Source organism: Pleurodeles waltl, chromosome 10, assembly GCF_031143425.1.
Source record: "Pleurodeles waltl isolate 20211129_DDA chromosome 10, aPleWal1.hap1.20221129, whole genome shotgun sequence".
Taxonomy (NCBI): Eukaryota; Metazoa; Chordata; class Amphibia; order Caudata; family Salamandridae; genus Pleurodeles; species Pleurodeles waltl.
This window is the reverse complement of record NC_090449.1, coordinates 461,281,395-461,353,483: the sequence shown is the minus strand read 5'-3', so window position 1 is coordinate 461,353,483 and position 72,089 is coordinate 461,281,395.

The window sequence follows — 72,089 nt, the reverse complement described above, 5'->3', positions numbered from 1 at the left end:
ACTTGGGGTGAATAATTTTTTGAAAAATTCTCGCTATTTATATTTAAATGACAGCATTTACTATGATGCCTTGGGGCTATTTTCCGCATGAATGCAAGGCAGTGTGCTCCCTTTTTCTTTTTGGATGTCTAAATGACGGCTCCTGTGAGCCTCTTGCTGACGAACACTGGCGATGCACCTGTGCGCCTACTGAGTGGTACAAAAACCTGTGAAGACATTTGGCGGCATTTCAAGCGACCCCTTCAGTTACATACGCTCTCTGCTGATGACGTCCGAAAGCCAGAAACACGTGTCCAAAGATACGGCACTCGCTGCACCTACCTTAGGTGAAAGACTTTCTACAACGATATGGCACTTGCTGCACTTACTTAGGGTGAATAATTTTTTGAAAAATTTGCGCTATTTATATTTAAATGACTGCATTTACCATGATGCCAAGGGGCTATTTTCCGCTTGAATGCAAGGCAGTGTGCTCCCTTTTTCTTTTTGGATGTCTAAATGACGGCTGCCGTGAGCCTCTTGCTGACGAGCACTGGCGATGCACCTGTGCACCTACTGAGTGGTACAAAAACCTGTGAAGACGTTTGGCGGCATTTCAAGCGACCCCTTCAGTTACATACGCTCTCTGCTGATGACGGCCGAAAGCCAGAAACACGTGTCCAGAGATACGGCACTCGCTGCACCTACCTTAGGTGAAAGACTTTCTACAGCGATACGGCACTTGCTGCACTTACTTAGGGTGAATAATTTTTTGAAAAATTTGCGCTATTTATATTTAAATGACTGCATTTACCATGATGCCTTGGGGCTATTTTCCGCTTGAATGCAAGGCAGTGTGCTCCCTTTTTCTTTTTGGATGTCTAAATGACGGCTCCCGTGAGCCTCTTGCTGACGAGCACTGGCGATGCACCTGTGCACCTACTGAGTGGTCGAAAAACCTGTGAAGACGTTTGGCGGCATTTCAAGCGACCCCTTCAGTTACATACGCTCTCTGCTGATGACAGCCGAAAGCCAGAAACACGTGTCCAGAGATATGGCACTCGCTGCACCTACCTTAGGTGAACGACCTTCTACAGCGATACGGCACTTGCTGCACCTACTTAGGGTGAAAAATTTTTTGAAAAATTCTCGCTATTTATATTTAAATGACTGCATTTACCATGATGCCTTGGGGCTATTTTCCGCTTGAATGCAAGGCAGTGGGCTCCCTTTTTCTTTTTGGATGTCTAAATGATGGCTCCCGTGAGCCTCTTGCTGACGAGCACTGGCGATGCACCTGTGCGCCTACTGAGTGGTACAAAAACCTGTGAAGACGTTTGGCGGCATTTCAAGCGACCCCTTCAGTTACATGCGCTCTCTACTGATGACGGCCGAAAGCCAGAAACAAGTGTCCAGAGATACGGCACTCGCTGCACCTACCTTAGGTGAAAGACTTTCTACAGCGATATGGCACTTGCTGCACCTACTTAGGGTGAATAATTTTTTGAAAAATTCTCGCTATTTATATTTAAATGACTGCATTTACCATGATGCCTTGGGGCTTTTTTCCGCTTGAATGGAAGGCAGTGTGCTCCCTTTTTCTTTTTGGATGTCTAAATGACGGCTCCCATTAGCCTCTTGCTGACGAGCACTGGCGATGCACCTGTGCGCCTACTGAGTGGTACAGAAACCTGTGAAGACGTTTGGCGGCATTTCAAGCGACTCCTTCAGTTACATACGCTCTCTGCTGATGACGCCGAAAGCCAGAAACACGTGTCCAGAGATACGGCACTCGCTGCACCTACCTTAGGTGAAAGACTTTATACAGCGATACGGCACTTGCTGCACCTACTTAGGGTAAATATTTTTTTTTTAAATTCTCGCTATTTATTTTTAAATGACTGCATTTACCATGATGCCAAGGGGCTATTTTCCGCTTGAATGCAAGGCAGTGTGCTCCCTTTTTCTTTTTGGATGTCTAAATTACGTCTCCCGTGAGCCTCTTGCTGACGAGCACTGGCGATGCACCTGTGCGCCTACTGAGTGGTACAAAAACCTGTGAAGATGTTTGGCGGCATTCAAGCGACCCCTTCAGTTACATACGCTCACTGCTGATGACGGCCGAAAGGCAGAAACACGTGTCCAGAGATACGGCACTCGCTGCACCTACCTTAGGTGAAAGTCTTTCTACAGCGATACGGCACTTGCTGCTCCTACTTGGGGTGAATAATTTTTTGAAAAATTCTCGCTATTTATATTTAAATGACTGCATTTACCATGATGCCTTGGGGCTATTTTCCGCTTGAATGCAAGGCAGTGTGCTCCCTTTTTCTTTTTGGATGTGTAAATGACGGCTCCCGTGAGCCTCTTGCTGACGAGCACTGGCGATGCACCTGTGCGCCTACTGAGTGGTACAAAAACCTGTGAAGACGTTTGGCGGCATTTCAAGCGACCCCTTCAGTTACATACGCTCTCTGCTGATGACGGGCGAAAGCCAGAAACACGTGTCCAGAGATACGGCACTCGCTGCACCTACCTTAGGTGAAAGACTTTCTACAGCGATACGGCACTTGCTGCACATACTTAGGGTGAAAGATTTTTGAAAAATTCTCGCTATTTATATTTAAATGACTGCATTTACCATGATGCCTTGGGGCTATTTTCCCCTTGAATGCAAGGCAGTGTGCTCGCTTTTTCTTTTTGGATGTCTAAATTACGGCTCCCGTGATCCTCTTGCTGACGAGCACTGGTGATGCACCTGTGCGCCTACTGAGTGGTACAACAACCTCTGAAGACGTTTGGCGGCATTTCAAGCGACCCCTTCAGTTACATACGCTCTCTGCTGATGACGGCCGAAAGCCAGAAACACGTGTCCAGAGATGCGGCACTCGCTGCACCTACCTTAGGTGAAAGACTTTCTACAGCGATACAGCACTTGCTGCACCTACTTAGGGTGAATAATTTTTGGAAAAATTCTCGCTATTTATATTTAAATGACTGCATTTAACATGATGCCTTGGGGCTATTTTCCGCATGAATGCAAGGCAGTGTGCTCCCTTTTTCTTTTGGATGTCTAAATGACGGCTCCTGTGAGCCTCTTGCTGACGAACACTGGCGATGCACCTGTGCGCCTGCTGAGTTGTACAAAAACCTGTGAAGACGTTTGGCGGCATTTCAAGCGACCCCTTCAGTTACATACGCTCTCTGCTGATGACGGCCGAAAGCCAGAAACACGTGTCCAGAGATTCGGCACTCGCTGCACCTACCTTAGGTGAAAGTCTTTCTACAACGATACAGCACTTGCTGCACTTACTTAGGGTGAATAATTTTTTGAAAAATTTGCGCTATTTATATTTAAATGACTGCATTTACCATGATGCCAAGGGGCTATTTTCCGCATGAATGCAAGGCAGTGTGCTCCCTTTTTCTTTTTGGATGTCTAAATGACGGCTCCCGTGAGCCTCTTGCTGACGAGCACTGGCGATGCACCTGTGCGCCTACTGAGTGGTACAAAAACCTGGGAAGACGTTTGGCGGCATTTCAAGCGACCCCTTCAGTTACATACTCTCTCTGCTGATGACGGCCGAAAGCCAGAAACACGTGTCCAGAGATACGGCACTCGCTGCACCTACCTTAAGTGAAAGACTTTCTACAGCGATACGGCACTTGCTGCACATACTTGGGGTGAATAATTTTTTGAAAAATTCTCGCTATTTATATTTAAATGACAGCATTTACTATGATGCCTTGGGGCTATTTTCCGCATGAATGCAAGGCAGTGTGCTCCCTTTTTCTTTTTGGATGTCTAAATGACGGCTCCTGTGAGCCTCTTGCTGACGAACACTGGCGATGCACCTGTGCGCCTACTGAGTGGTACAAAAACCTGTGAAGACATTTGGCGGCATTTCAAGCGACCCCTTCAGTTACATACGCTCTCTGCTGATGACGTCCGAAAGCCAGAAACACGTGTCCAAAGATACGGCACTCGCTGCACCTACCTTAGGTGAAAGACTTTCTACAACGATATGGCACTTGCTGCACTTACTTAGGGTGAATAATTTTTTGAAAAATTTGCGCTATTTATATTTAAATGACTGCATTTACCATGATGCCAAGGGGCTATTTTCCGCTTGAATGCAAGGCAGTGTGCTCCCTTTTTCTTTTTGGATGTCTAAATGACGGCTGCCGTGAGCCTCTTGCTGACGAGCACTGGCGATGCACCTGTGCACCTACTGAGTGGTACAAAAACCTGTGAAGACGTTTGGCGGCATTTCAAGCGACCCCTTCAGTTACATACGCTCTCTGCTGATGACGGCCGAAAGCCAGAAACACGTGTCCAGAGATACGGCACTCGCTGCACCTACCTTAGGTGAAAGACTTTCTACAGCGATACGGCACTTGCTGCACTTACTTAGGGTGAATAATTTTTTGAAAAATTTGCGCTATTTATATTTAAATGACTGCATTTACCATGATGCCTTGGGGCTATTTTCCGCTTGAATGCAAGGCAGTGTGCTCCCTTTTTCTTTTTGGATGTCTAAATGACGGCTCCCGTGAGCCTCTTGCTGACGAGCACTGGCGATGCACCTGTGCACCTACTGAGTGGTCGAAAAACCTGTGAAGACGTTTGGCGGCATTTCAAGCGACCCCTTCAGTTACATACGCTCTCTGCTGATGACAGCCGAAAGCCAGAAACACGTGTCCAGAGATATGGCACTCGCTGCACCTACCTTAGGTGAACGACCTTCTACAGCGATACGGCACTTGCTGCACCTACTTAGGGTGAAAAATTTTTTGAAAAATTCTCGCTATTTATATTTAAATGACTGCATTTACCATGATGCCTTGGGGCTATTTTCCGCTTGAATGCAAGGCAGTGGGCTCCCTTTTTCTTTTTGGATGTCTAAATGATGGCTCCCGTGAGCCTCTTGCTGACGAGCACTGGCGATGCACCTGTGCGCCTACTGAGTGGTACAAAAACCTGTGAAGACGTTTGGCGGCATTTCAAGCGACCCCTTCAGTTACATGCGCTCTCTACTGATGACGGCCGAAAGCCAGAAACAAGTGTCCAGAGATACGGCACTCGCTGCACCTACCTTAGGTGAAAGACTTTCTACAGCGATATGGCACTTGCTGCACCTACTTAGGGTGAATAATTTTTTGAAAAATTCTCGCTATTTATATTTAAATGACTGCATTTACCATGATGCCTTGGGGCTTTTTTCCGCTTGAATGGAAGGCAGTGTGCTCCCTTTTTCTTTTTGGATGTCTAAATGACGGCTCCCATTAGCCTCTTGCTGACGAGCACTGGCGATGCACCTGTGCGCCTACTGAGTGGTACAGAAACCTGTGAAGACGTTTGGCGGCATTTCAAGCGACTCCTTCAGTTACATACGCTCTCTGCTGATGACGCCGAAAGCCAGAAACACGTGTCCAGAGATACGGCACTCGCTGCACCTACCTTAGGTGAAAGACTTTATACAGCGATACGGCACTTGCTGCACCTACTTAGGGTAAATATTTTTTTTTTAAATTCTCGCTATTTATTTTTAAATGACTGCATTTACCATGATGCCAAGGGGCTATTTTCCGCTTGAATGCAAGGCAGTGTGCTCCCTTTTTCTTTTTGGATGTCTAAATTACGTCTCCCGTGAGCCTCTTGCTGACGAGCACTGGCGATGCACCTGTGCGCCTACTGAGTGGTACAAAAACCTGTGAAGATGTTTGGCGGCATTCAAGCGACCCCTTCAGTTACATACGCTCACTGCTGATGACGGCCGAAAGGCAGAAACACGTGTCCAGAGATACGGCACTCGCTGCACCTACCTTAGGTGAAAGTCTTTCTACAGCGATACGGCACTTGCTGCTCCTACTTGGGGTGAATAATTTTTTGAAAAATTCTCGCTATTTATATTTAAATGACTGCATTTACCATGATGCCTTGGGGCTATTTTCCGCTTGAATGCAAGGCAGTGTGCTCCCTTTTTCTTTTTGGATGTGTAAATGACGGCTCCCGTGAGCCTCTTGCTGACGAGCACTGGCGATGCACCTGTGCGCCTACTGAGTGGTACAAAAACCTGTGAAGACGTTTGGCGGCATTTCAAGCGACCCCTTCAGTTACATACGCTCTCTGCTGATGACGGGCGAAAGCCAGAAACACGTGTCCAGAGATACGGCACTCGCTGCACCTACCTTAGGTGAAAGACTTTCTACAGCGATACAGCACTTGCTGCACCTACTTAGGGTGAATAATTTTTTGAAAAATTCTCGCTATTTATATTTAAATGACTGCATTTACCATGATGCCTTGGAGCTATTTTCCGCTTGAATGCAAGGCAGTGTGCTCCCTTTTTCTTTTTGGATGTCTAAATGACGGCTCCCGTGAGCCTCTTGCTGACGAGCACTGGCGATGCACCTGTGCGCCTACTGAGTGGTACAAAAACCTGTGAAGACATTTGGCGGCATTTAAGCTACCCCTTCAGTTACATACGCTCTCTGCTGATAACCGCCGAAAGCCAGAAACACGTGTCCAGAGATATGGCACTCGCTGCACCTACCTTAGGTGAAAGACTTTCTACAGCGATACAGCACTTGCTGCACCTACTTAGGGTGAATAATTTTTTGAAAAATTCCCGCTATTTATATTTAAATGACTGCATTTACCATGATGACTTGGGGCTATTTTCCTGTTGAATGCAAGGCAGTGTGCTCCCTTTTTCTTTTTGGATGTCTAAATGACGGCTCCCGTGAGCCTCTTGCTGACGAGCACTGGCGATGCACCTGTGCGCCTACTGAGTGTTACAAAAACCTGTGAAGACGTTTGGCGGCATTTCAAGCGACCCCTTCAGTTACATACGCTCTCTGCTGATGACGGCCGAAAGCCAGAAACACGTGTCCAGAGATACGGCACTCGCTGCACCTACCTTAGGCAAAAGACTTTCTACAGCGATACAGCACTTGCTGCACCTACTTAGGGTGAATAATTTTTTGAAAAATGTGCTCTATTTACATTTAAATGACTGCATTTACCATGATGCCTTCGGGCTATTTTCCGCTTGAATGCAAGGCAGTGTGCTCCCTTTTTCTTTTAGATGTCTAAATTACGGCTCCCGTGAGCCTCTTGCTGACGAGCACTGGCGATGCACCTGTGCGCCTACTGAGTGGTACAAAAACCTGTGAAGACGTTTGGCGGCATTTCAAGCGACCCCTTCAGTTACATACGCTCTCTGCTGATGACGGCCGAAAGCCAGAAACACGTGTCCAGAGATACGTCACTCGCTGCACCTACCTTAGGTGAAAGACTTTCTACCGCGATACGGCACTTGCTGCACATACTTAGGGTGAATAATTTTTTGAAAAATTCTCGCTATTTATATTTAAATGACTGCATTTACCATGATGCCTTGGGGCTATTTTCCGCATGAATGCAAGGCAGTGTGCTCACTTTTTCTTTTTGGATGTCTAAATGACGGCTCCCGTGAGCCTCTTGCTGACGAGCACTGGCGATGCACCTGTGCGCCTACTGAGTGGTACTAAAACCTGTGAAGACGTTTGGTGGCATTTCAAGCGACCCCTTCAGTTACATACACTCTCTGCTGATGACGGCTGAAAGCCAGAAACACGTGTCCAGAGATACGGCACTCGCTGCACCTACCTTAGGTGAAAGACTTTCTACAGCGATACGGCACTTGCTGCACATACTTAGGGTGAAAGATTTTTGAAAAATTCTCGCTATTTATATTTAAATGACTGCATTTACCATGATGCCTTGGGGCTATTTTCCCCTTGAATGCAAGGCAGTGTGCTCGCTTTTTCTTTTTGGATGTCTAAATTACGGCTCCCGTGATCCTCTTGCTGACGAGCACTGGTGATGCACCTGTGCGCCTACTGAGTGGTACAACAACCTCTGAAGACGTTTGGCGGCATTTCAAGCGACCCCTTCAGTTACATACGCTCTCTGCTGATGACGGCCGAAAGCCAGAAACACGTGTCCAGAGATGCGGCACTCGCTGCACCTACCTTAGGTGAAAGACTTTCTACAGCGATACAGCACTTGCTGCACCTACTTAGGGTGAATAATTTTTTGAAAAATTCTCGCTATTTATATTTAAATGACTGCATTTAACATGATGCCTTGGGGCTATTTTCCGCATGAATGCAAAGCAGTGTGCTCCCTTTTTCTTTTGGATGTCTAAATGACGGCTCCTGTGAGCCTCTTGCTGACGAACACTGGCGATGCACCTGTGCGCCTGCTGAGTTGTACAAAAACCTGTGAAGACGTTTGGCGGCATTTCAAGCGACCCCTTCAGTTACATACGCTCTCTGCTGATGACGGCCGAAAGCCAGAAACACGTGTCCAGAGATTCGGCACTCGCTGCACCTACCTTAGGTGAAAGTCTTTCTACAACGATACAGCACTTGCTGCACTTACTTAGGGTGAATAATTTTTTGAAAAATTTGCGCTATTTATATTTAAATGACTGCATTTACCATGATGCCAAGGGGCTATTTTCCGCATGAATGCAAGGCAGTGTGCTCCCTTTTTCTTTTTGGATGTCTAAATGACGGCTCCCGTGAGCCTCTTGCTGACGAGCACTGGCGATGCACCTGTGCGCCTACTGAGTGGTACAAAAACCTGGGAAGACGTTTGGCGGCATTTCAAGCGACCCCTTCAGTTACATACTCTCTCTGCTGATGACGGCCGAAAGCCAGAAACACGTGTCCAGAGATACGGCACTCGCTGCACCTACCTTAAGTGAAAGACTTTCTACAGCGATACGGCACTTGCTGCACATACTTGGGGTGAATAATTTTTTGAAAAATTCTCGCTATTTATATTTAAATGACTGCATTTACCATGATGCCTTGGGGCTATTTTCCGCATGAATGCAAGGCAGTGTGCTCCCTTTTTCTATTTGGATGTCTAAATGACGGCTCCCGTGAGCCTCTTGCTGACGAGCACTGGCGATGCACCTGTGCGCCTACTGAGTGGTACAAAAACCTGTGAAGACGTTTGGCGGCATTTCTAGCGACCCCTTCAGTTACATACACTCTCTGCTGATGACGGCTGAAAGCCAGAAACACGTGTCCAGAGATACGGCACTCGCTGCACCTACATTAGGTCAAAGACTTTCTACAGCGATACGGCACTTGCTGCACCTATTTAGGGTGAAAGATTTTTGAAAAATTCTCGCTATTTATATTTAAATGACAGCATTTACTATGATGCCTTGGGGCTATTTTCCGCATGAATGCAAGGCAGTGTGCTCCCTTTTTCTTTTTGGATGTCTAAATGACGGCTCCTGTGAGCCTCTTGCTGACGAACACTGGCGATGCACCTGTGCGCCTACTGAGTGGTACAAAAACCTGTGAAGACATTTGGCGGCATTTCAAGCGACCCCTTCAGTTACATACGCTCTCTGCTGATGACGTCCGAAAGCCAGAAACACGTGTCCAAAGATACGGCACTCGCTGCACCTACCTTAGGTGAAAGACTTTCTACAACGATATGGCACTTGCTGCACTTACTTAGGGTGAATAATTTTTTGAAAAATTTGCGCTATTTATATTTAAATGACTGCATTTACCATGATGCCAAGGGGCTATTTTCCGCTTGAATGCAAGGCAGTGTGCTCCCTTTTTCTTTTTGGATGTCTAAATGACGGCTCCCGTGAGCCTCTTGCTGACGAGCACTGGCGATGCACCTGTGCGCCTACTGAGTGGTACAAAAACGTGGGAAGACGTTTGGTGGCATTTCAAGCGACCCCTTCAGTTACATACTCTCTCTGCTGATGACGGCCGAAAGCCAGAAACACGTGTCCAGAGATACGGCACTCGCTGCACTTACATTAGGTGAAAGACTTTCTACAGCGATACAGCACTTGCTGCACCCACTTAGGGTGAATAATTTTTTTTAAAAATTGCGCTATTTATATTTAAATGACTGCATTTACCATGATGCTTTAGGGCTATTTTCCACTTCAATGCAAGGCAGTGTGCTCCCTTTTTCTTTTTTAATGTCTCAATGACCGCGTCCGTGAGCCTCTTGCTGACGAGCACTGGCGATGCACCTGTGCGCCTACTGTGTGGTACAAAAAACTGTGAAGACGTTTGGTGGCATTTCAACCGACCCCTTCAGTTACATACGCTCTCTGCTGATGACGGCCGAAAGCCAGAAACACGTGTCCAGAGATACGGCACTCGCTGCACCTACCTTAGGTGAAAGACTTTCTACAGCGATACGGCACTTGCTGCACCTACCTAGGGTGAATAATTTTTTGAAAAATTCTCGCTATTTATATTTAAATGACTACATTTACCATGATGCCTTGGGGCTATTTTCCGCTTGAATGCAAGGAAGTGTGCTCCCTTTTTCTTTTTGGATGTCTAAATGACGGCTCCCGTGAGCCTCTTGCTGATGAGCACTGGCGATGCACCTGTGCGCCTACTGAGTGGTACAAAAACCTGTGAAGACGTTTGGCGGCATTTCAAGCGACCCCTTCAGTTACATACGCTCTCTGCTGATGATGGCAGAAAGCCAGAAACACGTGTCCAGAGATTTGGCACTAGCTGCACCTACCTTAGGTGAAAGACTTTCTACAACGATACGGCACTTGCTGCACTTACTTAGGGTGAATAATTTTTTGAAAAATGTGCGCTATTTATATTTAAATGACTGCATTTACCATGATGCCAAGGGGTTATTTTCCACATGAATGCAAGGCAGTGTGCTCCCTTTTTCTTTTTGGATGTCTAAATGACGGCTCCCGTGAGCCTCTTGCTGACGAGCACTGGCGGTGCACCTGTGCGCCTACTGAGTGGTACAAAAACCTGGGAAGACGTTTGGCGGCATTTCAAGCGACCCCTTAAGTTACATACTCTCTCTGCTGATGACGGCCGAAAGCCAGAAACACGTGTCCAGAGATACGGCACTCGCTGCACCTACGTTTATTGAAAGACTTTCTACAGCAATACGGCACTTGCTGCACATACTTAGGGTGAATATTTTTTTTTTTAATTCTCGCTATTTATATTTAAATGACTGCATTTACCATGATGCCAAGGGGCTATTTTCCGGATGAATGCAAGGCAGCGTGCTCCCTTTTTGGATGTCTAAATTACGGCTCCCGTGATCCTCTTGCTGACGAGCACTGGCGATGCACCTGTGCGCCTACTGAGTGGTACAAAAACCTGTGAAGACGTTTGGCGGCATTTCAAGCGACCCCTTCAGTTACATACGCTCACTGCTGATGACGGCTGAAAGCCAGAAACACGTGTCCAGAGATACGGCACTCGCTACACCTACCTTAGGTGAAAGACTTTCTACAGCGATACGGCACTTGCTGCATCTACTTAGGGTGAATACTTTTTTGAAAAATTCTCGCTATTTATATTTAAATGACTGCAATTACCATGATGCCTTGGGGATATTTTCCGCTTCAATGCAAGGCAGTGTGCTCCCTTTTTCTTTTTGGATGTCTAAATGACGGTACCCGTGAGCCTCTTGCTGACGAGCACTGGCGATGCACATGTGCACCTACTGAGTGGTACAAAAACCTGTGAAGACGTTTGGCGGCATTTCAAGCGACCCCTTCAGTTACATACGCTCTCTGCTGATGACGGCCGAAAGCCAGAAACAAGTGTCCAGAGATACGGCACTCGTTGCACCTACCTTAGGTGAAAGACTTTCTACAGCGATACGGCACTTGCTGCACCTACTTAGGGTGAATAATTTTTTAAAAAATTTGCGCTATTTATATTTAAATGACTGCATTTACCATGATGCCTTGGGGCTATTTTCTGCTTGAATGCAAGGCAGTGTGCTCCCTTTTTCTTTTTGGATGTCTAAATGACGGCTCCCGTGAGCCTCTTGCTGACGAGCACTGGCGATGCACCTGTGCGCCTACTGGGTGGTACAAAAACCTGTGAAGACGTTTGGTGGCATTTCAAGCGACCCCTTCAGTTACATACGCTCTCTGCTGATGACGGGCGAAAGCCAGAAACACGTGTCCAGAGATACGGCACTCGCTGCACCGACCATAGGTGAAAGACTTTCTACAGCGATACGGCACTTGCTGCACCTACTTAGGGTGAATAATTTTTTGAAATATTTGCGCTATTTATATTTAAATGACTGCATTTACCATGATGCCTTGGGGCTATTTTCCGCTTGAATGCAAGGCAGTGTGCTCCCTTTTTTCTTTTTGGATGTCTAAATGACGGCTCCCGTGAGCCTCTTGCTGACGAGCACTGGCGATGCACCTGTGCGCCTACTGAGTGGTACAAAAACCTGTGAAGACGTTTGGCGGCATTTCAAGCGACCCCTTCAGTTACATACGCTCTCTGCAGATGGCGGCCGAAAGCCAGAAACATGTGTCCAGGGATACGGCACTCGCTGCACCTACCTTAGGTGAAAGACTTTCTACAGCGATACGGCACTTGCTGCACCTACTTAGGGTGAATAATTTTTTGAAAAATTCTCGCTGTTTATATTTAAATGACTGCATTTACCATGATGCCTTGGGGCTATTTTCCTCTTGAATGCAAGGCAGTGTGCTCCCTTTTTCTTTTTGGATGTCTAAATAATGGCTCCCGTGAGCCTCTTGCTGACGAGCACTGGCGATGCACCTGTGCGGATACTGAGTGGTACAAAAACCTGTGAAGGCGTTTGGCGGCATTTCAAGCGACCCCTTCAGTTACATACGCTCACTGCTGATGACGGCCGAAAGCCAGAAACACGTGTCCAGAGATACGGTACTCGCTGCACCTACCTTAGGTGAAAGACTTTCTACAGCGATACGGTACTTACTGCACCTACTTAGGGTGAATAATTTTTTGAAAAATTCTCGCTATTTATATTTAAATGACTGCATTTACCATGATGCCTTGGGGCTATTTTCCCCTTGAATGCAAGGCAGTGTGCTCCCTTTTTCTTTTTGGATGTCTAAATGACGGCTCAAAGTGAACCTCTTGCTGACGAGCACTGGCGATGCACCTGTGCGCCTACTGAGTGGTACAAAAACCTGTGAAGACATTTGGTGGCATTTCAAGTGACCCCTTCAGTTACATACGCTCTCTGCTGATGACGTCCGAAAGCCAGAAACACGTGTCCAGAGATACGGCAGTCGCTGCACCTACCTTAGGTGAAAGACTTTCTACAGCGATACGGCACTTGCTGCACCTACTTAGGGTGAATAATTTTTTGAAAAATTCTCGCTATTTATATTTAAATGACTGCATTTACCATGATGCCTTGGGGCTATTTTCCGCATGAATGCAAGGCAGTGTGCTCACTTTTTCTTTTTGGATGTCTAAATGACGGCTCCCGTGAGCCTCTTGCTGACGAGCACTGGCGATGCACCTGTGCGCCTACTGAGTGGTACTAAAACCTGTGAAGACGTTTGGTGGCATTTCAAGCGACCCCTTCAGTTACATACACTCTCTGCTGATGACGGCTGAAAGCCAGAAACACGTGTCCAGAGATACGGCACTCGCTGCACCTACCTTAGGTGAAAGACTTTCTACAGCGATACGGCACTTGCTGCACATACTTAGGGTGAAAGATTTTTGAAAAATTCTCGCTATTTATATTTAAATGACTGCATTTACCATGATGCCTTGGGGCTATTTTCCCCTTGAATGCAAGGCAGTGTGCTCGCTTTTTCTTTTTGGATGTCTAAATTACGGCTCCCGTGATCCTCTTGCTGACGAGCACTGGTGATGCACCTGTGCGCCTACTGAGTGGTACAACAACCTCTGAAGACGTTTGGCGGCATTTCAAGCGACCCCTTCAGTTACATACGCTCTCTGCTGATGACGGCCGAAAGCCAGAAACACGTGTCCAGAGATGCGGCACTCGCTGCACCTACCTTAGGTGAAAGACTTTCTACAGCGATACAGCACTTGCTGCACCTACTTAGGGTGAATAATTTTTTGAAAAATTCTCGCTATTTATATTTAAATGACTGCATTTAACATGATGCCTTGGGGCTATTTTCCGCATGAATGCAAAGCAGTGTGCTCCCTTTTTCTTTTGGATGTCTAAATGACGGCTCCTGTGAGCCTCTTGCTGACGAACACTGGCGATGCACCTGTGCGCCTGCTGAGTTGTACAAAAACCTGTGAAGACGTTTGGCGGCATTTCAAGCGACCCCTTCAGTTACATACGCTCTCTGCTGATGACGGCCGAAAGCCAGAAACACGTGTCCAGAGATTCGGCACTCGCTGCACCTACCTTAGGTGAAAGTCTTTCTACAACGATACAGCACTTGCTGCACTTACTTAGGGTGAATAATTTTTTGAAAAATTTGCGCTATTTATATTTAAATGACTGCATTTACCATGATGCCAAGGGGCTATTTTCCGCATGAATGCAAGGCAGTGTGCTCCCTTTTTCTTTTTGGATGTCTAAATGACGGCTCCCGTGAGCCTCTTGCTGACGAGCACTGGCGATGCACCTGTGCGCCTACTGAGTGGTACAAAAACCTGGGAAGACGTTTGGCGGCATTTCAAGCGACCCCTTCAGTTACATACTCTCTCTGCTGATGACGGCCGAAAGCCAGAAACACGTGTCCAGAGATACGGCACTCGCTGCACCTACCTTAAGTGAAAGACTTTCTACAGCGATACGGCACTTGCTGCACATACTTGGGGTGAATAATTTTTTGAAAAATTCTCGCTATTTATATTTAAATGACTGCATTTACCATGATGCCTTGGGGCTATTTTCCGCATGAATGCAAGGCAGTGTGCTCCCTTTTTCTATTTGGATGTCTAAATGACGGCTCCCGTGAGCCTCTTGCTGACGAGCACTGGCGATGCACCTGTGCGCCTACTGAGTGGTACAAAAACCTGTGAAGACGTTTGGCGGCATTTCTAGCGACCCCTTCAGTTACATACACTCTCTGCTGATGACGGCTGAAAGCCAGAAACACGTGTCCAGAGATACGGCACTCGCTGCACCTACATTAGGTCAAAGACTTTCTACAGCGATACGGCACTTGCTGCACCTATTTAGGGTGAAAGATTTTTGAAAAATTCTCGCTATTTATATTTAAATGACAGCATTTACTATGATGCCTTGGGGCTATTTTCCGCATGAATGCAAGGCAGTGTGCTCCCTTTTTCTTTTTGGATGTCTAAATGACGGCTCCTGTGAGCCTCTTGCTGACGAACACTGGCGATGCACCTGTGCGCCTACTGAGTGGTACAAAAACCTGTGAAGACATTTGGCGGCATTTCAAGCGACCCCTTCAGTTACATACGCTCTCTGCTGATGACGTCCGAAAGCCAGAAACACGTGTCCAAAGATACGGCACTCGCTGCACCTACCTTAGGTGAAAGACTTTCTACAACGATATGGCACTTGCTGCACTTACTTAGGGTGAATAATTTTTTGAAAAATTTGCGCTATTTATATTTAAATGACTGCATTTACCATGATGCCAAGGGGCTATTTTCCGCTTGAATGCAAGGCAGTGTGCTCCCTTTTTCTTTTTGGATGTCTAAATGACGGCTCCCGTGAGCCTCTTGCTGACGAGCACTGGCGATGCACCTGTGCGCCTACTGAGTGGTACAAAAACGTGGGAAGACGTTTGGCGGCATTTCAAGCGACCCCTTCAGTTACATACTCTCTCTGCTGATGACGGCCGAAAGCCAGAAACACGTGTCCAGAGATACGGCACTCGCTGCACTTACATTAGGTGAAAGACTTTCTACAGCGATACAGCACTTGCTGCACCCACTTAGGGTGAATAATTTTTTTTAAAAATTGCGCTATTTATATTTAAATGACTGCATTTACCATGATGCTTTAGGGCTATTTTCCACTTCAATGCAAGGCAGTGTGCTCCCTTTTTCTTTTTGAATGTCTCAATGACCGCGTCCGTGAGCCTCTTGCTGACGAGCACTGGCGATGCACCTGTGCGCCTACTGTGTGGTACAAAAAACTGTGAAGACGTTTGGTGGCATTTCAACCGACCCCTTCAGTTACATACGCTCTCTGCTGATGACGGCCGAAAGCCAGAAACACGTGTCCAGAGATACGGCACTCGCTGCACCTACCTTAGGTGAAAGACTTTCTACAGCGATACGGCACTTGCTGCACCTACCTAGGGTGAATAATTTTTTGAAAAATTCTCGCTATTTATATTTAAATGACTACATTTACCATGATGCCTTGGGGCTATTTTCCGCTTGAATGCAAGGAAGTGTGCTCCCTTTTTCTTTTTGGATGTCTAAATGACGGCTCCCGTGAGCCTCTTGCTGATGAGCACTGGCGATGCACCTGTGCGCCTACTGAGTGGTACAAAAACCTGTGAAGACGTTTGGCGGCATTTCAAGCGACCCCTTCAGTTACATACGCTCTCTGCTGATGATGGCAGAAAGCCAGAAACACGTGTCCAGAGATTTGGCACTAGCTGCACCTACCTTAGGTGAAAGACTTTCTACAACGATACGGCACTTGCTGCACTTACTTAGGGTGAATAATTTTTTGAAAAATGTGCGCTATTTATATTTAAATGACTGCATTTACCATGATGCCAAGGGGTTATTTTCCACATGAATGCAAGGCAGTGTGCTCCCTTTTTCTTTTTGGATGTCTAAATGACGGCTCCCGTGAGCCTCTTGCTGACGAGCACTGGCGGTGCACCTGTGCGCCTACTGAGTGGTACAAAAACCTGGGAAGACGTTTGGCGGCATTTCAAGCGACCCCTTAAGTTACATACTCTCTCTGCTGATGACGGCCGAAAGCCAGAAACACGTGTCCAGAGATACGGCACTCGCTGCACCTACGTTTATTGAAAGACTTTCTACAGCAATACGGCACTTGCTGCACATACTTAGGGTGAATAATTTTTTTTTTAATTCTCGCTATTTATATTTAAATGACTGCATTTACCATGATGCCAAGGGGCTATTTTCCGGATGAATGCAAGGCAGCGTGCTCCCTTTTTGGATGTCTAAATTACGGCTCCCGTGATCCTCTTGCTGACGAGCACTGGCGATGCACCTGTGCGCCTACTGAGTGGTACAAAAACCTGTGAAGACGTTTGGCGGCATTTCAAGCGACCCCTTCAGTTACATACGCTCACTGCTGATGACGGCTGAAAGCCAGAAACACGTGTCCAGAGATACGGCACTCGCTACACCTACCTTAGGTGAAAGACTTTCTACAGCGATACGGCACTTGCTGCATCTACTTAGGGTGAATACTTTTTTGAAAAATTCTCGCTATTTATATTTAAATGACTGCAATTACCATGATGCCTTGGGGATATTTTCCGCTTCAATGCAAGGCAGTGTGCTCCCTTTTTCTTTTTGGATGTCTAAATGACGGTACCCGTGAGCCTCTTGCTGACGAGCACTGGCGATGCACATGTGCACCTACTGAGTGGTACAAAAACCTGTGAAGACGTTTGGCGGCATTTCAAGCGACCCCTTCAGTTACATACGCTCTCTGCTGATGACGGCCGAAAGCCAGAAACAAGTGTCCAGAGATACGGCACTCGTTGCACCTACCTTAGGTGAAAGACTTTCTACAGCGATACGGCACTTGCTGCACCTACTTAGGGTGAATAATTTTTTAAAAAATTTGCGCTATTTATATTTAAATGACTGCATTTACCATGATGCCTTGGGGCTATTTTCTGCTTGAATGCAAGGCAGTGTGCTCCCTTTTTCTTTTTGGATGTCTAAATGACGGCTCCCGTGAGCCTCTTGCTGACGAGCACTGGCGATGCACCTGTGCGCCTACTGGGTGGTACAAAAACCTGTGAAGACGTTTGGTGGCATTTCAAGCGACCCCTTCAGTTACATACGCTCTCTGCTGATGACGGGCGAAAGCCAGAAACACGTGTCCAGAGATACGGCACTCGCTGCACCGACCATAGGTGAAAGACTTTCTACAGCGATACGGCACTTGCTGCACCTACTTAGGGTGAATAATTTTTTGAAATATTTGCGCTATTTATATTTAAATGACTGCATTTACCATGATGCCTTGGGGCTATTTTCCGCTTGAATGCAAGGCAGTGTGCTCCCTTTTTTCTTTTTGGATGTCTAAATGACGGCTCCCGTGAGCCTCTTGCTGACGAGCACTGGCGATGCACCTGTGCGCCTACTGAGTGGTACAAAAACCTGTGAAGACGTTTGGCGGCATTTCAAGCGACCCCTTCAGTTACATACGCTCTCTGCAGATGGCGGCCGAAAGCCAGAAACATGTGTCCAGGGATACGGCACTCGCTGCACCTACCTTAGGTGAAAGACTTTCTACAGCGATACGGCACTTGCTGCACCTACTTAGGGTGAATAATTTTTTGAAAAATTCTCGCTGTTTATATTTAAATGACTGCATTTACCATGATGCCTTGGGGCTATTTTCCTCTTGAATGCAAGGCAGTGTGCTCCCTTTTTCTTTTTGGATGTCTAAATAATGGCTCCCGTGAGCCTCTTGCTGACGAGCACTGGCGATGCACCTGTGCGGATACTGAGTGGTACAAAAACCTGTGAAGGCGTTTGGCGGCATTTCAAGCGACCCCTTCAGTTACATACGCTCACTGCTGATGACGGCCGAAAGCCAGAAACACGTGTCCAGAGATACGGTACTCGCTGCACCTACCTTAGGTGAAAGACTTTCTACAGCGATACGGTACTTACTGCACCTACTTAGGGTGAATAATTTTTTGAAAAATTCTCGCTATTTATATTTAAATGACTGCATTTACCATGATGCCTTGGGGCTATTTTCCCCTTGAATGCAAGGCAGTGTGCTCCCTTTTTCTTTTTGGATGTCTAAATGACGGCTCAAAGTGAACCTCTTGCTGACGAGCACTGGCGATGCACCTGTGCGCCTACTGAGTGGTACAAAAACCTGTGAAGACATTTGGTGGCATTTCAAGTGACCCCTTCAGTTACATACGCTCTCTGCTGATGACGTCCGAAAGCCAGAAACACGTGTCCAGAGATACGGCAGTCGCTGCACCTACCTTAGGTGAAAGACTTTCTACAGCGATACGGCACTTGCTGCACCTACTTAGGGTGAATAATTTTTTGAAAAATTCTCGCTATTTATATTTAAATGACTGCATTTACCATGATGCCTTGGGGCTATTTTCCGCTTGAATGCAAGGCAGTGTGCTCCCTTTTTCTTTTTTGATGTCTAAATGACGGCTCCCGTGAGCCTCTTGCTGATGAGCACTGGCGATGCACCTGTGCGCCTACTGAGTGGTACAAAAATCTGTGAACGTTTGGCGGCATTTCAAGCGACCCCTTCAGTTACATACGCTCTCTGCTGATGACGGCCGAGAGCCAGAAACACGTGTCCAGAGATACGGCACTCGCTGCACCTACCTTAGGTGAAAGACTTTCTACACCGATACGGCACTTGCTGCACCTACTTAGGGTGAATAGTTTTTTGAAAAATCCTCGCTATTTATATTTAAATGACTGCATTTACTATGATGCCTTGGGTCTATTTTCCGCTTGAATGCAAGGCAGTGTGCTACTTTTTTTCTTTTTGGATGTCTAAATGACGGCTCCCGTGAGCCTCTTGCTGACGAGCACTGGCGATGCACCTGTCCCCCTACTGAGTGGTACAAAAACCTGTGAAGACGTTTGACGGCATTTCAAGCGACCCCTTCAGTTACATACGCTCTCTGCTGATGACGGCTGAAAGCCAGAAACACGTGTCCAGAGATACGGCACTCGCTGCACCTACCTTAGGTGAAAGACTTTCTACAGCGATACAGCACTTGCTGCACCTACTTAGGGAGAATAATTTTTTTAAAAAATTGCGCTATTTATATTTAAATGACTGCATTTACCATGATGCCTTGGGGCTATTTTCCGCTTGAATGCAAGGCAGTGTGCTCCCTTTTTCTTTTTGGATGTCTAAATGACGGCTCCCGTGAGCCTCTTGCTGATGAGCACTCGCGATGCACCTGTGCGCCTACTGAGTGGTACAAAAACCTGTGAAGACGTTTGGCGGCATTTCAAGCGACCCCTTCAGTTACATTCCTCTCTGCTGATGATGGCCGAGAGCCAGAAACACGTGTCCAGAGATACGGCACTCGCTGCACCTACCTTAGGTGAAAGACTTTCTACAGCGATACGGCACTTGCTGCACCTACTTAGGGTGAATAATTTTTTGAAAAATTCTCGCTATTTATATTTAAATGACAGCATTTACCATGATGCCTTGGGGCTATTTTCCTCTTGAATGCAAGGCAGTGTGCTCCCTTTTTCTTTTTGGATGTCTAAATGATGGCTTCCGTGAGCCTCTTGCTGACGAGCACTGGCGATGCACCTGTGCGCCTACTGAGTGGTACAAAAACCTGTGAAGACGTTTGGCGGCATTTCAAGCGACCCCTTCAGTTACACACGCTCTCTGCTGATGACGGCCGAAAGCCAGAAACACGTGTCCAGAGATACGGCACTCGCTGCACCTACCTTAAGTGAAAGACTTTCTACAGCGATACGGCACTTGCTGCACCTACTTAGGGTGAATAATTTTTTGAAATTTTTTCGCTATTTATATTTAAATGACTGCATTTAACATGATGCCTTGGGGCTATTTTCCGCTTGAATGCAAGGCAGTGTGCTCCCTTTTTCTTTTTGGATGTCTAAATTACGGCTCCCGTGAGCCTCTTGCTGACGAGCACTGGCGATGCACCTGTGCGCCTACTGAGTGGAACAAAAATCTGTGAAGACGTTTGGCGGCATTTCAAGCGACCCCTTCAGTTACATACGCTCTCTGCTGATGACGGCTGAAAGCCAGAAACACGTTTCCAGAGATATGGCACTCGCTGCACCTACCTTAGGTGAAAGACTTTCTACAGCGATACAGCACTTGCTGCACCTACTTAGGGAGAATAATTTTTTTAAAAAATTGCGCTATTTATATTTAAATGACTGCATTTACCATGATGCCTTGGGGATATTTTCCGCTTCAATGCAAGGCAGTGTGCTCCCTTTTTCTTTTTGGATGTCTAAATGACGGTACCCGTGAGCCTCTTGCTGACGAGCACTGGCGATGCACATGTGCACCTACTGAGTGGTACAAAAACCTGTGAAGACGTTTGGCGGCATTTCAAGCGACCCCTTCAGTTACATACGCTCTCTGCTGATGACGGCCGAAAGCCAGAAACAAGTGTCCAGAGATACGGCACTCGTTGCACCTACCTTAGGTGAAAGACTTTCTACAGCGATACGGCACTTGCTGCACCTACTTAGGGTGAATAATTTTTTAAAAAATTTGCGCTATTTATATTTAAATGACTGCATTTACCATGATGCCTTGGGGCTATTTTCTGCTTGAATGCAAGGCAGTGTGCTCCCTTTTTCTTTTTGGATGTCTAAATGACGGCTCCCGTGAGCCTCTTGCTGACGAGCACTGGCGATGCACCTGTGCGCCTACTGGGTGGTACAAAAACCTGTGAAGACGTTTGGTGGCATTTCAAGCGACCCCTTCAGTTACATACGCTCTCTGCTGATGACGGGCGAAAGCCAGAAACACGTGTCCAGAGATACGGCACTCGCTGCACCGACCATAGGTGAAAGACTTTCTACAGCGATACGGCACTTGCTGCACCTACTTAGGGTGAATAATTTTTTGAAATATTTGCGCTATTTATATTTAAATGACTGCATTTACCATGATGCCTTGGGGCTATTTTCCGCTTGAATGCAAGGCAGTGTGCTCCCTTTTTTCTTTTTGGATGTCTAAATGACGGCTCCCGTGAGCCTCTTGCTGACGAGCACTGGCGATGCACCTGTGCGCCTACTGAGTGGTACAAAAACCTGTGAAGACGTTTGGCGGCATTTCAAGCGACCCCTTCAGTTACATACGCTCTCTGCAGATGGCGGCCGAAAGCCAGAAACATGTGTCCAGGGATACGGCACTCGCTGCACCTACCTTAGGTGAAAGACTTTCTACAGCGATACGGCACTTGCTGCACCTACTTAGGGTGAATAATTTTTTGAAAAATTCTCGCTGTTTATATTTAAATGACTGCATTTACCATGATGCCTTGGGGCTATTTTCCTCTTGAATGCAAGGCAGTGTGCTCCCTTTTTCTTTTTGGATGTCTAAATAATGGCTCCCGTGAGCCTCTTGCTGACGAGCACTGGCGATGCACCTGTGCGGATACTGAGTGGTACAAAAACCTGTGAAGGCGTTTGGCGGCATTTCAAGCGACCCCTTCAGTTACATACGCTCACTGCTGATGACGGCCGAAAGCCAGAAACACGTGTCCAGAGATACGGTACTCGCTGCACCTACCTTAGGTGAAAGACTTTCTACAGCGATACGGTACTTACTGCACCTACTTAGGGTGAATAATTTTTTGAAAAATTCTCGCTATTTATATTTAAATGACTGCATTTACCATGATGCCTTGGGGCTATTTTCCCCTTGAATGCAAGGCAGTGTGCTCCCTTTTTCTTTTTGGATGTCTAAATGACGGCTCAAAGTGAACCTCTTGCTGACGAGCACTGGCGATGCACCTGTGCGCCTACTGAGTGGTACAAAAACCTGTGAAGACATTTGGTGGCATTTCAAGTGACCCCTTCAGTTACATACGCTCTCTGCTGATGACGTCCGAAAGCCAGAAACACGTGTCCAGAGATACGGCAGTCGCTGCACCTACCTTAGGTGAAAGACTTTCTACAGCGATACGGCACTTGCTGCACCTACTTAGGGTGAATAATTTTTTGAAAAATTCTCGCTATTTATATTTAAATGACTGCATTTACCATGATGCCTTGGGGCTATTTTCCGCTTGAATGCAAGGCAGTGTGCTCCCTTTTTCTTTTTTGATGTCTAAATGACGGCTCCCGTGAGCCTCTTGCTGATGAGCACTGGCGATGCACCTGTGCGCCTACTGAGTGGTACAAAAATCTGTGAACGTTTGGCGGCATTTCAAGCGACCCCTTCAGTTACATACGCTCTCTGCTGATGACGGCCGAGAGCCAGAAACACGTGTCCAGAGATACGGCACTCGCTGCACCTACCTTAGGTGAAAGACTTTCTACACCGATACGGCACTTGCTGCACCTACTTAGGGTGAATAGTTTTTTGAAAAATCCTCGCTATTTATATTTAAATGACTGCATTTACTATGATGCCTTGGGTCTATTTTCCGCTTGAATGCAAGGCAGTGTGCTACTTTTTTTCTTTTTGGATGTCTAAATGACGGCTCCCGTGAGCCTCTTGCTGACGAGCACTGGCGATGCACCTGTCCCCCTACTGAGTGGTACAAAAACCTGTGAAGACGTTTGACGGCATTTCAAGCGACCCCTTCAGTTACATACGCTCTCTGCTGATGACGGCTGAAAGCCAGAAACACGTGTCCAGAGATACGGCACTCGCTGCACCTACCTTAGGTGAAAGACTTTCTACAGCGATACAGCACTTGCTGCACCTACTTAGGGAGAATAATTTTTTTAAAAAATTGCGCTATTTATATTTAAATGACTGCATTTACCATGATGCCTTGGGGCTATTTTCCGCTTGAATGCAAGGCAGTGTGCTCCCTTTTTCTTTTTGGATGTCTAAATGACGGCTCCCGTGAGCCTCTTGCTGATGAGCACTCGCGATGCACCTGTGCGCCTACTGAGTGGTACAAAAACCTGTGAAGACGTTTGGCGGCATTTCAAGCGACCCCTTCAGTTACATTCCTCTCTGCTGATGATGGCCGAGAGCCAGAAACACGTGTCCAGAGATACGGCACTCGCTGCACCTACCTTAGGTGAAAGACTTTCTACAGCGATACGGCACTTGCTGCACCTACTTAGGGTGAATAATTTTTTGAAAAATTCTCGCTATTTATATTTAAATGACAGCATTTACCATGATGCCTTGGGGCTATTTTCCTCTTGAATGCAAGGCAGTGTGCTCCCTTTTTCTTTTTGGATGTCTAAATGATGGCTTCCGTGAGCCTCTTGCTGACGAGCACTGGCGATGCACCTGTGCGCCTACTGAGTGGTACAAAAACCTGTGAAGACGTTTGGCGGCATTTCAAGCGACCCCTTCAGTTACACACGCTCTCTGCTGATGACGGCCGAAAGCCAGAAACACGTGTCCAGAGATACGGCACTCGCTGCACCTACCTTAAGTGAAAGACTTTCTACAGCGATACGGCACTTGCTGCACCTACTTAGGGTGAATAATTTTTTGAAATTTTTTCGCTATTTATATTTAAATGACTGCATTTAACATGATGCCTTGGGGCTATTTTCCGCTTGAATGCAAGGCAGTGTGCTCCCTTTTTCTTTTTGGATGTCTAAATTACGGCTCCCGTGAGCCTCTTGCTGACGAGCACTGGCGATGCACCTGTGCGCCTACTGAGTGGAACAAAAATCTGTGAAGACGTTTGGCGGCATTTCAAGCGACCCCTTCAGTTACATACGCTCTCTGCTGATGACGGCTGAAAGCCAGAAACACGTTTCCAGAGATACGGCACTCGCTGCACCTACCTTAGGTGAAAGACTTTCTACAGCGATACGGCACTTGCTGCACTTACTTAGGGTGAATAATTTTTTGAAAAATTTGCGCTATTTATATTTAAATGACTGCATTTACCATGATGCCTTGGGGCTATTTTCCGCTTGAATGCAAGGCAGTTTGCTCCCTTTTTCTTTTTGGATGTCTAAATGACGGCTCCCGTGAGCCTCTTGCTGACGAGCACTGGCGATGCACCTGTGCGCCTACTGAGTGGTACAAAAACCTGTGAAGACGTTTGGCGGCATTTCAAGCGACCCCTTCAGTTACATACTCTCACTGCTGATGACGGCCGAAAGCCAGAAACACGTGTCCAGAGATATGGCACTCGCTGCACCTACCTTAGGTGAAAGACTTTCTACAGCGATACGGCACTTGCTGCACCTACTTAGGGTGAATAATTTTTTGAAAAATTCTCGCTATTTATATTTAAATGACTGCATTGACCATGATGCCTTGGGGCTATTTTCCGCTTGAATGCAAAGCAGTGTGCTCCCTTTTTCTTTTTGGATGTCTAAATGACGGCTCCCATGAGCCTCTTGCTGACGAGCACTGGCGATGCACCTGTGCGCCTACTGAGTGGTCCAAAATCTGTGAAGACGTTTGGCGGCATTTCAAGCGACCCCTTCAGTTACATACGCTCACTGCTGATGACGGCCGAAAGCCAGAAACACGTGTCCAGAGATACGGCACTCGCCGCACCTACCTTAGGTGAAAGACTTTCTACAGCGATACGGCACTTGCTGCACATACTTAGGGTGAATAATTTTTTGAAAAATTCTCGCTATTTATATTTAAATGACTGCATTTACCATGATGCTTTGGGGCTATTTTCCCCTTGAATGCAAGGCAGTGTGCTCCCTTTTTCTTTTTGGATGTCTAAATGACGGCTCCCGTGAGCCTCTTGCTCATGAGCACTGGCGATGCACCTGTGCGCCTACTGAGTGGTACAAAAACCTGTGAAGACGTTTGGCGGCATTTCAAGCGACCTCTTCAGTTACATACGCTCTCTGCTGATGACGGCCGAAAGCCAGAAACACGTGTCCAGAGATACGGCACTCGCTGCACCTACCTTAGGTGAAAGACTTTCTACAGCGATACGGCACTTGCTGCACCTACTTAGGGTGAATAATTTTTTGAATAATTCTCGCTATTCATATTTAAATGACTGCATTTAACATGATGCCTTGGGGCTATTTTCCGCATGAATGCAAGGCAGTGTGCTCCCTTTTTCTTTTTGGATGTCTAAATGACGGCTCCTGTGAGCCTCTTGCTGACGAACACTGGCGATGCACCTGTGCGCCTACTGAGTGGTACAAAAACCTGTGAAGACGTTTGGCGGCATTTCAAGTGACCCCTTCAGTTACATACGCTCTCTGCTGATGACGGCCGAAAGCCAGAAACACGTGCCCAGAGATACGGCACTCGCTGCACCTATCTTAGGTGAAAGACTTTCTACAACGATACGGCACTTGCTGCACTTACTTAGGGTGAATAATTTTTTGAAAAATTTGCGCTATTTTTATTTAAATGACTGTATTTACCATGATGCCAAGGGGCTATTTTCCGCTTGAATACAAGGCAGTGTGCTACCTTTTTCTTTTTGGATGCCTAAATGACGGCTCCTGTGAGCCTCTTGCTGACGAACACTGGCGATGCACCTGTGCGCCTACTGAGTGGTACAAAAACCTGTGAAGACGTTTGGCGGCATTTCAAGTGACCCCTTCAGTTACATACGCTCTCTGCTGATGACGGCCGAAAGCCAGAAACACGTGTCCAGAGATACGGCACTCGCTGCACCTATCTTAGGTGAAAGACTTTCTACAACGATACGGCACTTGCTGCACTTACTTAGGGTGAATAATTTTTTGAAAAATTTGCGCTATTTTTATTTAAATGACTGTATTTACCATGATGCCAAGGGGCTATTTTCCGCTTGAATACAAGGCAGTGTGCTACCTTTTTCTTTTTGGATGCCTAAATGACGGCTCCCGTGAGCCTCTTGCTGACGAGCACTGGCGATGCACCTGTGCGCCTACCGAGTGGTACAAAAACCTGGGAAGACGTTTGGCGGCATTTCAAGCGACCCCTTCAGTTACATACTCTCTCTGCTGATGACGGGCGAAAGCCAGAAACATGTGTCCAGAGATACGGCACTCGCTGCACCTATCTTAGGTGAAAGACTTTCTACAGCGATACGGCACTTGCTGCACATACATAGGGTGAATAATTTTTTGAAAAATTCTCGCTATTTATATTTAAATGACTGCATTTACCATGATGCCTTGGGGCTATTTTCCGCATGAATGCAAGGCAGTGTGCTCCCTTTTTCTTTTTGGATGTCTAAATGACGGCTCCCGTGAGCCTCTTGCTGACGAGCACTGGCGATGCACCTGTGCGCCTACTGAGTGGTACAAAAACCTGTGAAGACGTTTGGCGGCATTTCAAGAGACCCCTTCAGTTACATACACTCTCTGCTGATGACGGCTGAAAGCCAGAAACACTTGTCCAGAGATACGGCACTCGCTGCACCTACCTTAGGTGAAAGTCTTTCTACAGCGATACGGCACTTGCTGCACCTACTTAGGGTGAAAGATTTTTGAAAAATTGTCGCTATTTATATATAAATGACTGCATTTACCATGATGCCTTGGGGCTATTTTCCCCTTGAATGCAAGGCAGTGTGCTCCCTTTTTCTTTTTGGATGTCTAAATGACGGCTCCCGTGAGCCTCTTGCTGACCAGCACTGGCGATGCACCTGTGCGTCTACTGAGTGGTACAAAAACCTGTGAAGACGTTTGGCGGCATTTCAAGCGACCCCTTCAGTTACATACGCTCTCTGCTGATGACGGCCGAAAGCCAGAAACACGTGTCCAGAGATACGGCACTCGCTGCACCTACCTTAGGTGAAAGACTTTCTACAGCGATACGGCACTTGCTGCACTTACTTAGGGTGAATAATTTTTTGAAAAATTTGCGCTATTTATATTTAAATGACTGCATTTACCATGATGCCTTGGGGATATTTTCCGCTTGAATGCAAGGCAGTGTGCTCCCTTTTTCTTTTTGGATGTCTAAATGACGGCTCCCGTGAGCCTCTTGCTGAAGTGCACTGGCGATGCACCTGTGCGCCTACTGAGTGGTACAAAAACCTGTGAAGACGTTTGGCGGCATTTCAAGCGACCCCTTCAGTTACATACGCTCTCTGCTGATGACGGGCGAAAGCCAGAAACACGTGTCCAGAGATATGGCACTCGCTGCACCTACCTTAGGTGAAAGACTTTCTACAGCGATACAGCACTTGCTGCACCTACTTAGGGTGAATAATTTTTTAAAAAATTCACGCTATTTATATTTAAATGACTGCATTTACCATGATGCCTTGGGGCTATTTTCCGCTTGAATGCAAGGCAGTGTGCTCCCTTTTTCTTTTTGGATATCTAAATGACGGCTCCCGTGAGCCTCTTGCTGACGAGCACTGTCGATGCACCTGTGCGCCTACTGAGTGGTACAAAAACCTGTGAAGACGTTTGGCGGCATTTCAAGCGACCCCTTCAGTTACATACGCTCTCTGCTGATGACGGCCGAAAGCCAGAAACATGTGTCCAGAGATACGGCACTCGCTGCACCTACCATAGGTGAAAGACTTTCTACAGCGATACGGCACTTGCTGCACCTACTTAGGGTGAATAATTTTTTGAAAAATTCTCACTATTTATATTTAAATGACTGCATTTACCATGATGCCTTGGGGCTATTTTCCGCTTGAATGCAAGGCAGTGTGCTCCCTTTTTCTTTTTGGATGTCTAAATGACGGCTCCCGTTAGCCTCTTGCTGACGAGCACTGGCGATGCACCTGTGCGCCTACTGAGTGGTAGAAAAACCTGTGAAGACGTTTGGCGGCATTTCAAGCGACCCCTTCAGTTACATACGCTCTCTGCTGATGATGGCCGAAAGCCAGAAACACGTGTCCAGAGATACGGCACTCGCTGCACCTACCTTAGGTGAAAGACTTTATACAGCGATACGGCACTTTCTGCACCTACTTAGGGTGAATAATTTTTGGAAAAATTCTCGCTATTTATATTTAAATGACTGCATTGACCATGATGCCTTGGGGCTATTTTCCGCTTGAATGCAAGGCAGTGTGCTCCCTTTTTCTTTTTGGATGTCTAAATTACGGCTCCCGTGAGCCTCTTGCTGACGAGCACTGGCGATGCACCTCTGCGCCTACTGAGTGGTACAAAAACCTGTGAAGACGTTTGGCGGCATTTCAAGCGACCCCTTCAGTTACATACGCTCACTGCTGATGACGGCTGAAAGCCAGAGACACGTGTCCAGAGATACGGCACTCGCTGCACCTACCTTAGGTGAAAGACTTTCCACAGCGATACGGCACTTGCTGCACCTACTTAGGGTGAATAATTTTTTGAAACATTCTCGCTATTTATATTTAAATGACTGCATTTACCATGATGCCTTGGGGATATTTTCCGCTTGAATGCAAGGCAGTGTGCTCCCTTTTTCTTTTTGGATGTCTAAATGACGGCTCCCGTGAGCCTCTTGCTGACGAGCACTGGCGATGCACCTGTGCGCCTACTGAGTGGTACAAAAACCTGTGAAGACGTTTGGCGGCATTTCAAACACCCCCTTCAGTTACATACGCTCTCTGCTGATGACGGCCGAAAGCCAGAAACATGTGTCCAGAGATACGGCACTCGCTGCACCTACCTTAGGTGAAAGACTTTCTACAGCGATACAGCACTTGCTGCACCTACTTAGGGTGAATCATTTTTTGAAAAATTCTCGCTATTTATAATTAAATGACTGCATTTACCATGATGCCTTGGGGCTATTTTCCTCTTGAATGCAAGGCAGTGTGCTCCCTTTTTCTTTTTGGATGTCTAAATTACGGCTCCCGTGAGCCTCTTGCTGACGAGCACTGGCGATGCACCTGTGTGCCTACTGAGTAGTAAAAAAACCTGTGAAGACGTTTGGCGGCATTTCAAGCGACCCCTTCAGTTACATACTCTCTCTGCTGATGACGTCCGAAAGCCAGAAACACGTGTCCAGAGATACGGCACTCGCTGCACCTACCTTAGGTGATAGACTTTCTACAGCGATACGGCACTTGCTGCACCTACTAAGGGTGAATAATTTTGTGAAAAATTCTCGCTATTTATATTTAAAGGACTGCATTTACCGTGATGCCTTGGGCTATTTTCCGCTTGAATGCAAGGCAGTGTGCTCTCTTTTTGTTTTTGGATGTCTAAATAACGGTTCCCGTGAGCCTCTTGCAGACGAGCACTGACGATGCACCTGTGCGCCTACTGAGTGGTACAAAAACCTGTGAAGACGTTTGGTGGCCTTTCAAGCGACCCCTTCAGTTACATACGCTCTCTGCTGATGACGGCCGAAAGCCAGAAACACGTGTCTAGAGATTGGGCACTCGCTGCACCTACCTTAGGTGAAAGACTTTCTACAGCGATACGGCACTTGCTGCACCTACTTAGGGTGAATAATTTTTTGAAAAATTCTCGCTATTTATATTTAAATTACTGCATTTACCATGATGCCTTGGGGCTATTTTCCCCTTGAATGCAAGGCAGTGTGCTCCCTTTTTCTTTTTGGATGTCTAAATGACGGCTCCCGTTAGCCTCTTGCTGACGAGCACTGGCGATGCACCTGTGCGCCTACTGAGTGGTACAAAAACCTGTGAAGACGTTTGGCGGCATTTCAAGCAACCCCTTCAGTTACATACTCTCTCTGCTGATGACGGCCGAAAGCCAGAAACAGGTGTCCAGAGATATGGCACTCGCTGCACCTACCTTAGGTGAAAGACTTTCTACAGCGATACGGCACTTGCTGCACCTACTAAGGGTGAATAATTTTTTGAAAAATTCTCGCTATTTATATTTAAAGGACTGCATTTACCGTGATGCCTTGGGGCTATTTTCCGCTTGAATGCAAGGCAGTGTACTCCCTTTTTCTTTTTGGATGTCTAAATGACGGCTCCCGTGAGCCTCTTGCTGACGAGCACTGGCGATGCACCTGTGCGCCTACTGAGTGGTACAAAAACCTGTGAAGACGTTTGGCGGCATTTCAAACACCCCCTTCAGTTACATACGCTCTCTGCTGATGACGGCCGAAAGCCAGAAACATGTGTCCAGAGATACGTCACTCGCTGCACCTACCTTAGGTGAAAGACTTTCTACAGCGATACAGCACTTGCTGCACCTACTTAGGGTGAATAATTTTTTGAAAAATTCTCGCTATTTATAATTAAATGACTGCATTTACCATGATGCCTTGGGGCTATTTTCCTCTTGAATGCAAGGCAGTGTGCTCCCTTTTTCTTTTTGGATGTCTAAATTACGGCTCCCGTGAGCCTCTTGCTGACGAGCACTGGCGATGCACCTGTGTGCCTACTGAGTAGTAAAAAAACCTGTGAAGACGTTTGGCGGCATTTCAAGCGACCCCTTCAGTTACATACTCTCTCTGCTGATGACGTCCGAAAGCCAGAAACACGTGTCCAGAGATACGGCACTCGCTGCACCTACCTTAGGTGATAGACTTTCTACAGCGATACGGCACTTGCTGCACCTACTAAGGGTGAATAATTTTGTGAAAAATTCTCGCTATTTATATTTAAAGGACTGCATTTACCGTGATGCCTTGGGCTATTTTCCGCTTGAATGCAAGGCAGTGTGCTCTCTTTTTGTTTTTGGATGTCTAAATAACGGTTCCCGTGAGCCTCTTGCAGACGAGCACTGACGATGCACCTGTGCGCCTACTGAGTGGTACAAAAACCTGTGAAGACGTTTGGTGGCATTTCAAGCGACCCCTTCAGTTACATACGCTCTCTGCTGATGACGGCCGAAAGCCAGAAACACGTGTCTAGAGATTGGGCACTCGCTGCACCTACCTTAGGTGAAAGACTTTCTACAGCGATACGGCACTTGCTGCACCTACTTAGGGTGAATAATTTTTTGAAAAATTCTCGCTATTTATATTTAAATTACTGCATTTACCATGATGCCTTGGGGCTATTTTCCCCTTGAATGCAAGGCAGTGTGCTCCCTTTTTCTTTTTGGATGTCTAAATGACGGCTCCCGTTAGCCTCTTGCTGACGAGCACTGGCGATGCACCTGTGCGCCTACTGAGTGGTACAAAAACCTGTGAAGACGTTTGGCGGCATTTCAAGCAACCCCTTCAGTTACATACTCTCTCTGCTGATGACGGCCGAAAGCCAGAAACACGTGTCCAGAGATATGGCACTCGCTGCACCTACCTTAGGTGAAAGACTTTCTACAGCGATACGGCACTTGCTGCACCTACTAAGGGTGAATAATTTTTTGAAAAATTCTCGCTATTTATATTTAAAGGACTGCATTTACCGTGATGCCTTGGGGCTATTTTCCGCTTGAATGCAAGGCAGTGTACTCCCTTTTTCTTTTTGGATGTCTAAATGACGGCTCCCGTGAGCCTCTTGCTGACGAGCACTGGCGATGCACCTGTGCGCCTACTGAGTGGTACAAAAACCTGTGAAGACGTTTGGCGGCATTTCAAACACCCCCTTCAGTTACATACGCTCTCTGCTGATGACGGCCGAAAGCCAGAAACATGTTTCCAGAGATACAGCACTCGCTGCCCCTACCTTAGGTGAAAGACTTTCTACAGCGATACGGCACTTGTTGCACCTACTTAGGGTGAATAATTTTTTGAAAAATTCTCGCTATTTTTATTTAAATGACTGCATTTACCATGATGCCTTGGGACTATTTTCTGCTTGAATGCAAGGCAGTGTGCTCCCTTTTTCTTTTTGGATGTCTAAAAGACGGCTCCCGTGAGCCTCTTGCTGACGAGCACTGGCGATGCACCTGTGCGCCTACTGAGTGGTACAAAAACCTGTGAAGACGTTTGGCGGCATTTCAAGCTACCCCTTCAGTTACATACGCTCTCTGCTGATGACTGCCGAAAGCCAGAAACACATGTCCAGAGATACGGCACTCGCTGCACCTACCTTAGGTGAAAGACTTTCTACAGCGATACGGCACTTGCTACACCTACTTAGGGTGAATAATTTTTTGAATTTTTTTCGCTATTTATATTTAAATGACTGCATTTACCGTGATGCCTTGGGGCTATTTTCCGCTTGAATGCAAGGCAGTGTGCTCCCTTTTTCTTTTTGGATGTCTAACTGACGGCTCCCGTGAGCCTCTTGCTGACGAGCACTGGCGATGCACCTGTGCGCCTACTGAGTGGTACAAAAACCTGTGAAGACGTTTGGCGGCATTTCAAGCTACCCCTTCAGTTACATACGCTCTCTGCTGATGACTGCCGAAAGCCAGAAACATGTGTCCAGAGATACGGCACTCGCTGCACCTACCTTAGGTGAAAGACTTTCTACAGCGATACGGCACTTGCTACACCTACTTAGGGTGAATAATTTTTTGAATTTTTTTCGCTATTTATATTTAAATGACTGCATTTACCGTGATGCCTTGGGGCTATTTTCCGCTTGAATGCAAGGCAGTGTGCTCCCTTTTTCTTTTTGGATGTCTAACTGACGGCTCCCGTGAGCCTCTTGCTGATGAGCACTGGCGATGCACCTGTGCGCCTACTGAGTGGTACAAAAACCTGTGAAGACGTTTGGCGGCATTTCAAGCGACCCCTTCAGTTACATACACTGTCTGCTGATGACGGCTGAAAGCCAGAAACACGTGTCCAGAGATACGGCACTCGCTGCACCTACCTTAGGTGAAAGACTTTCTACAGCGATACGGCACTTTCTGCACCTACTTAGGGTGAATAATTTTTTGAAAAATTCTCGCTATTTATATTTAAATGACAGCATTTACCATGATGCCTTGGGGCTATTTTCCTCTTGAATGCAAGGCAGTGTGCTCCCTTTTTCTTTTTGGATGTCTAAATGATGGCTTCCGTGAGCCTCTTGCTGACGAGCACTGGCGATGCACCTGTGCGCCTACTGAGTGGTACAAAAACCTGTGAAGACGTTTGGCGGCATTTCAAGCGACCCCTTCAGTTACACACGCTCTCTGCTGATGACGGCCGAAAGCCAGAAACACGTGTCCAGAGATACGGCACTCGCTGCACCTACCTTAAGTGAAAGACTTTCTACAGCGATACGGCACTTGCTGCACCTACTTAGGGTGAATAATTTTTTGAAAATTTTTCGCTATTTATATTTAAATGACTGCATTTAACATGATGCCTTGGGGCTATTTTCCGCTTGAATGCAAGGCAGTGTGCTCCCTTTTTCTTTTTGGATGTCTAAATTACGGCTCCCGTGAGCCTCTTGCTGACGAGCACTGGCGATGCACCTGTGCGCCTACTGAGTGGAACAAAAATCTGTGAAGACGTTTGGCGGCATTTCAAGCGACCCCTTCAGTTACATACGCTCTCTGCTGATGACGGCTGAAAGCCAGAAACACGTTTCCAGAGATACGGCACTCGCTGCACCTACCTTAGGTAAAAGACTTTCTACAGCGATACGGCACTTGCTGCACTTACTTAGGGTGAATAATTTTTTGAAAAATTTGCGCTATTTATATTTAAATGACTGCATTTACCATGATGCCTTGGGGCTATTTTCCGCTTGAATGCAAGGCTGTTTGCTCCCTTTTTCTTTTTGGATGTCTAAATGACGGCTCCCGTGAGACTCTTGCTGACGAGCACTGGCGATGCACCTGTGCGCCTACTGAGTGGTACAAAAACCTGTGAAGACGTTTGGCGGCATTTCAAGCGACCCCTTCAGTTACATACGCTCACTGCTGATGACGGCCGAAAGCCAGAAACACGTGTCCAGAGATACGGCACTCGCTGCACCTACCTTAGGTGAAAGACTTTCTACAGCGATACGGCACTTGCTGCACCTACTTAGGGTGAATAATTTTTTGAAAAATTCTCGCTATTTATATTTAAATGACTGCATTGACCATGATGCCTTGGGGCTATTTTCCGCTTGAATGCAAAGCAGTGTGCTCCCTTTTTCTTTTTGGATGTCTAAATGACGGCTCCCATGAGCCTCTTGCTGACGAGCACTGGCGATGCACCTGTGCGCCTACTGAGTGGTCCAAAATCTGTGAAGACGTTTGGCGGCATTTCAAGCGACCCCTTCAGTTACATACGCTCACTGCTGATGACGGCCGAAAGCCAGAAACACGTGTCCAGAGATACGGCACTCGCCGCACCTACCTTAGGTGAAAGACTTTCTACAGCGATACAGCACTTGCTGCACATACTTAGGGTGAATAATTTTTTGAAAAATTCTCGCTATTTATATTTAAATGACTGCATTTACCATGATGCTTTGGGGCTATTTTCCCCTTGAATGCAAGGCAGTGTGCTCCCTTTTTCTTTTTGGATGTCTAAATGACGGCTCCCGTGAGCCTCTTGCTCACGAGCACTGGCGATGCACCTGTGCGCCTACTGAGTGGTACAAAAACCTGTGAAGACGTTTGGCGGCATTTCAAGCGACCTCTTCAGTTACATACGCTCTCTGCTGATGACGGCCGAAAGCCAGAAACACGTGTCCAGAGATACGGCACTCGCTGCACCTACCTTAGGTGAAAGACTTTCTACAGCGATACGGCACTTGCTGCACCTACTTAGGGTGAATAATTTTTTGAATAATTCTCGCTATTCATATTTAAATGACTGCATTTAACATGATGCCTTGGGGCTATTTTCCGCATGAATGCAAGGCAGTGTGCTCCCTTTTTCTTTTTGGATGTCTAAATGACGGCTCCTGTGAGCCTCTTGCTGACGAACACTGGCGATGCACCTGTGCGCCTACTGAGTGGTACAAAAACCTGTGAAGACATTTGGCGGCATTTCAAGTGACCCCTTCAGTTACATACGCTCTCTGCTGATGACGGCCGAAAGCCAGAAACACGTGTCCAGAGATACGGCACTCGCTGCACCTATCTTAGGTGAAAGACTTTCTACAACGATACGGCACTTGCTGCACTTACTTAGGGTGAATAATTTTTTGAAAAATTTGCGCTATTTTTATTTAAATGACTGTATTTACCATGATGCCAAGGGGCTATTTTCCGCTTGAATACAAGGCAGTGTGCTCCCTTTTTCTTTTTGGATGCCTAAATGACGGCTCCCGTGAGCCTCTTGCTGACGAGCACTGGTGATGCACCTGTGCGACTACCGAGTGGTACAAAAACCTGGGAAGACTTTTGGCGGCATTTCAAGCGACCCCTTCAGTTACATACTCTCTCTGCTGATGACGGCCGAAAGCCAGAAACATGTGTCCAGAGATACGGCACTCGCTGCACCTATCTTAGGTGAAAGACTTTCTACAGCGATACGGCACTTGCTGCACATACTTAGGGTGAATAATTTTTTGAAAAATTCTCGCTATTTATATTTAAATGACTGCATTTACCATGATGCCTTGGGGCTATTTTCCGCATGAATGCAAGGCAGTGTGCTCCCTTTTTCTTTTTGGATGTCTAAATGACGGCTCCCGTGAGCCTCTTGCTGACGAGCACTGGCGATGCACCTGTGCGCCTACTGAGTGGTACAAAAACCTGTGAAGACGTTTGGCGGCATTTCAAGAGACCCCTTCAGTTACATACACTCTCTGCTGATGACGGCTGAAAGCCAGAAACACTTGTCCAGAGATACGGCACTCGCTGCACCTACCTTAGGTGAAAGTCTTTCTACAGCGATACGGCACTTGCTGCACCTACTTAGGGTGAAAGATTTTTGAAAAATTCTCGCTATTTATATTTAAATGACTGCATTTACCATGATGCCTTGGGGCTATTTTCCCCTTGAATGCAAGGCAGTGTGCTCCCTTTTTCTTTTTGGATGTCTAAATGACGGCTCCCGTGAGCCTCTTGCTGACGAGCACTGGCGATGCACCTGTGCGTCTACTGAGTGGTACAAAAACCTGTGAAGACGTTTGGCGGCATTTCAAGCGACCCCTTCAGTTACATACGCTCTCTGCTGATGACGGCCGAAAGCCAGAAACACGTGTCCAGAGATACGGCACTCGCTGCACCTACCTTAGGTGAAAGACTTTCTACAGCGATACGGCACTTGCTGCACTTACTTAGGGTGAATAATTTTTTGAAAAATTTGCGCTATTTATATTTAAATGACTGCATTTACCATGATGCCTTGGGGCTATTTTCCGCTTGAATGCAAGGCAGTGTGCTCCCTTTTTCTTTTTGGATGTCTAAATGACGGCTCCCGTGAGCCTCTTGCTGAAGAGCACTGGCGATGCACCTGTGCGCCTACTGAGTGGTACAAAAACCTGTGAAGACGTTTGGCGGCATTTCAAGCGACCCCTTCAGTTACATACGCTCTCTGCTGATGACGGGCGAAAGCCAGAAACACGTGTCCAGAGATATGGCACTCGCTGCACCTACCTTAGGTGAAAGACTTTCTACAGCGATACGGCACTTGCTGCACCTACTTAGGGTGAATCATTTTTTAAAAAATTCACGCTATTTATATTTAAATGACTGCATTTACCATGATGCCTTTGGGCTATTTTCCGCTTGAATGCAAGGCAGTGTGCTCCCTTTTTCTTTTTGGATATCTAAATGACGGCTCCCGTGAGCCTCTTGCTGACGAGCACTGTCGATGCACCTGTGCGCCTACTGAGTGGTACAAAAACCTGTGAAGACGTTTGGCGGCATTTCAAGCGACCCCTTCAGTTACATACGCTCTCTGCTGATGACGGCCGAAAGCCAGAAACATGTGTCCAGAGATACGGCACTCGCTGCACCTACCATAGGTGAAAGACTTTCTACAGCGATACGGCACTTGCTGCACCTACTTAGGGTGAATAATTTTTTGAAAAATTCTCACTATTTATATTTAAATGACTGCATTTACCATGATGCCTTGGGGCTATTTTCCGCTTGAATGCAAGGCAGTGTGCTCCCTTTTTCTTTTTGGATGTCTAAATGACGGCTCCCGTTAGCCTCTTGCTGACGAGCACTGGCGATGCACCTGTGCGCCTACTGAGTGGTAGAAAAACCTGTGAAGACGTTTGGCGGCATTTCAAGCGACCCCTTCAGTTACATACGCTCTCTGCTGATGATGGCCGAAAGCCAGAAACACGTGTCCAGAGATACGGCACTCGCTGCACCTACCTTAGGTGAAAGACTTTATACAGCGATACGGCACTTTCTGCACCTACTTAGGGTGAATAATTTTTGGAAAAATTCTCGCTATTTATATTTAAATGACTGCATTGACCATGATGCCTTGGGGCTATTTTCCGCTTGAATGCAAGGCAGTGTGCTCCCTTTTTCTTTTTGGATGTCTAAATTACGGCTCCCGTGAGCCTCTTGCTGACGAGCACTGGCAATGCACCTGTGCGCCTACTGAGTGGTACAAAAACCTGTGAAGACGTTTGGCGGCATTTCAAGCGACCCCTTCAGTTACATACGCTCACTGCTGATGACGGCTGAAAGCCAGAGACACGTGTCCAGAGATACGGCACTCGCTGCACCTACCTTAGGTGAAAGACTTTCCACAGCGATACGGCACTTGCTGCACCTACTTAGGGTGAATAATTTTTTGAAACATTCTCGCTATTTATATTTAAATGACTGCATTTACCATGATGCCTTGGGGATATTTTCCGCTTGAATGCAAGGCAGTGTGCTCCCTTTTTCTTTTTGGATGTCTAAATGACGGTCTCCCGTGAGCCTCTTGCTGACGAGCACTGGCGATGCACCTGTGTGCCTACTGAGTGGTAAAAAAACCTGTGAAGACGTTTGGCGGCATTTCAAGCGACCCCTTCAGTTACATACTCTCTCTGCTGATGACGTCCGAAAGCCAGAAACACGTGTCCAGAGATACGGCACTCGCTGCACCTACCTTAGGTGATAGACTTTCTACAGCGATACGGCACTTGCTGCACCTACTAAGGGTGAATAATTTTGTGAAAAATTCTCGCTATTTATATTTAAAGGACTGCATTTACCGTGATGCCTTGGGGCTATTTTCCGCTTGAATGCAAGGCAGTGTGCTCTCTTTTTGTTTTTGGATGTCTAAATAACGGTTCCCGTGAGCCTCTTGCAGACGAGCACTGACGATGCACCTGTGCGCCTACTGAGTGGTACAAAAACCTGTGAAGACGTTTGGTGGCATTTCAAGCGACCCCTTCAGTTACATACGCTCTCTGCTGATGACGGCCGAAAGCCAGAAACACGTGTCTAGAGATTGGGCACTCGCTGCACCTACCTTAGGTGAAAGACTTTCTACAGCGATACGGCACTTGCTGCACCTACTTAGGGTGAATAATTTTTTGAAAAATTCTCGCTATTTATATTTAAATTATTGCATTTACCATGATGCCTTGGGGCTATTTTCCCCTTGAATGCAAGGCAGTGTTCTCCCTTTTTCTTTTTGGATGTCTAAATGACGGCTCCCGTTAGCCTCTTGCTGACGAGCACTGGCGATGCACCTGTGCGCCTACTGAGTGGTACAAAAACCTGTGAAGACGTTTGGCGGCATTTCAAGCGACCCCTTCAGTTACATACTCTCTCTGCTGATGACGGCCGAAAGCCAGAAACACGTGTCCAGAGATATGGCACTCGCTGCACCTACCTTAGGTGAAAGACTTTCTACAGCGATACGGCACTTGCTGCACCTACTAAGGGTGAATAATTTTTTGAAAAATTCTCGCTATTTATATTTAAAGGACTGCATTTACCGTGATGCCTTGGGGCTATTTTCCGCTTGAATGCAAGGCAGTGTACTCCCTTTTTCTTTTTGGATGTCTAAATGACGGCTCCCGTGAGCCTCTTGCTGACGAGCACTGGCGATGCACCTGTGCGCCTACTGAGTGGTACAAAAACCTGTGAAGACGTTTGGAGGCATTTCAAGCGCCCCCTTCAGTTACATACGCTCTCTGCTGATGACGGCCGAAAGCCAGAAACATGTTTCCAGAGATACAGCACTCGCTGCCCCTACCTTAGGTGAAAGACTTTCTACAGCGATACGGCACTTCTTGCACCTACTTAGGGTGAATAATTTTTTGAAAAATTCTCGCTATTTTTATTTAAATGACTGCATTTACCATGATGCCTTGGGGCTATTTTCTGCTTGAATGCAAGGCAGTGTGCTACCTTTTTCTTTTTGGATGTCTAAAAGACGGCTCCCGTGAGCCTCTTGCTGACGAGCACTGGCGATGCACCTGTGCGCCTACTGAGTGGTACAAAAACCTGTGAAGACGTTTGGCGGCATTTCAAGCTACCCCTTCAGTTACATACGCTCTCTGCTGATGACTGCCGAAAGCCAGAAACACGTGTCCAGAGATACGGCACTCGCTGCACCTACCTTAGGTGAAAGACTTTCTACAGCGATACGGCACTTGCTACACCTACTTAGGGTGAATAATTTTTTGAATTTTTTTCGCTATTTATATTTAAATGACTGCATTTACCGTGATGCCTTGGGGCTATTTTCCGCTTGAATGCAAGGCGGTGTGCTCCCTTTTTCTTTTTGGATGTCTAACTGACGGCTCCCGTGAGCCTCTTGCTGATGAGCACTGACGATGCACCTGTGCGCCTACTGAGTGGTACAAAAACCTGTGAAGACGTTTGGCGGCATTTCAGGCGACCCCTTCAGTTACATACGCTCTCTGCTGATGACGGCCGAGAGCCAGAAACACGTGTCCAGAGATACGGCACTCGCTGCACCTACCTTAGGTGAAAGACTTTCTACAGCGATACGGCACTTGCTGCACCTACTTAGGGTGAATAAATTTTTGAAAAATCCTCGCTATTTATATTTAAATGACTGCATTTACCATGATGCCTTGGGGCTATTTTCCGCTTGAATGCAAGGCAGTGTGCTACTTTTTTTCTTTTTGGATGTCTAAATGACGGATCCTGTGAGCCTCTTGCTGACGAGCACTGGCGATGCACCTGTCCCCCTACTGAGTGGTACAAAAACCTGTAAAGACGTTTGGCGGCATTTCAAGCGACCCCTTCAGTTACATACGCTCTCTGCTGATGACGGCCGATAGCCAGAAACGCGTGTCCAGAGATACGGCACTCGCTGCACCTACCTTAGGTGAAAGACTTTCTACATCGATACGGCACTTGCTGCACCTACTTAGGGTGAATAATTTTTTTTAATATTCGCGCTATTTATATTTAAATGACTGCATTTACCATGATGCCTTGGGGCTATTTTCCGCTTGAACGCAAGGCAGTGTGCTCCCTTTTTCTTTTTGGATGTCTAAATGACGGCTCCCGTGAGCCTCTTGCTGATGAGCACTGGCGATGCACCTGTGCGCCTACTGAGTGGTACAAAAACCTGTGAAGACGTTTGGCGGCATTTCAAGCGACCCCTTCAGTTACATTCCTCTCTGCTGATGACGGCCGAGAGCCAGAAACACGTGTCCAGAGATACGGCACTCGCTGCACCTACCTTAGGTGAAAGACTTTCTACAGCGATACGGCACTTGCTGCACCTACTTAGGGTGAATAATTTTTTTTAAAATTCTCGCCATTTATATTTAAATGACTGCATTTACCATGATGCCTTGGGGATATTTTCCTCTTGAATGCAAGGCAGTGTGCTCCCTTTTTCTTTTTGGATGTCTAAATGATGGCTTCCGTGAGCCTCTTGCTGACGATCACTGGCGATGCACCTGTGCGCCTACTGAGTGGTACAAAAACCTGTGAAGACGTTTGGCGGCATTTCAAGCGACCCCTTCAGTTACATACGCTCTCTGCTGATGATGGCCGAAAGCCAGAAACACGTGTCCAGAGATACGGCACTCGCTGCACCTACTTTAGGTGAAAGACTTTATACAGCGATACGGCACTTGCTGCACCTACTTAGGGTGAATAATTTTTGGAAAAATTCTCGCTATTTATATTTAAATGACTGCATTGACCATGATGCCTTGGGGCTATTTTCCTCTTGAATGCAAGGCAGTGTGCTCCCTTTTTCTTTTTGGATGTCTAAATTACGGCTCCCGTGAGCCTCTTGCTGACGAGCACTGGCGATGCACCTGTGCGCCTACTGAGTGGTACAAAAACCTGTGAAGACGTTTGGCGGCATTTCAAGCGACCCCTTCAGTTACATACGCTCACTGCTGATGACGGCTGAAAGCCAGAAACACGTGTCCAGAGATACGGCACTCGCTGCACCTACCTTAGGTGAAAGACTTTCTACAGCGATACGGCACTTGCTGCACCTACTTAGGGTGAACAATTTTTGGAAAAATTCTCACTATTTATATTTAAATGACTGCATTTACCATGATGCCTTGGGGATATTTTCCGCTTGAATGCAAGGCAGTGTGCTCCCTTTTTCTTTTTGGATGTCTAAATGACGGTTCCCGTGAGCCTCTTGCTGACGAGCACTGGCGATGCACCTGTGCGCCTACTGAGTGGTACAAAAACCGGTGAAGACATTTGGCGGCATTTCAAGCGACCCCTTCAGTTACATACGCTCTCTGCTGATGACGGCCGAAAGCCAGAAACACGTGTCCAGAGATACGGCACTCGCTGCACCTACCTTAGGTGAAAGACTTTCTACAGCGATATGGCACTTGCTGCACCTACTTAGGGTGAATAATTTTTGGAAAAATTCTCGCTATTTATATTTAAATGACTGCATTTACCATGATGCCTTGGGGCTATTTTCCGCTTGAATGCAAGGCAGTGTGCTCCCTTTTTCTTTTTGGATGTCTAAATGACGGCTCCCGTGAGCCTCTTGCTGACGAGCACTGGCGATGCACCTGTGCGCCTACTGAGTGGTACAAAAACCTGTGAAGACGTTTGGCGGCATTTCAAACGCCCCCTTCAGTTACATACGCTCTCTGCTGATGACGGCCGAAAGCCAGAAACATGTGTCCAGAGATACGGCACTCGCTGCACCTACCTTAGGTGAAAGACTTTCTACAGCGATACGGCACTTGCTGCACCTACTTAGGGTGAATAATTTTTTTAAAAATTCTCGCTATTTATATTTAAATGACTGCATTTACCATGATGCCTTGGGGCTATTTTCCTCTTGAATGCAAGGCAGTGTGCTCCCTTTTTCTTTTTGGATGTCTAAATGACGGCTCCCGTGAGCCTCTTGCTGACGAGCACTGGCGATGCACCTGTGTGCCTACTGAGTGGTAAAAAAACCTGTGAAAACATTTGGCGGCATTTCAAGCGACCCCTTCAGTTACATACGCTCACTGCTGATGATGGCCGAAAGCCAGAAACACGTGTCCAGAGATACGGCACTCGCTGCACCTACCTTAGGTGAAAGACCTTCTACAGCGATACAGCACTTGCTGCACCTACTTAGGGTGAATAATTTTTTTTAAATTCTCGCTATTTATATTTAAATGACTGCATTTACCATGATGCCGTGGGGCTATTTTCCGCTTGAATGCAAGGCAGTGTGCTCTCTTTTTGTTTTTGGATGTCTAAATGACGGTTCCCGTGAGCCTCTTGCTGACGAGCACTGGCGATGCACCTGTGCGCCTACTGAGTGGTACAAAAACCTGTGAAGACGTTTGGTGGCATTTCAAGCGACCCCTTCAGTTACATACGCTCTCTGCTGATGATGGCCGAAAGCCAGAAACACGTGTCTAGAGATAGGGCACTCGCTGCACCTACCTTAGGTGAAAGACTTTCTACAGCGATACGGCACTTGCTGCACCTACTTAGGGTGAATAATTTTTTGAAAAATTCTCGCTATTTATATTTAAATGACTGCATTTACCATGATGCCTTGGGGCTATTTTCCCCTTGAATGCAAGGCAGTGTGCTCCCTTTTTCTTTTTGGATGTCTAAATGACGGCTCCCGTGAGCCTCTTGCTGACGAGCACTGGCGATGCACCTGTGCGCCTACTGAGTGGTACAAAAACCTGTGAAGACGTTTGGCGGCATTTCAAGCGACCCCTTCAGTTACATACGCTCACTGCTGATGACGGCTGAAAGCCAGAAACACGTGTCCAGAGATACGGCACTCGCTGCACCTACCTTAGGTGAAAGACTTTCTACAGCGATACGGCACTTGCTGCACCTACTTAGGGTGAACAATTTTTGGAAAAATTCTCACTATTTATATTTAAATGACTGCATTTACCATGATGCCTTGGGGATATTTTCCGCTTGAATGCAAGGCAGTGTGCTCCCTTTTTCTTTTTGGATGTCTAAATGACGGTTCCCGTGAGCCTCTTGCTGACGAGCACTGGCGATGCACCTGTGCGCCTACTGAGTGGTACAAAAACCTGTGAAGACGTTTGGTGGCATTTCAAGCGACCCCTTCAGTTACATACGCTCTCTGCTGATGACGGCCGAAAGCCAGAAACACGTGTCCAGAGATACGGCACTCGCTGCACCTACCTTAGGTGAAAGACTTTCTACAGCGATATGGCACTTGCTGCACCTACTTAGGGTGAATAATTTTTGGAAAAATTCTCGCTATTTATATTTAAATGACTGCATTTACCATGATGCCTTGGGGCTATTTTCCGCTTGAATGCAAGGCAGTGTGCTCCCTTTTTCTTTTTGGATGTCTAAATGTCGGCTCCCGTGAGCCTCTTGCTGACGAGCACTGGCGATGCACCTGTGCGCCTACTGAGTGGTACAAAAACCTGTGAAGATGTTTGGCGGCATTTCAAACGCCCCCTTCAGTTACATACGCTCTCTGCTGATGACGGCCGAAAGCCAGAAACATGTGTCCAGAGATACGGCACTCGCTGCACCTACCTTAGGTGAAAGACTTTCTACAGCGATACGGCACTTGCTGCACCTACTTAGGGTGAATAATTTTTTTTAAAATTCTCGCTATTTATATTTAAATGACTGCATTTACCATGATGCCTTGGGGCTATTTTCCTCTTGAATGCAAGGCAGTGTGCTCCCTTTTTCTTTTTGGATGTCTAAATGACGGCTCCCGTGAGCCTCTTGCTGACGAGCACTGGCGATGCACCTGTGTGCCTACTGAGTGGTAAAAAAACCTGTGAAAACATTTGGCGGCATTTCAAGCGACCCCTTCAGTTACATACGCTCACTGCTGATGACGGCCGAAAGCCAGAAACACGTGTCCAGAGATACGGCACTCGCTGCACCTACCTTAGGTGAAAGACCTTCTACAGCGATACAGCACTTGCTGCACCTACTTAGGGTGAATAATTTTTTTTAAATTCTCGCTATTTATATTTAAATGACTGCATTTACTATGATGCCGTGGGGCTATTTTCCGCTTGAATGCAAGGCAGTGTGCTCTCTTTTTGTTTTTGGATGTCTAAATGACGGTTCCCGTGAGCCTCTTGCTGACGAGCACTGGCGATGCACCTGTGCGCCTACTGAGTGGTCCAAAAACCTGTGAAGACGTTTGGCGGCATTTCAAGCGACCCCTTCAGTTACATACGCTCTCTGCTGATGACGGCCGAAAGCCAGAAACACGTGTCCAGAGATACGGCACTCGCTGCACCTACCTTAGGTGAAAGACTTTATACAGCGATACGGCACTTGCTGCACCTACTAAGGGTGAATAATTTTTTGAAAAATTCTCGCTATTTATATTTAAAGGACTGCATTTACCGTGATGCCTTGGGGCTATTTTCCGCTTGAATGCAAGGCAGTGTACTCCCTTTTTCTTTTTGGATGTCTAAATGACGGCTCCCGTGAGCCTCTTGCTGACGAGCACTGGCGATGCACCTGTGCGCCTACTGAGTGGTACAAAAACCTGTGAAGACGCTTGGTGGCATTTCAAGCGCCCCCTTCAGTTACATACGCTCTCTGCTGATGACGGCCGAAAGCCAGAAACATGTGTCCAGAGATACGGCACTTGCTGCACCTACCTTAGGTGAAAGACTTTCTACAGCGATACGGCACTTGCTGCACCTACTTAGGGTGAATAATTTTTTGAAAAATTCTCGCTATTTATATTTAAATGACTGCATTTACCATGATGCCTTGGGGCTATTTTCCGCTTGAATGCAAGGCAGTGTGCTCCATTTTTCTTTTTGGATGTCTAAATGACGGCTCCCGTGAGCCTCTTGCTGACGAGCACTGGCGATGCACCTGTGCACCTACTGAGTGGTACAAAAACCTGTGAAGACTTTTGGCGGCATTTCAAGCGACCCCTTCAGTTACATACGCTCTCTGCTGATGACGGCCGAAAGCCAGAAACACGTGTCCAGAGATACGGCAGTCGCTGCACCTACCTTAGGTGAAAGACTTTCTACAGCGATACGGCACTTGCTGCACCTACTTAGGGTGAATAATTTTTTTTTTAAATTCTCACTATTTATATTTAAATTACTGCATTTACCATGAAGCCTTGGGGCTATTTTCTGCTTGAATGCAAGGCAGTGTGCTCCCTTTTTCTTTTTGGTTGTCTAAAAGACGGCTCCCGTGAGCCTCTTGCTGACGAGCACTGGCGATGCACCTGTGCGCCTACTGAGTGGTACAAAAACCTGCGAAGACGTTTGGCGGCATTTCAAGCTATCCCTTCAGTTACATACGCTCTCTGCTGATGACGGCCGAAAGCCAGAAACACGTGTCCAGAGATACGGCACTCGCTGCACCTACCTTAGGTGAAAGACTTTCTACAGCGATACGGCACTTGCTACACCTACTTAGGGTGAATCATTTTTTGAAAAATGTGCGCTATTTATATTTAAATGTCTGCATTTACCATGATGCCTTGGGGCTATTTTCTGCTTGAATGCAAGGCAGTGTGCTCCCTTTTTCTTTTTGGATGTCTAAGTGACGGCTCCCGTGAGCCTCTTGCTGATGAGCACTGGCGATGCACCTGTGCGCCTACTGAGTGGTACAAAAACCTGTGAAGACGTTTGGCGGCATTTCAAGCGACCCCTTCAGTTACATACGCTCTCTGCTGATGACAGCCGAAAGCCAGAAACACGTGTCCAGAGATACGGCACTCGCTGCACCTACCTTAGGTGAAAGACTTTCTACAGCGATACGGCACTTGCTGCACCTACTAAGGGTGAATAATTTTTTGAAAAATTCTCGCTATTTATATTTAAAGGACTGCATTTACCGTGATGCCTTGGGGCTATTTTCCGCTTGAATGCAAGGCAGTGTACTCCCTTTTTCTTTTTGGATGTCTAAATGACGGCTCCCGTGAGCCTCTTGCTGACGAGCACTGGCGATGCACCTGTGCGCCTACTGAGTGGTACAAAAACCTGTGACGACGTTTGGCGGCATTTCAAGTGCCCCCTTCAGTTACATACGCTCTCTGCTGATGACGGCCGAAAGCCAGAAACATGTGTCCAGAGATACGGCACTCGCTGCACCTACCTTAGGTGAAAGACTTTCTACAGCGATACGGCACTTGCTGCACCTACTTAGGGTGAATCATTTTTTGAAAAATTCTCGCTATTTATATTTAAATGACTGCATTTACCATAATGCCTTAGGGCTATTTTCCGCTTGAATGCAAGGCAGTGTGCTCCCTTTTTCTTTTTGGATGTCTAAATGACGGCTCCCGTGAGCCTCTTGCTGACGAGCACTGGCGATGCACCTGTGCAACTACTGAGTGGTACAAAAACCTGTGAAGACTTTTGGCGGCATTTTAAGCGACCCCTTCAGTTACATACGCTCTCTGCTGATGACGGCCGAAAGCCAGAAACACGTGTCCAGAGATACGGCAGTCGCTGCACCTACCTTAGGTGAAAGACTTTCTACAGCGATACGGCACTTGCTGCACCTACTTAGGGTGAATAATTTTTTGAAAAATTCTCGCTATTTATATTTAAATGACTGCATTCACCATGATGCCTTGGGGCTATTTTCTGCTTGAATGCAAGGCAGTGTGCTCCCTTTTTCTTTTTGGATGTCTAAAAGACGGCCCCGTGAGCCTCTTGCTGACGAGCACTGGCGATGCACCTGTGCGCCTACTGAGTGGTACAAAAACCTGTGAAGACGCTTGGTGGCATTTCAAGCGCCCCCTTCAGTTACATACGCTCTCTGCTGATGACGGCCGAAAGCCAGAAACATGTGTCCAGAGATACGGCACTTGCTGCACCTACCTTAGGTGAAAGACTTTCTACAGCGATACGGCACTTGCTGCACCTACTTAGGGTGAATAATTTTTTGAAAAATTCTCGCTATTTATATTTAAATGACTGCATTTACCATGATGCCTTGGGGCTATTTTCCGCTTGAATGCAAGGCAGTGTGCTCCATTTTTCTTTTTGGATGTCTAAATGACGGCTCCCGTGAGCCTCTTGCTGACGAGCACTGGCGATGCACCTGTGCACCTACTGAGTGGTACAAAAACCTGTGAAGACTTTTGGCGGCATTTCAAGCGACCCCTTCAGTTACATACGCTCTCTGCTGATGACGGCCGAAAGCCAGAAACACGTGTCCAGAGATACGGCAGTCGCTGCACCTACCTTAGGTGAAAGACTTTCTACAGCGATACGGCACTTGCTGCACCTACTTAGGGTGAATAATTTTTTTTTTAAATTCTCACTATTTATATTTAAATTACTGCATTTACCATGAAGCCTTGGGGCTATTTTCTGCTTGAATGCAAGGCAGTGTGCTCCCTTTTTCTTTTTGGTTGTCTAAAAGACGGCTCCCGTGAGCCTCTTGCTGACGAGCACTGGCGATGCACCTGTGCGCCTACTGAGTGGTACAAAAACCTGCGAAGACGTTTGGCGGCATTTCAAGCTATCCCTTCAGTTACATACGCTCTCTGCTGATGACGGCCGAAAGCCAGAAACACGTGTCCAGAGATACGGCACTCGCTGCACCTACCTTAGGTGAAAGACTTTCTACAGCGATACGGCACTTGCTACACCTACTTAGGGTGAATCATTTTTTGAAAAATGTGCGCTATTTATATTTAAATGTCTGCATTTACCATGATGCCTTGGGGCTATTTTCTGCTTGAATGCAAGGCAGTGTGCTCCCTTTTTCTTTTTGGATGTCTAAGTGACGGCTCCCGTGAGCCTCTTGCTGATGAGCACTGGCGATGCACCTGTGCGCCTACTGAGTGGTACAAAAACCTGTGAAGACGTTTGGCGGCATTTCAAGCGACCCCTTCAGTTACATACGCTCTCTGCTGATGACAGCCGAAAGCCAGAAACACGTGTCCAGAGATACGGCACTCGCTGCACCTACCTTAGGTGAAAGACTTTCTACAGCGATACGGCACTTGCTGCACCTACTAAGGGTGAATAATTTTTTGAAAAATTCTCGCTATTTATATTTAAAGGACTGCATTTACCGTGATGCCTTGGGGCTATTTTCCGCTTGAATGCAAGGCAGTGTACTCCCTTTTTCTTTTTGGATGTCTAAATGACGGCTCCCGTGAGCCTCTTGCTGACGAGCACTGGCGATGCACCTGTGCGCCTACTGAGTGGTACAAAAACCTGTGACGACGTTTGGCGGCATTTCAAGTGCCCCCTTCAGTTACATACGCTCTCTGCTGATGACGGCCGAAAGCCAGAAACATGTGTCCAGAGATACGGCACTCGCTGCACCTACCTTAGGTGAAAGACTTTCTACAGCGATACGGCACTTGCTGCACCTACTTAGGGTGAATCATTTTTTGAAAAATTCTCGCTATTTATATTTAAATGACTGCATTTACCATAATGCCTTAGGGCTATTTTCCGCTTGAATGCAAGGCAGTGTGCTCCCTTTTTCTTTTTGGATGTCTAAATGACGGCTCCCGTGAGCCTCTTGCTGACGAGCACTGGCGATGCACCTGTGCAACTACTGAGTGGTACAAAAACCTGTGAAGACTTTTGGCGGCATTTTAAGCGACCCCTTCAGTTACATACGCTCTCTGCTGATGACGGCCGAAAGCCAGAAACACGTGTCCAGAGATACGGCAGTCGCTGCACCTACCTTAGGTGAAAGACTTTCTACAGCGATACGGCACTTGCTGCACCTACTTAGGGTGAATAATTTTTTGAAAAATTCTCGCTATTTATATTTAAATGACTGCATTCACCATGATGCCTTGGGGCTATTTTCTGCTTGAATGCAAGGCAGTGTGCTCCCTTTTTCTTTTTGGATGTCTAAAAGACGGCCCCGTGAGCCTCTTGCTGACGAGCACTGGCGATGCACCTGTGCGCCTACTGAGTGGTACAAAAACCTGTGAAGACGCTTGGTGGCATTTCAAGCGCCCCCTTCAGTTACATACGCTCTCTGCTGATGACGGCCGAAAGCCAGAAACATGTGTCCAGAGATACGGCACTTGCTGCACCTACCTTAGGTGAAAGACTTTCTACAGCGATACGGCACTTGCTGCACCTACTTAGGGTGAATAATTTTTTGAAAAATTCTCGCTATTTATATTTAAATGACTGCATTTACCATGATGCCTTGGGGCTATTTTCCGCTTGAATGCAAGGCAGTGTGCTCCATTTTTCTTTTTGGATGTCTAAATGACGGCTCCCGTGAGCCTCTTGCTGACGAGCACTGGCGATGCACCTGTGCACCTACTGAGTGGTACAAAAACCTGTGAAGACTTTTGGCGGCATTTCAAGCGACCCCTTCAGTTACATACGCTCTCTGCTGATGACGGCCGAAAGCCAGAAACACGTGTCCAGAGATACGGCAGTCGCTGCACCTACCTTAGGTGAAAGACTTTCTACAGCGATACGGCACTTGCTGCACCTACTTAGGGTGAATAATTTTTTTTTTAAATTCTCACTATTTATATTTAAATTACTGCATTTACCATGAAGCCTTGGGGCTATTTTCTGCTTGAATGCAAGGCAGTGTGCTCCCTTTTTCTTTTTGGTTGTCTAAAAGACGGCTCCCGTGAGCCTCTTGCTGACGAGCACTGGCGATGCACCTGTGCGCCTACTGAGTGGTACAAAAACCTGCGAAGACGTTTGGCGGCATTTCAAGCTATCCCTTCAGTTACATACGCTCTCTGCTGATGACGGCCGAAAGCCAGAAACACGTGTCCAGAGATACGGCACTCGCTGCACCTACCTTAGGTGAAAGACTTTCTACAGCGATACGGCACTTGCTACACCTACTTAGGGTGAATCATTTTTTGAAAAATGTGCGCTATTTATATTTAAATGTCTGCATTTACCATGATGCCTTGGGGCTATTTTCTGCTTGAATGCAAGGCAGTGTGCTCCCTTTTTCTTTTTGGATGTCTAAGTGACGGCTCCCGTGAGCCTCTTGCTGATGAGCACTGGCGATGCACCTGTGCGCCTACTGAGTGGTACAAAAACCTGTGAAGACGTTTGGCGGCATTTCAAGCGACCCCTTCAGTTACATACGCTCTCTGCTGATGACAGCCGAAAGCCAGAAACACGTGTCCAGAGATACGGCACTCGCTGCACCTACCTTAGGTGAAAGACTTTCTACAGCGATACGGCACTTGCTGCACCTACTAAGGGTGAATAATTTTTTGAAAAATTCTCGCTATTTATATTTAAAGGACTGCATTTACCGTGATGCCTTGGGGCTATTTTCCGCTTGAATGCAAGGCAGTGTACTCCCTTTTTCTTTTTGGATGTCTAAATGACGGCTCCCGTGAGCCTCTTGCTGACGAGCACTGGCGATGCACCTGTGCGCCTACTGAGTGGTACAAAAACCTGTGACGACGTTTGGCGGCATTTCAAGTGCCCCCTTCAGTTACATACGCTCTCTGCTGATGACGGCCGAAAGCCAGAAACATGTGTCCAGAGATACGGCACTCGCTGCACCTACCTTAGGTGAAAGACTTTCTACAGCGATACGGCACTTGCTGCACCTACTTAGGGTGAATCATTTTTTGAAAAATTCTCGCTATTTATATTTAAATGACTGCATTTACCATAATGCCTTAGGGCTATTTTCCGCTTGAATGCAAGGCAGTGTGCTCCCTTTTTCTTTTTGGATGTCTAAATGACGGCTCCCGTGAGCCTCTTGCTGACGAGCACTGGCGATGCACCTGTGCAACTACTGAGTGGTACAAAAACCTGTGAAGACTTTTGGCGGCATTTTAAGCGACCCCTTCAGTTACATACGCTCTCTGCTGATGACGGCCGAAAGCCAGAAACACGTGTCCAGAGATACGGCAGTCGCTGCACCTACCTTAGGTGAAAGACTTTCTACAGCGATACGGCACTTGCTGCACCTACTTAGGGTGAATAATTTTTTGAAAAATTCTCGCTATTTATATTTAAATGACTGCATTCACCATGATGCCTTGGGGCTATTTTCTGCTTGAATGCAAGGCAGTGTGCTCCCTTTTTCTTTTTGGATGTCTAAAAGACGGCCCCGTGAGCCTCTTGCTGACGAGCACTGGCGATGCACCTGTGCGCCTACTGAGTGGTACAAAAACCTGTGAAGACGCTTGGCGGCATTTCAATCTACCCCTTCAGTTACATACGCTCTCTGCTGATGACGGCCGAAAGCCAGAAACACGTGTCCAGAGATACGGCACTCGCTGCACCTACCTTAGGTGAAAGACTTTCTACAGCGATACGGCACTTGCTACACCTACTTAGGGTGAATAATTTTTTGAAAAATTTGCGCTATTTATATTTAAATGACTGCATTTACCATGATGCCTTGGGGCTATTTTCCGCTTGAATGCAAGGCAGTGTGCTCCCTTTTTCTTTTTGGATGTCTAAATGACGGCTCCCATGAGCCTCTTGCTGATGAGCACTGGCGATGCACCTGTGTGCCTACTGAGTGGTACAAAAACCTGTGAAGACGTTTGGCGGCATTTCAAGCGACCCCTTCAGTTACATACGCTCTCTGCTGATGACGGCCGAGAGCCAGAAACACGTGTCCAGAGATACGGCACTCGCTGCACCTACCTTAGGTGAAAGACTTTCTACAGCGATACGGCACTTGCTGCACCTACTTAGGGTGAATAATTTTTTGAAAAATCCTCGCTATTTATATTTAAATGACTGCATTTACCATGATGCCTTGGGGCTATTTTCCGCTTGAATGCAAGGCAGTGTGCTACTTTTGTTCTTTTTGGATGTCTAAATGACGGCTCCCGTGAGCCTCTTGCTGACGAGCACTGGCGATGCACCTGTCCCCCTACTGAGTGGTAGAAAAACCTGTGAAGACGTTTGGCGGCATTTCAAGCGACCCCTTCAGTTACATACGCTCTCTGCTGATGACGGCCGAAAGCCAGAAACACGTGTCCAGAGATACGGCACTCGCTGCACCTACTTAGGTGAAAGACTTTCTACAGCGATACGGCACTTGCTGCACCTACTTAGGGTGAATAATTTTTTTAAAAATTCGCGCTATTTATATTTAAATGACTGCATTTACCATGATGCCTTGGGGCTATTTTCCGCTTGAATGCAAGGCAGTGTGCTCCCTTTTTCTTTTTGGATGTCTAAATGACGGCTCCCGTGAGCCTCTTGCTGATGAGCACTGGCGATGCACCTGTGCGCCTACTGAGTGGTACAAAAACCTGTGAAGACGTTTGGCGGCATTTCAAGCGACCCCTTCAGTTACATTCCTATCTGCTCATGACGGCCGAGAGCCAGAAACACGTGTCCAGAGATACGGCACTCGCTGCACCTACCTTAGGTGACAGACTTTCTACAGCGATACTGCACTTGCTGCACCTACTTAGGGTGAAGAATTTTTTGAAAGACTCTCACCATTTATATTTAAATGACTGCATTTACCATGATGCCTTGGGGATATTTTCCTCTTGAATGCAAGGCAGAGTGCTCCCTTTTTCTTTTTGGATGTCTAAATGATGGCTTCCGTGAGCCTCTTGCTGATGAGCACTGGCGATGCACCTGTGCGCCTACTGAGTGGTACAAAAACCTGTGAAGACGTTTGGCGGCATTTCAAGCGACCCCTTCAGTTACATACGCTCTCTGCTGATGATGGCCGAAAGCCAGAAACACGTGTCCAGAGATACGGCACTCGCTGCACCTACCTTAGGTGAAAGACTTTATACAGCGATACGGCACTTGCTGCACCTACTTAGGGTGAATAATTTTTGGAAAAATTCTCGCTATTTATATTTAAATGACTGCATTGACCATGATGCCTTGGGGCTATTTTCCGCTTGAATGCAAGACAGTGTGCTCCCTTTTTCTTTTCGGATGTCTAAATTACGGCTCCCGTGAGCCTCTTGCTGACGAGCACTGGCGATGCACCTGTGCGCCTACTGAGTGGTACAAAAACCTGTGAAGACGTTTGGCGGCATTTCAAGCGACCCCTTCAGTTACATACGCTCACTGCTGATGACGGCTGAAAGCCAGAAACACGTGTCCAGAGATACGGGACTCGCTGCACCTACCTTAGGTGAAAGACTTTCTACAGCGATACGGCACTTGCTGCACCTACTTAGGGTGAATAATTTTTGGAAAAATTCTCGCTATTTATATTTAAATGACTGCATTTACCATGATGCCTTGGGGATATTTTCCGCTTGAATGCAAGGCAGTGTGCTCCCTTTTTCTTTTTGGATGTCTAAATGACGGTTCCCGTCAGCCTCTTGCTGACGAGCACTGGCGATGCACCTGTGCGCCTACTGAGTGGTACAAAAACCTGTGAAGACGTTTGGCAGCATTTCAAGCGACCCCTTCAGTTACATACGCTCTCTGCTGATGACGGCCGAAAGCCAGAAACACGTGTCCAGAGATACGGCACTCGCTGCACCTACCTTAGGTGAAAGACTTTCTACAGCGATACGGCACTTGCTGCACCTACTTAGGGTGAATAATTTTTGGAAAAATTCTCGCTATTTATATTTAAATGACTGCATTTACCATGATGCCTTGGGGCTATTTTCCGCTTGAATGCAAGGCAGTGTGCTCCCTTTTTCTTTTTGGATGTCTAAATGACGGCTCCCGTGAGCCTCTTGCTGACGAGCACTGGCGATGCACCTGTGCGCCTACTGAGTGGTACAAAAACCTGTGAAGACGTTTGGCGGCATTTCAAGCGACCCCTTCAGTTACATACGCTCACTGCTGATGACGGCTGAAAGCCAGAAACACGTGTCCAGAGATACGGCACTCGCTGCACCTACCTTAGGTGAAAGACTTTCTACAGCGATACGGCACTTGCTGCACCTACTTAGGGTGAACAATTTTTGGAAAAATTCTCACTATTTATATTTAAATGACTGCATTTACCATGATGCCTTGGGGATATTTTCCGCTTGAATGCAAGGCAGTGTGCTCCCTTTTTCTTTTTGGATGTCTAAATGACGGTTCCCGTGAGCCTCTTGCTGACGAGCACTGGCGATGCACCTGTGCGCCTACTGAGTGGTACAAAAACCTGTGAAGACGTTTGGTGGCATTTCAAGCGACCCCTTCAGTTACATACGCTCTCTGCTGATGACGGCCGAAAGCCAGAAACACGTGTCCAGAGATACGGCACTCGCTGCACCTACCTTAGGTGAAAGACTTTCTACAGCGATATGGCACTTGCTGCACCTACTTAGGGTGAATAATTTTTGGAAAAATTCTCGCTATTTATATTTAAATGACTGCATTTACCATGATGCCTTGGGGCTATTTTCCGCTTGAATGCAAGGCAGTGTGCTCCCTTTTTCTTTTTGGATGTCTAAATGACGGCTCCCGTGAGCCTCTTGCTGACGAGCACTGTCGATGCACCTGTGCGCCTACTGAGTGGTACAAAAACCTGTGAAGACGTTTGGCGGCATTTCAAGCGACCCCTTCAGTTACATACGCTCTCTGCTGATGACGGCCGAAAGCCAGAAACATGTGTCCAGAGATACGGCACTCGCTGCACCTACCATAGGTGAAAGACTTTCTACAGCGATACGGCACTTGCTGCACCTACTTAGGGTGAATAATTTTTTGAAAAATTCTCACTATTTATATTTAAATGACTGCATTTACCATGATGCCTTGGGGCTATTTTCCGCTTGAATGCAAGGCAGTGTGCTCCCTTTTTCTTTTTGGATGTCTAAATGACGGCTCCCGTTAGCCTCTTGCTGACGAGCACTGGCGATGCACCTGTGCGCCTACTGAGTGGTAGAAAAACCTGTGAAGACGTTTGGCGGCATTTCAAGCGACCCCTTCAGTTACATACGCTCTCTGCTGATGATGGCCGAAAGCCAGAAACACGTGTCCAGAGATACGGCACTCGCTGCACCTACCTTAGGTGAAAGACTTTCTACAGCGATACGGCACTTGCTGCACCTACTTAGGGTGAATAATTTTTTTAAAAATTCTCGCTATTTATATTTAAATGACTGCATTTACCATGATGCCTTGGGGCTATTTTCCTCTTGAATGCAAGGCAGTGTGCTCCCTTTTTCTTTTTGGATGTCTAAATGACGGCTCCCGTGAGCCTCTTGCTGACGAGCACTGGCGATGCACCTGTGTGCCTACTGAGTGGTAAAAAAACCTGTGAAAACATTTGGCGGCATTTCAAGCGACCCCTTCAGTTACATACGCTCACTGCTGATGACGGCCGAAAGCCAGAAACACGTGTCCAGAGATACGGCACTCGCTGCACCTACCTTAGGTGAAAGACCTTCTACAGCGATACAGCACTTGCTGCACCTACTTAGGGTGAATAATTTTTTTTAAATTCTCGCTATTTATATTTAAATGACTGCATTTACCATGATGCCGTGGGGCTATTTTCCGCTTGAATGCAAGGCAGTGTGCTCTCTTTTTGTTTTTGGATGTCTAAATGACGGTTCCCGTGAGCCTCTTGCTGACGAGCACTGGCGATGCACCTGTGCGCCTACTGAGTGGTACAAAAACCTGTGAAGACGTTTGGTGGCATTTCAAGCGACCCCTTCAGTTACATACGCTCTCTGCTGATGATGGCCGAAAGCCAGAAACACGTGTCTAGAGATAGGGCACTCGCTGCACCTACCTTAGGTGAAAGACTTTCTACAGCGATACGGCACTTGCTGCACCTACTTAGGGTGAATAATTTTTTGAAAAATTCTCGCTATTTATATTTAAATGACTGCATTCACCATGATGCCTTGGGGCTATTTTCTGCTTGAATGCAAGGCAGTGTGCTCCCTTTTTCTTTTTGGATGTCTAAAAGACGGCCCCGTGAGCCTCTTGCTGATGAGCACTGGCGATGCACCTGTGCGCCTACTGAGTGGTACAAAAACCTGTGAAGACGCTTGGCGGCATTTCAATCTACCCCTTCAGTTACATACGCTCTCTGCTGATGACGGCCGAAAGCCAGAAACACGTGTCCAGAGATACGGCACTCGCTGCACCTACCTTAGGTGAAAGACTTTCTACAGCGATACGGCACTTGCTACACCTACTTAGGGTGAATAATTTTTTGAAAAATTTGCGCTATTTATATTTAAATGACTGCATTTACCATGATGCCTTGGGGCTATTTTCCGCTTGAATGCAAGGCAGTGTGCTCCCTTTTTCTTTTTGGATGTCTAAATGACGGCTCCCATGAGCCTCTTGCTGATGAGCACTGGCGATGCACCTGTGTGCCTACTGAGTGGTACAAAAACCTGTGAAGACGTTTGGCGGCATTTCAAGCGACCCCTTCAGTTACATACGCTCTCTGCTGATGACGGCCGAGAGCCAGAAACACGTGTCCAGAGATACGGCACTCGCTGCACCTACCTTAGGTGAAAGACTTTCTACAGCGATACGGCACTTGCTGCACCTACTTAGGGTGAATAATTTTTTGAAAAATCCTCGCTATTTATATTTAAATGACTACATTTACCATGATGCCTTGGGGCTATTTTCCGCTTGAATGCAAGGCAGTGTGCTACTTTTGTTCTTTTTGGATGTCTAAATGACGGCTCCCGTGAGCCTCTTGCTGACGAGCACTGGCGATGCACCTGTCCCCCTACTGAGTGGTAGAAAAACCTGTGAAGACGTTTGGCGGCATTTCAAGCGACCCCTTCAGTTACATACGCTCTCTGCTGATGACGGCCGAAAGCCAGAAACACGTGTCCAGAGATACGGCACTCGCTGCACCTACTTAGGTGAAAGACTTTCTACAGCGATACGGCACTTGCTGCACCTACTTAGGGTGAATAATTTTTTTAAAAATTCGCGCTATTTATATTTAAATGACTGCATTTACCATGATGCCTTGGGGCTATTTTCCGCTTGAATGCAAGGCAGTGTGCTCCCTTTTTCTTTTTGGATGTCTAAATGACGGCTCCCGTGAGCCTCTTGCTGATGAGCACTGGCGATGCACCTGTGCGCCTACTGAGTGGTACAAAAACCTGTGAAGACGTTTGGCAGCATTTCAAGCGACCCCTTCAGTTACATTCCTCTCTGCTCATGACGGCCGAGAGCCAGAAACACGTGTCCAGAGATACGGCACTCGCTGCACCTACCTTAGGTGACAGACTTTCTACAGCGATACTGCACTTGCTGCACCTACTTAGGGTGAAGAATTTTTTGAAAGACTCTCGCCATTTATATTTAAATGACTGCATTTACCATGATGCCTTGGGGATATTTTCCTCTTGAATGCAAGGCAGAGTGCTCCCTTTTTCTTTTTGGATGTCTAAATGATGGCTTCCGTGAGCCTCTTGCTGACGAGCACTGGCGATGCACCTGTGCGCCTACTGAGTGGTACAAAAACCTGTGAAGACGTTTGGCGGCATTTCAAGCGACCCCTTCAGTTACATACGCTCTCTGCTGATGATGGCCGAAAGCCAGAAACACGTGTCCAGAGATACGGCACTCGCTGCACCTACCTTAGGTGAAAGACTTTATACAGCGATACGGCACTTGCTGCACCTACTTAGGGTGAATAATTTTTGGAAAAATTCTCGCTATTTATATTTAAATGACTGCATTGACCATGATGCCTTGGGGCTATTTTCCGCTTGAATGCAAGACAGTGTGCTCCCTTTTTCTTTTCGGATGTCTAAATTACGGCTCCCGTGAGCCTCTTGCTGACGAGCACTGGCGATGCACCTGTGCGCCTACTGAGTGGTACAAAAACCTGTGAAGACGTTTGGCGGCATTTCAAGCGACCCCTTCAGTTACATACGCTCACTGCTGATGACGGCTGAAAGCCAGAAACACGTGTCCAGAGATACGGGACTCGCTGCACCTACCTTAGGTGAAAGACTTTCTACAGCGATACGGCACTTGCTGCACCTACTTAGGGTGAATAATTTTTGGAAAAATTCTCGCTATTTATATTTAAATGACTGCATTTACCATGATGCCTTGGGGATATTTTCCGCTTGAATGCAAGGCAGTGTGCTCCCTTTTTCTTTTTGGATGTCTAAATGACGGTTCCCGTCAGCCTCTTGCTGACGAGCACTGGCGATGCACCTGTGCGCCTACTGAGTGGTACAAAAACCTGTGAAGACGTTTGGCAGCATTTCAAGCGACCCCTTCAGTTACATACGCTCTCTGCTGATGACGGCCGAAAGCCAGAAACACGTGTCCAGAGATACGGCACTCGCTGCACCTACCTTAGGTGAAAGACTTTCTACAGCGATACGGCACTTGCTGCACCTACTTAGGGTGAATAATTTTTTGAAAAATTCTCGCTATTTATTTTTAAATGACTGCATTTACCATGATGCCTTGGGGCTATTTTCCGCTTGAATGCAAGGCAGTGTGCTCCCTTATTCTTTTTGGATGTCTAAAGGACGGCTCCCGTGAGCCTCTTGCTGACGAGCACTGGCGATGCACCTGTGCGCCTTCTGAGTGGTACAAAAACCTGTGAAGACGTTTGGCTGCATTTCAAGCGACCCCTTCAGTTACATACGCTCACTGCTGATGACGGCCGAAAACCAGAAACATGTGCCCAGAGATACGGCACTCGCTGCACCTACCTTAGGTGAAAGACTTTCTACAGCGATACGGCACTTGCTGCACCTACTTAGAGTGAATAATTTTTTGAAAAATTCTCGCTATTTATATTTAAATGACTGCATTTACCATGATGCCTTGGGGCTATTTTCCACTTGAATGCAAGGCAGTGTGCTCCCTTTTTCTTTTTGGATGTCTAAATGACGGTTCCCGTGAGCCTCTTGCTGACGAGCACTGGCGATGCACCTGTGCGCCTACTGAGTGGTACAAAAACCTGTGAAGACGTTTGGTGGCATTTCAAGCGACCCCTTCAGTTACATACGCTCTCTGCTGATGACGGCCGAAAGCCAGAAACACGTGTCCAGAGATAGGGCACTCGCTGCACCTACCTTAGGTGAAAGACTTTCTACAGCGATACGGCACTTGCTGTACCTACTTAGGGTGAATAATTTTTTGAAAAATTCTCGCTATTTATATTTAAATGACTGCATTTACCATGATGCCTTGGGGCTATTTTCTGCTTGAATGCAAGGTAGTGTGCTCCCTTTTTCTTTTTGGATGTCTAAATGACGGCTACAGTGAGCCTCTTGCTGACGAGCACTGGCGATCCACCTGTGCGCCTACTGAGTGGTACAAAAACCTGTGAAGACGTTTGGCGGCATTTCAAGCGACCCCTTCAGTTACATTTCTCTCTGCTGATGACGGCCGAGAGCCAGAAACACGTGTCCAGAGATACGGCACTCGCTGCACCTACCTTAGGTGAAAGACTTTCTACAGCGATACGGCACTTGCTGCACCTACTTAGGGTGAATAATTTTTTTTAAAATCCTCGCTATTTATATTTAAATGACTGCATTTACCATGATGCCTTGGGGCTATTTTCCGCTTGTATGCAAGGCAGTGTGCTACTTTTTTTCTTTTTGGATGTCTAAATGACGGCTCCCGTGAGCCTCTTGCTGACGAGCACTGGCGATGCACCTGTCCCCCTACTGAGTGGTACAAAAACCTGTGAAGACGTTTGGTGGCATTTCAAGCGACCCCTTCAGTTACATACGCTCTCTGCTGATGACGGCCGAAAGCCAGAAACACGTGTCCAGAGATACGGCACTCGCTGCACCTACCTTAGGTGAAAGACTTTCTACAGCGATACGGCACTTGCTGCACCTACTTAGGGTGAATTTTTTTTAAAAAATTCTCGCTATTTAAATTTAAATGACTGCATTTACCATGATGCCTTGGGGCTATTTTCCGCTTGAATGCAAGGCAGTGTGCTCCCTTTTTCTTTTTGGATGTCTAAATTACGGCTCCCGTGAGCCTCTTGCTGACGAGCACTGGCGATGCACCTGTGTGCCTACTGAGTGGTAAAAAAACCTGTGAAGACGTTTGGCGGCATTTCAAGCGACCCCTTCAGTTACATACTCTCTCTGCTGATGACGGCCGAAAGCCAGAAACACGTGTCCAGAGATACGGCACTCGCTGCACCTACCTTAGGTTAAAGTCTTTCTACAGCGATACGGCACTTGCTGCACCTACTAAGGGTGAATAATTTTTTGAAAGATTCTCACTATTTATATTTAAATGACTGCATTTACCATGATGCCTTGGGGCTATTTTACGCTTGAATGCAAGGCAGTGTGCTCCCTTTTTCTTTTTGGATGTCTAAATGACGGCTCCCGTGAGCCTCTTGCTGACGAGCACTGGCGATGCACCTGGGCGCTTACTGAGTGGTACAAAAACCTGTGAAGACGTTTGGCGGCATTTCAAGCGACCCCTTCAGTTACATACGCTCTCTGCTGATGACGGCCGAAAGCCAGAAACATGTGTCCAGAGATACGGCACTCGCTGCATCTACCTTAGGTGAAAGACTTTCTACAGCGATACAGCACTTGCTGCACATACTTAGGGTGAATAATTTTTAGAAAAATTCTCGCTATTTATATTTAAATGACTGCATTTACCATGATGCCTTGGGGCTATTTTCTGCATGAATGCAAGGCAGTGTGCTCCCTTTTTCTTTTGGGATGTCTAAATGACGGCTCCCGTGAGCCTCTTGCTGACGAGCACTGGCGATGCACCTGTACGCCTACTGAGTGGTACAAAAACCTGTGAAGACGTTTGGCGGCATTTCAAGCGACCCCTTCAGTTACATACACTCTCTGCTGATGACGGCTGAAAGCCAGAAACACGTGTCCAGAGATACGGCACTCGCTGCACCTACCTTAGGTGAAAGACTTTCTACAGCGATACGGCACTTGCTGCACCTACTTAGGGTGAATAATTTTTTGAAAAATTCTCGCTATTTATATTTAAATGACTGCATTTACCATGATGCCTTCGGGCTATTTTCCGCTTGAATGCAAGGCAGTGTGCTCCCTTTTTCTTTTTGGATGTCTAAATGACGGCTCCCGTGAGCCTCTTGCTGATGAGCACTGGCGATGAACCTGTGCGCCTACTGAGTGGTACAAAAACCTGTGAAGACGTTTGGCGGCATTTCAAGCGACCCCTTCAGTTACATACGCTCTCTGCTGATGACGGCCGAGAGCCAGAAACACGTGTCCAGAGATACGGCACTCGCTGCACCTACCTTAGGTGAAAGACTTTCTACAGCGATACAGCACTTGCTGCACCTACTTAGGGTGAATAATTTTTTGAAAAATCCTCGCTATTTATATTTAAATGACTGCATTTACCATGATGCCTTGGGGCTATTTTCCGCTTGAATGCAAGGCAGTGTGCTCCCTTTTTCTTTTTGGATGTCTAAATGACGGCTCCCGTTTACCTCTTGCTGACGAGCACTGGCGATGCACCTGTGCGCCTACTGAGTGGTAGAAAAACCTGTGAAGAAGTTTGGCGGCATTTCAAGCGACCCCTTCAGTTACATACGCTCTCTGCTGATGATGGCCGAAAGCCAGAAACACGTGTCCAGAGATACGGCACTCGCTGCACCTACCTTAGGTGAAAGACATTATACAGCGATACGGCACTTTCTGCACCTACTTAGGTTGAATAATTTTTGGAAAAATTCTCGCTATTTATATTTAAATGACTGCATTGACCATGATGCCTTGGGGCTATTTTCCGCTTGAATGCAAGGCAGTGTGCTCCCTTTTTCTTTTTGGATGTCTAAATTACGGCTCCCGTGAGCCTCTTGCTGACGAGCACTGGCGATGCACCTGTGCGCCTACTGAGTGGTACAAAAACCTGTGAAGACGTTTGGCGGCATTTCAAGCGACCCCTTCAGTTACATACTCTCACTGCTGATGACGGCTGAAAGCCAGAAACACGTGTCCAGAGATACGGCACTCGCTGCACCTACCTTAGGTGAAAGACTTTCCACAGCGATACGGCACTTGCTGCACCTACTTAGGGTGAATAATTTTTTGAAACATTCTCGCTATTTATATTTAAATGACTGCATTTACCATGATGCCTTGGAGATATTTTCCGCTTGAATGCAAGGCAGTGTGCTCCCTTTTTCTTTTTGGATGTCTAAATGACGGCTCCCGTGAGCCTCTTGCTGACGAGCACTGGCGATGCACCTGTGCGCCTACTGAGTGGTACAAAAACCTGTGAAGACGTTTGGCGGCATTTCAAACACCCCCTTCAGTTACATACGCTCTCTGCTGATGACGGCCGAAAGCCAGAAACATGTGTCCAGAGATACGGCACTCGCTGCACCTACCTTAGGTGAAAGACTTTCTACAGCGATACGGCACTTGCTGCACCTACTTAGGGTGAATAATTTTTTGAAAAATTCTCGCTATTTATAATTAAATGACTGCATTTACCATGATGCCTTGGGGCTATTTTCCTCTTGAATGCAAGGCAGTGTGCTCCCTTTTTCTTTTTGGATGTCTAAATTACGGCTCCCGTGAGCCTCTTGCTGACGAGCACTGGCGATGCACCTGTGTGCCTACTGAGTGGTAAAAAAACCTGTGAAGACGTTTGGCGGCATTTCAAGCGACCCCTTCAGTTACATACTCTCTCTGCTGATGACGGCCGAAAGCCAGAAACACGTGTCCAGAGATACGGCACTCGCTGCACCTACCTTAGGTTAAAGTCTTTCTACAGCGATACGGCACTTGCTGCACCTACTAAGGGTGAATAATTTTTTGAAAAATTCTCGCTATTTATATTTAAAGGACTGCATTTACCGTGATGCCTTGGGGCTATTTTCCGCTTGAATGCAAGGCAGTGTGCTCTCTTTTTGTTTTTGGATGTCTAAATGACGGTTCCCGTGAGCCTCTTGCTGACGAGCACTGGCGATGCACCTGTGCGCCTACTGAGTGGTACAAAAACCTGTGAAGACGTTTGGTGGCATTTCAAGTGACCCCTTCAGTTACATACGCTCTCTGCTGATGACGGCCGAAAGCCAGAAACACGTGTCTAGAGATTGGGCACTCGCTGCACCTACCTTAGGTGAAAGACTTTCTACAGCGATACGGCACTTGCTGCACCTACTTAGGGTGAATAATTTTTTGAAAAATTCTCGCTATTTATATTTAAATGACTGCATTTACCATGATGCCTTGGGGCTATTTTCCCCTTGAATGCAAGGCAGTGTGCTCCCTTTTTCTTTTTGGATGTCTAAATGACGGCTCCCGTGAGCCTCTTGCTGACGAGCACTGGCGATGCACCTGTGCGCCTACTGAGTGGTACAAAAACCTGTGAAGACGTTTGGCGGCATTTCAAGCGACCCCTTCAGTTACATACTCTCTCTGCTGATGACGGCCGAAAGCCAGAAACACGTGTCCAGAGATACGGCACTCGCTGCACCTACCTTAGGTGAAAGACTTTCTACAGCGATACGGCACTTGCTGCACCTACTAAGGGTGAATAATTTTTTGAAAAATTCTCGCTATTTATATTTAAAGGACTGCATTTACCGTGATGCCTTGGGGCTATTTTCCGCTTGAATGCAAGGCAGTGTACTCCCTTTTTCTTTTTGGATGTCTAAATGACGGCTCCCGTGAGCCTCTTGCTGACGAGCACTGGCGATGCACCTGTGCGCCTACTGAGTGGTACAAAAACCTGTGAAGACGTTTGGAGGCATTTCAAGCGCCCCCTTCAGTTACATACGCTCTCTGCTGATGACGGCCGAAAGCCAGAAACATTTTTCCAGAGATACAGCACTCGCTGCACCTACCTTAGGTGAAAGACTTTCTACAGCGATACGGCACTTGCTGCACCTACTTAGGGTGAATAATTTTTTGAAAAATTCTCGCTATTTATATTTAAATGACTGCATTTACCATGATGCCTTGGGGCTATTTTCTGCTTGAATGCAAGGCAGTGTGCTCCCTTTTTCTTTTTGGATGTCTAAAAGACGGCTCCCGTGAGCCTCTTGCTGACGAGCACTGGCGATGCACCTGTGCGCCTACTGAGTGGTACAAAAACCTGTGAAGACGTTTGGCGGCATTTCAAGCTACCCCTTCAGTTACATACGCTCTCTGCTGATGACTGCCGAAAGCCAGAAAGACGTGTCCAGAGATACGGCACTCGCTGCACCTACCTTAGGTGAAAGACTTTCTACAGCGATACAGCACTTGCTACACCTACTTAGGGTGAATCATTTTTTGAAATTTTTTCGCTATTTATATTTAAATGACTGCATTTACCATGATGCCTTGGGGCTATTTTCCGCTTGAATGCAAGGCAGTGTGCTCCCTTTTTCTTTTTGGATGTCTAAATGACGGCTCCCGTGAGCCTCTTGCTGATGAGCACTGGCGATGCACCTGTGCGCCTACTGAGTGGTACAAAAACCTGTGAAGACGTTTGGCGGCATTTCAAGCGACCCCTTCAGTTACATACGCTCTCTGCTGATGACGGCCGAGAGCCAGAAACACGTGTCCAGAGATACGGCACTCGCTGCACCTACCTTAGGTGAAAGACTTTCTACAGCGATACGGCACTTGCTGCACCTACTTAGGGTGAATAATTTTTTGAAAAATCCTCGCTATTTATATTTAAATGACTGCATTTACTATGATGCCTTGGGGCTATTTTCCGCTTGAATGCAAGGCAGTGTGCTACTTTTTTTCTTTTTGGATGTCTAAATGACGGCTCCTGTGAGCCTCTTGCTGACGAGCACTGGCGATGCACCTGTCCCCCTACTGAGTGGTACAAAAACCTGCGAAGACGTTTGGCGGCATTTCAAGCTACCCCTTCAGTTACATACGCTCTCTGCTGATGACGGCCGAAAGCCAGAAACACGTGTCCAGAGATACGGCACTCGCTGCACCTACCTTAGGTGAAAGACTTTCTACAGCGATACGGCACTTGCTACACCTACTTAGGGTGAATCATTTTTTGAAAAATGTGCGCTATTTATATTTAAATGTCTGCATTTACCATGATGCCTTGGGGCTATTTTCTGCTTGAATGCAAGGCAGTGTGCTCCCTTTTTCTTTTTGGATGTCTAAATGACGGCTCCCGTGAGCCTCTTGCTGATGAGCACTGGCGATGCACCTGTGCGCCTACTGAGTGGTACAAAAACCTGTGAAGACGTTTGGCGGCATTTCAAGCGACCCCTTCAGTTACATACGCTCTCTGCTGATGACAGCCGAAAGCCAGAAACACGTGTCCAGAGATACGGCACTCGCTGCACCTACCTTAGGTGAAAGACTTTCTACAGCGATACGGCACTTGCTGCACCTACTAAGGGTGAATAATTTTTTGAAAAATTCTCGCTATTTATATTTAAAGGACTGCATTTACCGTGATGCCTTGGGGCTATTTTCCGCTTGAATGCAAGGCAGTGTACTCCCTTTTTCTTTTTGGATGTCTAAATGACGGCTCCCGTGAGCCTCTTGCTGACGAGCACTGGCGATGCACCTGTGCGCCTACTGAGTGGTACAAAAACCTGTGAAGACGTTTGGCGGCATTTCAAGCGCCCCCTTCAGTTACATACGCTCTCTGCTGATGACGGCCGAAAGCCAGAAACATGTGTCCAGAGATACGGCACTCGCTGCACCTACCTTAGGTGAAAGACTTTCTACAGCGATACGGCACTTGCTGCACCTACTTAGGGTGAATAATTTTTTGAAAAATTCTCGCTATTTAAATTTAAATGACTGCATTTACCATAATGCCTTGGGGCTATTTTCCGCTTGAATGCAAGGCAGTGTGCTCCCTTTTTCTTTTTGGATGTCTAAATGACGGCTCCCGTGAGCCTCTTGCTGACGAGCACTGGCGATGCACCTGTGCAACTACTGAGTGGTACAAAAACCTGTGAAGACTTTTGGCGGCATTTTAAGCGACCCCTTCAGTTACATACGCTCTCTGCTGATGACGGCCGAAAGCCAGAAACACGTGTCCAGAGATACGGCAGTCGCTGCACCTACCTTAGGTGAAAGACTTTCTACAGCGATACGGCACTTGCTGCACCTACTTAGGGTGAATAATTTTTTGAAAAATTCTCGCTATTTATATTTAAATGACTGCATTCACCATGATGCCTTGGGGCTATTTTCTGCTTGAATGCAAGGCAGTGTGCTCCCTTTTTCTTTTTGGATGTCTAAAAGACGGCCCCGTGAGCCTCTTGCTGACGAGCACTGGCGATGCACCTGTGCGCCTACTGAGTGGTACAAAAACCTGTGAAGACGCTTGGCGGCATTTCAATCTTCCCCTTCAGTTACATCCGCTCTCTGCTGATGACGGCCGAAAGCCAGAAACACGTGTCCAGAGATACGGCACTCGCTGCACCTACCTTAGGTGAAAGACTTTCTACAGCGATACGGCACTTGCTACACCTACTTAGGGTGAATAATTTTTTGACAAATTTGCGCTATTTATATTTAAATGACTGCATTTACCATGATGCCTTGGGGCTATTTTCCGCTTGAATGCAAGGCAGTGTGCTCCCTTTTTCTTTTTGGATGTCTAAATGACGGCTCCCATGAGCCTCTTGCTGATGAGCACTGGCGATGCACCTGTGTGCCTACTGAGTGGTACAAAAACCTGTGAAGACGTTTGGCGGCATTTCAAGCGACCCCTTCAGTTACATACGCTCTCTGCTGATGACGGCCGAGAGCCAGAAACACATGTCCAGAGATACGGCACTCGCTGCACCTACCTTAGGTGAAAGACTTTCTACAGCGATACGGCACTTGCTGCACCTACTTAGGGTGAATAATTTTTTGAAAAATCCTCGCTATTTATATTTAAATGACTGCATTTACCATGATGCCTTGGGGCTATTTTCCGCTTGAATGCAAGGCAGTGTGCTACTTTTGTTCTTTTTGGATGTCTAAATGACGGCTCCCGTGAGCCTCTTGCTGACGAGCACTGGCGATGCACCTGTCCCCCTACTGAGTGGTAGAAAAACCTGTGAAGACGTTTGGCGGCATTTCAAGCGACCCCTTCAGTTACATATGCTCTCTGCTGATGACGGCCGAAAGCCAGAAACACGTGTCCAGAGATACGGCACTCGCTGCACCTACTTAGGTGAAAGACTTTCTACAGCGATACGGCACTTGCTGCACCTACTTAGGGTGAATTATTTTATTAAAAATTTGCGCTATTTATATTTAAATGACTGCATTTACCATGATGCCTTGGGGCTATTTTCCGCTTGAATGCAAGGCAGTGTGCTCCCTTTTTCTTTTTGGATGTCTAAATGACGGCTCCCGTGAGCCTCTTGCTGATGAGCACTGGCGATGCACCTGTGCGCCTACTGAGTGGTACAAAAACCTGTGAAGACGTTTGGCGGCATTTCAAGCGACCCCTTCAGTTACATTCCTCTCTGCTCATGACGGCCGAGAGCCAGAAACACGTGTCCAGAGATACGGCACTCGCTGCACCTACCTTAGGTGACAGACTTTCTACAGCGATACTGCACTTGCTGCACCTACTTAGGGTGAAGAATTTTTTGAAAGACTCTCGCCATTTATATTTAAATGACTGCATTTACCATGATGCCTTGGGGATATTTTCCTCTTGAATGCAAGGCAGAGTGCTCCCTTTTTCTTTTTGGATGTCTAAATGATGGCTTCCGTGAGCCTCTTGCTGACGAGCACTGGCGATGCACCTGTGCGCCTACTGAGTGGTACAAAAACCTGTGAAGACGTTTGGCGGCATTTCAAGCGACCCCTTCAGTTACATACGCTCTCTGCTGATGATGGCCGAAAGCCAGAAACACGTGTCCAGAGATACGGCACTCGCTGCACCTACCTTAGGTGAAAGACTTTATACAGCGATACGGCACTTGCTGCACCTACTTAGGGTGAATAATTTTTGGAAAAATTCTCGCTATTTATATTTAAATGACTGCATTGACCATGATGCCTTGGGGCTATTTTCCGCTTGAATGCAAGACAGTGTGCTCCCTTTTTCTTTTCGGATGTCTAAATTACGGCTCCCGTGAGCCTCTTGCTGACGAGCACTGGCGATGCACCTGTGCGCCTACTGAGTGGTACAAAAACCTGTGAAGACGTTTGGCGGCATTTCAAGCGACCCCTTCAGTTACATACGCTCACTGCTGATGACGGCTGAAAGCCAGAAACACGTGTCCAGAGATACGGGACTCGCTGCACCTACCTTAGGTGAAAGACTTTCTACAGCGATACGGCACTTGCTGCACCTACTTAGGGTGAATAATTTTTGGAAAAATTCTCGCTATTTATATTTAAATGACTGCATTTACCATGATGCCTTGGGGATATTTTCCGCTTGAATGCAAGGCAGTGTGCTCCCTTTTTCTTTTTGGATGTCTAAATGACGGTTCCCGTCAGCCTCTTGCTGACTTGCGCTGGCGATGCACCTGTGCGCCTACTGAGTGGTACAAAAACCTGTGAAGACGTTTGGCAGCATTTCAAGCGACCCCTTCAGTTACATACGCTCTCTGCTGATGACGGCCGAAAGCCAGAAACACGTGTCCAGAGATACGGCACTCGCTGCACCTACCTTAGGTGAAAGACTTTCTACAGCGATACGGCACTTGCTGCACCTACTTAGGGTGAATAATTTTTTGAAAAATTCTCGCTATTTATTTTTAAATGACTGCATTTACCATGATGCCTTGGGGCTATTTTCCGCTTGAATGCAAGGCAGTGTGCTCCCTTTTTCTTTTTGGATGTCTAAATGACGGCTCCCGTGAGCCTCTTGCTGACGAGCACTGGCGATGCACCTGTGCAACTACTGAGTGGTACAAAAACCTGTGAAGACTTTTGGCGGCATTTTAAGCGACCCCTTCAGTTACATACGCTCTCTGCTGATGACGGCCGAAAGCCAGAAACACGTGTCCAGAGATACGGCAGTCGCTGCACCTACCTTAGGTGAAAGACTTTCTACAGCGATACGGCACTTGCTGCACCTACTTAGGGTGAATAATTTTTTGAAAAATTCTCGCTATTTATATTTAAATGACTGCATTCACCATGATGCCTTGGGGCTATTTTCTGCTTGAATGCAAGGCAGTGTGCTCCCTTTTTCTTTTTGGATGTCTAAAAGACGGCCCCGTGAGCCTCTTGCTGACGAGCACTGGCGATGCACCTGTGCGCCTACTGAGTGGTACAAAAACCTGTGAAGACGCTTGGCGGCATTTCAATCTTCCCCTTCAGTTACATCCGCTCTCTGCTGATGACGGCCGAAAGCCAGAAACACGTGTCCAGAGATACGGCACTCGCTGCACCTACCTTAGGTGAAAGACTTTCTACAGCGATACGGCACTTGCTACACCTACTTAGGGTGAATAATTTTTTGACAAATTTGCGCTATTTATATTTAAATGACTGCATTTACCATGATGCCTTGGGGCTATTTTCCGCTTGAATGCAAGGCAGTGTGCTCCCTTTTTCTTTTTGGATGTCTAAATGACGGCTCCCATGAGCCTCTTGCTGATGAGCACTGGCGATGCACCTGTGTGCCTACTGAGTGGTACAAAAACCTGTGAAGACGTTTGGCGGCATTTCAAGCGACCCCTTCAGTTACATACGCTCTCTGCTGATGACGGCCGAGAGCCAGAAACACATGTCCAGAGATACGGCACTCGCTGCACCTACCTTAGGTGAAAGACTTTCTACAGCGATACGGCACTTGCTGCACCTACTTAGGGTGAATAATTTTTTGAAAAATCCTCGCTATTTATATTTAAATGACTGCATTTACCATGATGCCTTGGGGCTATTTTCCGCTTGAATGCAAGGCAGTGTGCTACTTTTGTTCTTTTTGGATGTCTAAATGACGGCTCCCGTGAGCCTCTTGCTGACGAGCACTGGCGATGCACCTGTCCCCCTACTGAGTGGTAGAAAAACCTGTGAAGACGTTTGGCGGCATTTCAAGCGACCCCTTCAGTTACATATGCTCTCTGCTGATGACGGCCGAAAGCCAGAAACACGTGTCCAGAGATACGGCACTCGCTGCACCTACTTAGGTGAAAGACTTTCTACAGTGATACGGCACTTGCTGCACCTACTTAGGGTGAATTATTTTATTAAAAATTTGCGCTATTTATATTTAAATGACTGCATTTACCATGATGCCTTGGGGCTATTTTCCGCTTGAATGCAAGGCAGTGTGCTCCCTTTTTCTTTTTGGATGTCTAAATGACGGCTCCCGTGAGCCTCTTGCTGATGAGCACTGGCGATGCACCTGTGCGCCTACTGAGTGGTACAAAAACCTGTGAAGACGTTTGGCGGCATTTCAAGCGACCCCTTCAGTTACATTCCTCTCTGCTCATGACGGCCGAGAGCCAGAAACACGTGTCCAGAGATACGGCACTCGCTGCACCTACCTTAGGTGACAGACTTTCTACAGCGATACTGCACTTGCTGCACCTACTTAGGGTGAAGAATTTTTTGAAAGACTCTCGCCATTTATATTTAAATGACTGCATTTACCATGATGCCTTGGGGATATTTTCCTCTTGAATGCAAGGCAGAGTGCTCCCTTTTTCTTTTTGGATGTCTAAATGATGGCTTCCGTGAGCCTCTTGCTGACGAGCACTGGCGATGCACCTGTGCGCCTACTGAGTGGTACAAAAACCTGTGAAGACGTTTGGCGGCATTTCAAGCGACCCCTTCAGTTACATACGCTCTCTGCTGATGATGGCCGAAAGCCAGAAACACGTGTCCAGAGATACGGCACTCGCTGCACCTACCTTAGGTGAAAGACTTTATACAGCGATACGGCACTTGCTGCACCTACTTAGGGTGAATAATTTTTGGAAAAATTCTCGCTATTTATATTTAAATGACTGCATTGACCATGATGCCTTGGGGCTATTTTCCGCTTGAATGCAAGACAGTGTGCTCCCTTTTTCTTTTCGGATGTCTAAATTACGGCTCCCGTGAGCCTCTTGCTGACGAGCACTGGCGATGCACCTGTGCGCCTACTGAGTGGTACAAAAACCTGTGAAGACGTTTGGCGGCATTTCAAGCGACCCCTTCAGTTACATACGCTCACTGCTGATGACGGCTGAAAGCCAGAAACACGTGTCCAGAGATACGGGACTCGCTGCACCTACCTTAGGTGAAAGACTTTCTACAGCGATACGGCACTTGCTGCACCTACTTAGGGTGAATAATTTTTGGAAAAATTCTCGCTATTTATATTTAAATGACTGCATTTACCATGATGCCTTGGGGATATTTTCCGCTTGAATGCAAGGCAGTGTGCTCCCTTTTTCTTTTTGGATGTCTAAATGACGGTTCCCGTCAGCCTCTTGCTGACTTGCGCTGGCGATGCACCTGTGCGCCTACTGAGTGGTACAAAAACCTGTGAAGACGTTTGGCAGCATTTCAAGCGACCCCTTCAGTTACATACGCTCTCTGCTGATGACGGCCGAAAGCCAGAAACACGTGTCCAGAGATACGGCACTCGCTGCACCTACCTTAGGTGAAAGACTTTCTACAGCGATACGGCACTTGCTGCACCTACTTAGGGTGAATAATTTTTTGAAAA